Source organism: Octopus sinensis, linkage group LG26 (genome assembly GCF_006345805.1).
Source record: "Octopus sinensis linkage group LG26, ASM634580v1, whole genome shotgun sequence".
NCBI lineage: Eukaryota > Metazoa > Mollusca > Cephalopoda > Octopoda > Octopodidae > Octopus > Octopus sinensis.
In genome coordinates, this window is record NC_043022.1 from 10,667,808 (window position 1) to 10,727,807 (window position 60,000).

The following is a 60,000-nucleotide window of genomic DNA, read 5'->3' on the forward strand; positions in this document are numbered from 1 at the left end:
TACTCAATTCCTTTGAGCACCCCGGACTACCACCACACTTTCTCAAACTTAAAGTTGGTGCCCCTATAATGCTCATCAGAAATTTGGTTCCCCCAAAACAATGCAATGGCACACGTTTGATCGTTAAGTCCTTATCTCCCACCGTAAACTTATGTCAATATTTGCCTGAATAATCATCATAATTCAGTGCAATCATTAACAGGACTTTCAAGCAATTCAGCCCCGAGCAACGCCGGGCAATTCTGCTAGTATATAATATATTCACCGAATACTTCTATTTTGCAGGGTCTTTAGAAGCAAACCGCATGAGACATGGCTCATCTTCGGCGGGCGGCCCCACTAAAAAACGAATTCAAGATAATTTTTTGTTACCACTCAGAAAGTCCTCGGGCCGCAGATTACCCATGACTGGAAAAGGGCGTAACTTCGGTATAGGTACCGGATACATTTCAAGAAAGTGTTTTTTTTAATATATATATGGGGTGGGGGGTTAGGGTTAGGGGTGGGAGAAAAGGATTTCTGTTATCTTCAGAAATGTAAACAAAACCACTTACGGTATCTATACCGAAGGATCGCATGGAAAAAATATATTCACTAAATATAATTAAGTTTTAAGAGATCCATATGGTGTAATACATTCACTTAAAACAATTCTATTTTGCTGAGCCCGTTTAATATAATATATTCATTTATTATACTGCTACTCTAGGAGGCCATATAGTAAATGTATTCACTCAGTATTTCCACTTTGCCGGGTCTATATAGCAGATGGTACAATCTCTCGATATACTGCTAGTTTGCCAGGGCCCTATAGTGTATGTTGATTCACTGAACACAGCCAAAACCTTTATCAACCAAAACAACGTTTGAGATTGCGGGAAGAATCAGTCTCAACCCATTTGTCTCCCTTGAATATGTTGTCCCACACACGGTGTTAGATGTTTACTCTTAATTTACAACCGAAAATCGATAAATCTGTTTACTCTTATGACTAACTATATATACTTGTTTTATTGTAAAATTGACTTTATTCTTCTAAAATGTGTGAAAACAAGAGACTTTTTTTCTCCATTTTAATCACAAAATGTCTATAAAACTCCCTTAATTTGCTCCCATGTGATAGTTTAAGAACATATATTATAGCGATGTATACATCTCATTTTCTTTAAGTTTATGGAATAGAATTTATAAAAAGCAACAGTTTTTGTTGGATTTATTACATTAGAATTGGCTAATGGTATTATTTAGGTAGAAAAAACTGATATACAAAGCAAGATAATTTAATCTCCTCGGGCTCATTTTAAGATGGGAACTATTGTTTGTATATTCAAGATGGAGGTTCGACGCTGGGAGGTTTGTTCATATAGCAGGTAAGAAATTCCTCAACTGAAGAACCAATTACTGTGGCCTTTCACCTTTTCAAACCTCGCTGTTATTACCCTCCATAGAATAAACTAGTCTCGGTGCGGTTTTATTCGCGTTTCTGACGAGGTATTTAGGCCGTGGTGTCTCGGTGATGGCTATTTAATTTATCGGAATAGCCAGTACGTTCGTTGGCTCTCTCTCACAGACAGCCCCTTTCAGTGTCCTTGCTGGCGAAATCGTCATCGCTGGACAAAAGGCTATCGTTCTCTCTTGTGTAACATTAGTCAGCTCGTTAAGAACGACGGGGATCTATGCATGCGTCTACGTGTGTGTGTGTGTGTGTATATATATCTATATGGATAGATATAGATATATATGTATTATTAATATAATTCGTAAGCAAACCAATAGCTTAATTATTCTTTCTCTTATTTTCGTTTAATGCTAATTAGGAATTTGTTTCTGGATTTGTCTTCATATCCGAAAAAGGAAACAAATATTAAATTACAATATACGACGGACTTTTATAGTTAACTCGTTGACAAGGCTGATATTTTTATTAAATTTTTTTTTTAATGTATAACGTAAACAAACAAGCCACGAACTATATTTTGTGGAAGAAAAGCAGAAAAAAACCCCCCAAAAAACATTTAGCTAATCTAGTAACGTGTGTGTGTGTATATATATATATATATATGTGTGTGTGTGTGTGTATACACACACACTTTTGTTCTCTCTTCTTATTGCTTCTTACTTTTTCAAGAGATATTAAAGGGATACGATATCCCCACCACACCATCGCAACAACAACAATAATTTCCTTACCGCGAAGGCGGTGTATCTAAAACATTATATACAATTAGGGTTAAAATTCTATGTAAACATAGAACGGTGGTTTATTTCTAACTAAACTCTCGGTCAATTTTCTTCATTTATAATTTTATATGGATAGTGCTTGATACCTTGGGCAAGTGTTTTTTTTTACTTTAGCCTCGAGTTGACCAGTACCTTGTGAATATAAATTGTTTGATGGCAGCTTGTCATACATGTGTGTGTGTGTGCATGCATGCATACGTACGTACATATGTGTTTACTTTATAGCAGTTGAAAAATTGCTAGTGTTGTGTCCCTCTTTGTCCTGTAACTTAGCGGTTCCAGAAATGGAGACCGATAAAATAAGTAATGAATTTCGACAGTCTCCCTAGAATGAATGGCTGCAGTCCAGTGGCTGAAATCACTACAAGAATAGCGGTAAGGGTATATAATCAAATGCAACGGTCGAGTATAATAATTATTATGGTCATTTCCATGCAAGGTGAGAAGCAAACTGAACTCTGGCGCAGTTTATACTCAAAACGTATGGTGATGGTGATGACGATGATGATGATGATGACCACTCTATTATCTACACGAAAGCAAACCAAAGCAAAATGCATCAGTCACTAATTAATAACACAAAGCAATATACTAATTGTAGGGTGTGTCTGTTAAAGCAAAAAAAAAAAAAAAGTGTAGTAGTAATAGTCTTTTATACTATAGGTACAAGACCTGAAATTTGTGGGGAGGGGACTAGTCAATTACATTGACCCCAGTGTTTCACTGGTACTTAATTCATCAACCTGGAAAGGTGAAGTCGCAATAATAATAATAAAGTAACGAACTTTATAATATGAATGAATTATAGAGTGAAGCAAAATAATGTCTGTTTGTTGCTTTTGTAGCCTATAAAGAAATAACTATGAATAAAAGAAGAAATGAGATAGCAAAAACAGAACAAAGGGAGCAAAACCAATATCAAGTCTTTTGTTCACTATCCCCTTAAACTAGCCTCTAGTGAATCCTGGTCGATGAGTCTGGGACTGCTTTGTCCCATATGCCCTCTTTTTATGATGACAGGTATGGTTTCAGGGTGATTTGACTGCTATTTTTAGCAGATCGAGCAACCGGTTATAGGTTTCCTTTTATTATTGTTTAACCCGTATTGATCAAAGCATTCCAACCATGGTCATCCCATCTTAGACAATCTATTCAGGATTGCATTATCCAATTTGTCCTTCCCCCCTTTTTTTTAAAGCTAGTAGGATGTAATTTGAGAGGAATTTAACTGCTATTTCTAACAAATCGAGTGACCACATAGTCCCCCCTCATTGTTCATTCCTGATCGAGTAGAGACTCCCAAGTTTCATGTATGTATGCATACCTTTTATTTGCTTTGGTCATTGGACTGTGGCCATGCTGAGGCACTGCCATGAAGGGTTCAGTCAAACAAATTGATCCCAATAGCTACTTTTTTAAAGCCTGGTACCTATTCTATCAATCTCTTTTTGCCAAGCTGCTTGGTTAAAGGGATGTAAACACACACATGCACAAATATCTTATCCTTTACTTGTTTCAGTCATTGGGCTGCAGCCATGCTGGGGCATTGCCTCAAACAAATCAAACCCAGTATTTATTTTTAGGCCTGATGCTTATTCTAGCAATCTCATTTTGACAAACTGGTAAGTTACAGGACATAAGCTAACACTGGATGTCAAGTGGTGGTGGTAGTGGTGGGCAAACACATGGATACACACACATAATACATATATACATACATGCATGCATATATATATATATATATATATATATATATAATAAATGAAAAAAATGTATGGTAAATAAACAAACAAGATAACTTATATTGAATGTAAAAACAGAAGGTTCGTAATTCTTCATCGTTATCAACCAATTAGTAATATTCAGTTTTGCACCTTTATCGTTAAAGGTGCGAAACTGAAGGTTTCTTATTGGTCTTTAACTGATGAAGAATTACAGGCCTTCTGTTTGTCTCCTCTTCATTTTTACATTCAGTATACGTTATGCCATTTGTTTATTTACCATACATTTTTTTATTTATTAAGTAATGGAACACAACACACTGAATTTTATATATATATGATGAGCTTCTTTTAGCTTCCATCTACCAAATCCACTCACAAGGCTTTGGTTGACTTGGAGCTTTAGTAGAAGACACTCGCCCAAGTTGTCAAGCAGTGAGACTGAACCCAAAACTATGTGGTTGGAAACAAGCATCTTACCACACAGCCATGAGTGCATACACACACACAACAGGCTTATGAGCTTCTTTCAGTTTCTGTCTACTAAATCCACTCAAGGTTTTAAATGGCCCAGGACTATATTAGAAGACACATGCTCAAGTGCTATACAGTGGGACTGAACCTGGAACCATGTGGTTGGAAAACAAATTTATTACCACACAGCCATACCTGCACCTTGCGTATGAACTTTTTGTAATCTCCACTCCGTACTATTTGTACTGATTAAACCTCATACTCCGCCCTCCTTTATTTTATTGGTATTTGGTTTTGAATTCTTCAGAATCTGCTGGATCTGAATACAGTCTTGTTTCAAATTCAGAACCATTACAACAGAGAGGCTGGATTACTTTAGCCACTCAACAGCTGGTGTAAACACCTCTTTCCCTGTCTTAGATACTCTGTTCCTGATTTAGTTGAGTGGGGCTGCTTTTCTTTTATTCTTTTTCTACTCTTTTGTCTTGCAAGTTACTTAGAGACTTTACTAGTGCTAGTGGCATGAGAAAAGCCCCCAGTACACACTAAAGTTGTTTGATCCTTCTTGAGCCATGCCTGGCTCATAAGGGCCGGTTTCTTGGTGTATAGGTTCCCCACCTGGATGGGACGCCGGTCCGTCACAGGTGAGCTGTAAGATGCAGGCGGAAAGAGTGAGACAAAGTTGTGGCGAAAGAGTCAGCAGAAGTTCGCCATTACCTTCTGTCGGAGCCACGTGGAGCTTAGGTGTTTCGCTCATAAACACAAACATCGCCCGGTCTGAGATTCAAACCTGCGATCCCTCGACCGCAAGTCTGCTGCTTTAACCACTAGGCCAAGTGCCTCCACAACACACTAAAGTGGTTGGTATTAGGAAGGGCATCCTGCTGTTGAAACCATGCCAAAGCTGACATTTGGAGCTTGACACAGCTCTGCGACTTGCTGGACTCTGTCAGACCATCCAACCCATACCAGTATGGGAAATGACATTAAATGATGAGATGAGAATGGTGATAATGAACTTCATTTTACATCCATTTCCTCTGCTGGTAAAGATTGGGTGTGTCATCATTATCCATGTCAGTTCTTATTTGGCTTTACTGCCATCAAATACACTTTGGAGGACCATGTCTTGCGTTCATTTTTTTTTCTTTTAGTATGGGTTCTATGGCTGGATGCCCTCCCTAACACCAACTATTTCACCGGGTGTACTGGATGCATTTTATTGTGCTACCAACAATAGTGAGGTAAACTTGTCCCCTTTAAGACTAAAGGGTTCTCTCTATGCTGTCTCCATTCTATCAAGGTAAATGTGACTGAGAGGTGAATAAAAGAGAGACTGATGACCATGCAGGTGAAAGAAGAGAGAGAACATGAGTCTGGTGAGAGGAGTGAAAGGATGGTAGATGAAGGGGCTATGTAATGAAAGGGATAGTGATAGCTACATGTTGGTTGTTTATAAAGGGAGTGAATAAAAAAACTACATGAGCAGCATGTGGGACTAGCCACAAAGCTAGATGATTGTAAGAAAGAGTGTTGGGTAGAGATAAAGATGGGCAATAGTTTGTGTGAATGGTAGATGTTAGTGAAGGATCACATGAGGGTGAGAGAGAATAATTGTTAGTGAAATGGTACAGGGGTACCATTGTGCTGGTGTTAAGATGGGAAGGTGGTGCAGTAATAGAGGAATGATGGTGTAGGAGAGGGGTAGAATGGTCAAGGGGGATGGTGGAGTGGTTGAATACAGAAAGATTAAATGTCGTGTGTCATAGCACAGTGAATAGGTGAGAGGGTAAGGAAGAGGGGAGTGTAGTATTTGCATTTCCATGCAAAGTTTTAAATGCACAACTGAGTTAGAAGTGAGCCGAGTCTGTTATAATTGTTTGTTGATTGACTGGGTTAATTTCCTCACACCTTAACTCTAGCATTCATTCGACAGAGTCAGAGTTGGTAAAACTATAGTGACTCCAGCTCCAACTCACAATATCTTTAGTCTTTAATATAAACCAGTTGTAACATGTAGGCCTACTCAAAGTACAAACATATGCATATGCTTTATGACATAGGTAGACTACAATCACTTTAGTACATAAAGAGGAGTCAGAGTCGGAGGTGCCAATAGTATCGGAGTCGGAGTTGAAGATTTTTGTTTCAACTCCACAGCCCTAGACAGTTCATCATCATCATCATCAAGTGATGTTAAATGTAATATTTATTTATTCACATTGTTTTGAATTAATCCTGCATTATCTCAAAGCTTTGAGACATCAATGATGTGATTGTTTATTTTTAGAATGATATTGTGGTTTGAGTGTGAGAAGCCGGATCTGGCTAGTTTGAACACGGAACTGGTATTTGGGTCTGATATGGCTGGAGTAAATGCCAAAGGGTAAAAATTTTGATTCTAAAAGATAAAATCTGTTTGATCAGTACAATAACTCCAATGACCCAGTTTTCAGTGGTAGAACTGCACTAAGAATTAACTGTTGCTGCTACTGCAGTTTTCTGTCTGTTGTGTTCCATACATGAATGTTAGACATCCAAGTTCAAATCAACTTGACTGATTAAATTTTGTTTTTTCATTCTCTGTTGATGGAGTTGCACAATACCAAATTCATCATCATCATCATCATTATCACTACCATCATCTTCCTTCTAATCATCATTGTCATCATCATCATCACCAACAACAATGCCATCATCTTCACCATCATCATCAGCACAATGATCATCATCACCATCACCACCATCATCTTCATCGTATGTCCACTTTACATGCCGGTATGGGTTGAATGGATTGTCAGTTCTTATTGGGAGCCACTACTCTCAAAGACTGGTGCTCATATATGTCTTTTCTACTTGGTTTCTATGGCTGGATGCTCTTGCTGTCACCAACTACTTTGCAGAGTGTACTGGGTGCACTTTTCATGTCACCAGCAGTAGAGAAGTTGTCAAGTCTTTCGTGAGGCAAGACTTGAGGAGCAAGGACTTTCTGTCATGACTAGTACAGGAGTGAAGTTACCCACCTTGTTCACTGTAAGTATTGGGAGTAATGAGGTGTTTTCTATACTACATATGACTTTAAAACTGCATCTGTTAGTGGGGCCTTGATTTGGGAGTTCGAAGGCTTGAGGAGTGTGGAACAACTTCTTAGCAACTATTTGTTCCCAGGTCTACTCTGACCTGGAGTTGTAGCAAGTATCAGGGTCCCAGTTGTGGGTTAATTAACATGTTGAGGCTTGTTGCTTACTTATGCATGGGAAGACTGTGTCTGGCAGACTCTGCAGAAGAAACCTTCATGGTTCAACAGGAGAGGAAGGTTGCTGTAATGATGCATTGTGGGATACAGAGAGCAAGATGAGGCAAGTAAGACACCCTGGTCATCTACTACATCTGTCTCCATCCCCAGATGTCTTGACCTAGTCTTGCCACTGGACTGAAGATGGTCATGGACAAGAGAGTGAGGTTTAAACAAAGTCACAATGAGAATGACTAGATGGTCCTCATCACCTTGAGGGCCAGGCTTGTATTTTATATCACAGATTAACTCTACTCCTCTACAAAATATCTGCTCAATCAGGGCTGACCTGGGGCTGAACTTCAATAACAATATACATGCACAAATAAATAGGTGCAGGAGTGGCTGTGTGGTAAGTAGCTTGCTTACCATCCACTTAGTTCTGGGTTCAGTTCCACTGCATAGCACCTTGGGCAAGTGTCTTCTACTATAGCCTCAGGCCAACCAAAACCTTGTGAGTGGATTTGGTAGATGGAAACTGAAAGAAGCCCATCGTATATATATGTATAACTTTGTGTGTCTGCGTTTGTCCCCCCTACCATCGCTTGCTGGTGTGTTTATGTCCCTGTAACTTAGCGGTTCAGCAAAAGAGACCAATAGAATAAGTACTAGGCTTACAAAGAATAAGTTCTGTGGTCGATTTGTTCAACTAAAGGCAGTGCTCCAGTATGGCCGCAGTCAAATGACTGAAACAGATAAAAGAGAAACCAGACAAATGAATGATTACAAGATGAGTCATCTGTAACTGGTTAACGCTGTATGTCGGAATGTGTTTCATGGTTCTGGGAGATCCGAAACAATAGAGCTATGGGTTACAGATGGGGCATTCCATCAACTAACTGCATGCCATTACTTGAACATTGCACAACAACCGTACGCTATATTAACATACCAATGAAGATATCATTAATCTACAGAAATATTCAGTGTTTCCAGCTTGAAGATATTAACATATCATGCTTCATATGAGTAGATAATATTCATGCGTAATTGTTGTGAATAATTATTGCCTCATTATGTACACCTGTTGCATAATGTGCATTGTAGCATCAAACAGTCACTGAATCTTTGAAACAGCTGTAAAGATATATTTTCATCATGTACTACAAATATCTATAACATCTCATATATAAAAATGAATTCCTGCCAGCTATAATTCTTTGGCCATCTTTTGTCTTGTATATATATATATCTCTCTATATAAACGGCAGTTTGTCTGTGCGTTTTCTGTGTGTCTGTTTTCTCGTACCCTCACTCTGACCACGGCTTTCAACCGATTCTGATGAAACTTGACACACACATAGCCCAATGTCATAATTCAAAACTAACGCAGCGAAAATTTTGAAAAGTTCCCCCAGTTCTGAAAAAAATCGATAAATTCGACATGGGGTCGAGAATCAGAAACCCAAACCACAGACCGTCAAAAAAAATTTACCATCATTTTTTTTCCATTTTTTGGCTATAACTCTCTAAAAATGCTTTATAGTTATTTCCCTTACAAACCTGAGCAACGCCGGGCGATACTGCTAGTATATATATATATGTATATTATTACCATACCATTCCTTCGTTTTATGTCTTTTTCCATGTCAGCATGGATTAGATGAGTACTCATTATGGAGACATTGTTTTACAGCTGGATGAGCTTCCTTTCACTAATTTTTAACATTTTTCAAGTAAGGAGTTGTTTTTTTTTAAAATTCCATTTGTTTTTGAAAGCATTTGTTAACAGGGAATCAGGGATTATAAACTTGACATGACCGTTTTGATTAGTTTCATATGAAGATACAGAGAATAACACAACCACACACAAACACTGCATACAAACGTACATATGGCAGGCTTTCCATACAGTTTGTCTTCCAGTTCCTTTGGTATCCCCAAAGCTTCAACAGAAAACACATGCCCAAAGTGCCATGCAGTTAGATTGAACATGAAACCATGTAGTTACAATGTTACAATGTCACTTTGGATGATATACCCACTCTATTGACAGTAATACGAGTGCATCTTTTTCCTGACTTATGGACTTTTAAATGACTTATGTATATATATATATATATATATTATATATATATATATGTATATTATTACCATACCATTCCTTCGTTTTATGTCTTTTTCCATGTCAGCATGGATTAGATGAGTACTCATTATGGAGACATTGTTTTACAGCTGGATGAGCTTCCTTTCACTAATTTTTAACATTTTTCAAGTAAGGAGTTGTTTTTTTTTTTAAATTCCATTTGTTTTTGAAAGCATTTGTTAACAGGGAATCAGGGATTATAAACTTGACATGACCGTTTTGATTAGTTTCATATGAAGATACAGAGAATAACACAACCACACACAAACACTGCATACAAACGTACATATGGCAGGCTTTCCATACAGTTTGTCTTCCAGTTCCTTTGGTATCCCCAAAGCTTCAACAGAAAACACATGCCCAAAGTGCCATGCAGTTAGATTGAACATGAAACCATGTAGTTACAATGTTACAATGTCACTTTGGATGATATACCCACTCTATTGACAGTAATACGAGTGCATCTTTTTCCTGACTTATGGACTTTTAAATGACTTATGTATATATATATATATATATATATATGTGTGTGTGTGTGTAATATATATATATATATAGAGAGAGAGAGAGAGCGAGATGAGGAGCTGCTGAAAAGTTCCTGGTTTTGGGTAAAAGAAAATACAGGAGGATCAGTTAATTATGAATTTAATCATGAGATTTCCCTCTCAGATTCACATACTTATTACAGCGGTTCTTCAGTTTTTCTAAACCCTGTAAAAGAACCTGGAAGGTTGGACCTCCCACCAGACCTTTCATGATACCCTTTAAAGCCAGGAACTTTTCAACACCTCCTTGTATATAGTTTCAGTTACAAAGGATCCTTAGTGGATCAAGGCATAACAAAGTAAAGCACACCACTGATGAGTTGGGAGTCATGTAATGTAATTACACTATTTAACTAATTGTATTACGCTTACATCAAAATAAAAATGCCTAATGAAGCAACTGCAGCAACATCAAATAACCCATTCATCTGTTTTTATTCATCATCATCATCATGTAACATCCATTTTCCATACTGGCATGGGTTGCACAGTTTGTCAGGAGCTGCACCAGGCTTGGTATATTCAAGGATTTATTAGAAGGTAGTTATCCAATGTATTACACAACGTGACCTCATGTTTAAAGCTTGAATTTCTTAACTGCACCACTATCCCTCCAATCTTTATGAGCTTCTTCAGATGCTACACCAACTACAAATTCAAAATTAGGAAAAGAAAAACATTTAATTGAACTAATTCTATCTTTTAAATCGAAACTCAATTTCAGTTTGCTTTTTAGGTATTTTTAATTACCTTTCTCAGCTGATTGCATTTGGTTTATTTTATTAACCTGTTAGCATTGAAACCAGCTATATCAGACCCAAATATTCTATGTGTTTTATGTTGATACCAGCCAGATTTGGCCTCTCACACCTACTCTACAATGTCATTTTGACAATAAATGATCACATCATTGAAATCTTGAAGCTACAAGATAATGCATGATTAATTAAATATGAATAAATAAGCTTTATATTTGACAGTAAACTGAATGTCAAAGGGTTAAACTAGTCATATTCTGCTCAAACATTCTCCTTGTTTTATGTTCAAACTGTCCAGATCTGGTCTCTTACACCTGCTCTACAATGTCACTCTCAAAATAAACAATCACATCATCAAAATCTCAAAGCAACGAGATAATGCATGATTAATTAAATGTGAATAAATTGACATTGCATTTGACGGAGTAATCTGAATACTAAAGGGTTAAGGTATCTAATCATGGATATATTTTTTCTTCCCCTCTCCCACACTTACCAATCAAATGTAAACTGTGCGTCTCAACACCGTTTGAATTCAAATTGTCATCTTTTTTTCTTTTTTTAAATGTTTCTTTTTATATATCTATCTATTTCTCAAAAACTAACCTGTTAAATAATTATACACACTTTTCATCTTTAACCCTTTAGCATTTCAAACCAGCAATATCCGGCCAAAATATTTTTTATGTTGAAACTGGTCTGATGTGGTCTCTCACACCGACCCTATAATGTCATACTGAAAGTAAACAGTGACATCATTGAAATCTCAAATCTATAAGATAATGCATGATTAATTAAAAACAATGTGAATAAATAAACATTACATTTGACAGAAAAATCTGAATTCTAATGGTTTAAACCGGCCATATCTGGTCAAAATATTCCACTTGTTTATGTTCAAACAAGCCAGATTGGGCATGTCACACCTCCCCTACAATGTCATTCTAAAACATTAACAGTTACCTTATCAAAATCTCATCAATACAAGGTAATGCATGATTAATTCAAAACAATGTGAATGAACAAGCATTACGTTTCACAAGATAATCTGAATGCTGAATGGTTAATCCTGAAAACACGCATATGCAGTGATGCTGCTGCACTTTAACAAATGCATTCATTTGCTATTTTTCGCAGTTGATCTCACCACTGCCTTGTTACAGCTCCCCAGATTGTAGTGGCAGGGCAACTAGAAGGAGAGGGCAGAAATCTGCAAAGATTAGGGACGCAGACCTCCCCACACACACATACACCACGCCATCTACCACTGCTCATCTGACTAACACATAATAAAAAGAAATAAAGAATGAACTGTAATGTCTAATCTGCTATTAACTGGTTTTTTTTCTCTTTCTGCCTTTTTGCTCTTACAGATTAACCAATTCTGACCATAAACAATAATCTTTGCTTTGACCACACTTTTCTCTAACCATCTACATGCAAAACGACAATGAGTTCTTCTTCACGTAAGTGGCAGCATTTTTAATTACTTCCCACCATTCGTATCCTGATCTTCTACTGTACCTCTTCATGCTGTAGGGGGTTATTTTTAGGTGGGGAACAAAATGGATATATGATATATATATGTGTGTATGTGTGTGTATACATGCACGCACATGCTCAAGAAAAAGCATAAATAATAGGTTTCACTTATTTCTTTGTTTGTGCATCTTCGACTTACAGCTGTTTCTGACGTGCATCATTGGTGCATTCATGGTTCCATGTACACAATCAGATGAGTGATTGACTGAAAAATTTGAACGACCTCAACAAATACTATTCCATGCACCGACTTTAATGATGATAGTATTTAAGATCATTCAATTTTTTGCAATCGTACAGTCAACTGATTGAGTAATATGGAACTATGAACACACCTACAATGTTTATCAGAAACAGCGGTAAGACATAGATGCACAAATAAAGAAATATGTAAAGCCTACTATTTATGCATTTTCTTGTATATCACTCAGTGAAAAGGAGCGGTTTAACTGGGGAGTGCAACCATGGATTTACAAAATCAACTGGTGATATAGACTTTGACTGAGGACCTAGCCTTAGGATTATCTGGAGTTCTATAACCAATCTGAAAGCATTTTGTTAGCTTGGTGTATTTGTATTAACAGAGAGCTTGACAAGTATTTTGCCCGGATTTATAATCCCTTATTAATAACTATATATTATAAATGTATGTATTTTTTAATTTTTTAATTGTACAAATAACAAGGAAAAAATAAATAAATAGTTACCAGGGTAGCAAAAATTCACATAAGTGCCAATGATATTACAGCCTATTTATAAAGGTAGAAATTACAGGGTTAAGTGAAATGTTTTTGTATAACATGGATAAATTAAGAAATGGAGTCAAATGCAGGTGTTAATGATTCTTAAAGAATGCCTCAGTGGTTATTCCATAGTCTGTGACTGTGCTACAGTCACACATAGATACACACACACACACACACATAAAATATATGTATGTGTGTGTGTATCCTTTACTTGTTTCATTTATTAGGCTGCAGAGCTATGTTGGGGCACTGCCTTGAAGGGTTTAATCAAACAAATTGATCACGGTACCTAATTTTTAAAGTCTGGTACCTATTCTACCAATCTCTTTTTTGTGAATTTAGGTTACAGGGATGTATACAAACCAACACTGGAGGACAAACACAACATAAACACAAAAAGACACAGACACACACACACACACACATTCTCGTATAGACTTCTTTCAGTTTCCATCTGCCAAATCCTCTAACAAGGCTTTGTTGACTAAGATGACCTGCAGTAGGACTGAACTCACTGAAACTACATGGATTGTAATTTGATTTAAGGGAGTTTTGCATGCTATTTCTAGCAAACCGAGTAACCACATAGAGGCACCAGCTTTGACTCATCGATTACAGGTAAGTTCATCACAGGGAAAGTTCACTACCCTCAATTCACCATGAAGAATGTTCACCATGAGGAAAGTTTACCAAGAAAATATATCCATGGTATCCCGCCATTAATAGTTAAAAACTACTTTATTGAGAAAAAAATGGTGAATTGATGACAATGAACTCTCCCTGCAGTGAATTGATGATGGTGAACTTTCCCTGTGATGAATTCATGGCGGTGAATTTACCAGACATGGACTCATCAACCAAGTTGAAACCTTCTCTATGAATGTTGCTGTTTAGCCCTAGGTCAGGTTCAACCTTAACCAAATTAAGTTATGATCAGAGATATTTCATCCTTGACGATCCAGTGAATTCTTCCTTGATGGGTGTGATGTGAGGGAGTTTGGTTTTTAATTCTAGCAGGTCAAAACAACCACTTAGGGTCTCCTTCATTGCTATTGGTGCATTCAGTCCCACGGGACTGTTTGGTAAAAAGTCCTTTCTTGCAGAGTCATAACAAAGGTGAACCTTTATTATCACCATCATTTCATTCCCTCTCTTTCTATAAATATTAATAATTCATAGTCTTGCTAAATGAAAAGAACCTGCTTTGCTGAGAAGTTCTAATAAGGCTGAAACATGTCTGTTGCTTTCATCAGTTGGTTTTCATCAGCAGATTCACTCCAATCTATATTGGCTTATATTATGAAAAAATTTCAGTCAACTGATTTTATTACTGTTATCCCTCTTGCTAATTGTTTGCAAGGTTTTAATCATTCCTTCTGTGGAAACACCTCACTGCAGAATCCATTTCTATCATCTCTGACATCTTTAGCAACTTCATGGTTTGTCTGTTTTACTCTGTAAGGAGCATTGGGCCAGGTTTCCTGGTTTCTCTGGTGTATGTATATTCCTCCCCGGACAGGACACTGGTCCGTTGCAAGATTAGCCAGTTTTGTCAGCTGAGTGGACTGGAACAATGTGAAATGAAGTGTTTTGCTCAAGAACATAATGCAGGAATTGAAACCACAATCTTACTATCGTGAGTCGAACACCCTAACCACTAAGCTATGCATTACACTGAAAATGGTTGAGTTTTCCACATTTTTACTTTCTGGGTGGACTGGAGCAAAGTGAAATGAAGTGTTTTTCTCAGGAACATAATGCATCACTACAATCTTACAATCATTGCTTGGTCCAGGGGTTGAAACCACAATGAACACCACAACCATTAAGCCATGCACCTCCACATTTATCAACTTCATAATGAACATATATGTTTCAGCAACCCCTACTTATCCCTTTTTGTTCTTTACTAACTCATCATCTCCCACTCCTAGTTAGATTCCCTTCCTCCCACTTCACTCACATCAAATAGGCTATCCTTTTGTCATAATTTCGCTATCCCTCAGCCTTAAATTTTGACTTTGAAGTCTGTGCATAAAGTTTGTCCCCCAGTCCCAACCTGCCAATTAAAACAAATTATTAAGTTTAAGCCATCAACCATTTCTCCTACCCCACATCTGCCTTCTTGAGCCCCTCATCTCCCATCTGGTCCTTCCATAGTACCATTCTCTGCAACTTCCACTTTATCCAGTATGACCCAATTACCACTTCCATCCTACCTGAGCCCACACTCTCCTCCTTTAAACAGAGCTGAAATTTATTTGACCCCCTAGTTAACATCGGTAGTCAGACCTGACCTTGAACATCTGTCTATTCCTGATCCCTTTGAAGCAACTGTCCCCTGTCCTTTCATTTACGTCAACAACTCAAGGTGGCCCTTAGTCCATGTTCCAAGTTGCTGACCACTTTACATACATTTTCATCAACGTTATATACTGCATTAAGCCTTTTGATTCCAACTTGCCTGAGAAACACCCTTGCTTCCACGATTGTTTTAAAGTGATCTAAAGCAAAACCTTCCATCAAAATTTCATGTCCAAACACCAGCATAAAAACAACAAAGTCAGTTTACTAAAATTCTTCATTGTTTTTTAAACTATTTGAAACAAAGCAGTGTATTTTAGTAGAAATACGATAATAAAAGGGTTAAATGTCAACCTTATGACGCATTATATATTTAGGCGAAACTCTACTACTTGACAGACTGCTTCCATGAACACCTTCTGGATAGTTTTCACAACACTCCTGGTCTCCTCAAATATGTGGCTTTTCATTTCAATTTCTGAGGCCATTTCTGCCATCATATCTGTCTTAGGATTAATCCAATGCTCCAAACTCCCTTCTACTAAGATCTAATTTCAAATTGCACTTTTTTACTCACTGTGGCATCAACAATAAGCTAAATATCTTCTAATCACCCCCGCCTCAACACATGCAGAGTGTATACGTACGCATTTTCTCTCACTTACTCAGCCCTCCCTCACAGTCATGAGGACTAACACTTTGCTGCTTTTTACTATTGTTTTTGCTCATGTTCATTTCAGTTCCACTATCCATATTTACTCTCCTCAACTCAGAAACCATACCAACTCATTTCTAGCACCATTACTACCACAGCAGTACTTAGAGCTCTCTCTTTTCTCTTTCTTGATAAAGAGCCCCAGCCCTAATTTTTAACATTTTTCTTTTATTCATATGTATCATCATCATCATCATCATCATTTAACGTCCGCTTTCCATGCTAGCATGGGTTGGACGATTGGACAATTTGACTGAGGTCTGGTGAATCAGACTCCAATCTGGTCTGGCAGTTTCTACAGCTGGATGCCCTTCCTAACGCCAACCACTCCAAGAGTGTAGTGGGTGCTTTTACGTGCCACCAGCACGAGGGCCAGTTTGGTGGTACTGCCAACGGCCACGCCCAAATGGTGCTTTTTACATGCCACCTAAACAGGAGCCAGTCCAGCGGCACTGGCGATGCTCTCGCTCGAATATTTCACATGCCACCAGCACAAGTGCTAGTAAGGCGACGCGGTAACGATAGATGACGCGTATTCATATGTATATTTTATTCATATCTATATTTCCTTTGGAATATTTGTTGCTAATGGAAGCCCACACTAATTTCTTCTCTGGATTTTAATCGATCCATTTTTTTTTCTGCCCACAATTCATGGGAAGGTCATGGGGGTAGAGTCCTCAGGCACCTCCTCAATAGCATCCCATCGGAATCAACTGTCATTACACTTTCCAGTTGGATTCCCAAGTGTGACCAAGTAAGGCTAAAGATCTTATCCAACCATCTCGTTCTTGCTCTACCCTTAGGTCTCCTGCTGGTTGAACTTCATCATCATCATCGTTTAACGTCCGCTTTCCATGCTAGTATGGGTTGGACGGTTTGACTGGGGTCTGGGAAGTCAGGAGGCTGCACCAGGCCCAGTCTGATCTGGCAGTGTTTCTACAGCTGGATGCCCTTCCTAACGCCAACCACTCCGTGAGTGTAGTGGGTGCTTTTTACGTGCCACCAGCTTCAAAAATCTAACGTGTGATTCCAGATTCTTCCCTGTGACATTCTAATCAAGTCCATAGTACCAGAGCTGTAACTTAAGGCAGAGAAGTAGCAGCTCGACCTGGACAAACTCTATGGAGCCTGTCAAATGACATCATTCCAGAAATCTTTCAGAGGAACCCTTTGTGTTTGCAATTGTACTCCTTCACTCATTACCTACAATTTCATGACCATAGCTAAAGACTCCCAACCACATGGTTGTGGGTTCAGTCTCACTGCGTGGCACCTTGGGCAAGTGTCTTCTACCATTATCTTGGGCTGACCAAAGCCTTGTGAGTGGATTTGGTAGGCAGAAACTGAACGAAGCCTATTGTATATATGTATATATACACACACACACACACACACGTGTATGTATGTATTATTGTGTGTCTGTGTTTGTCTCCCCATCATCGATTGACAGCCTCCTGCTTCCCATCACATGCGAACATGGATCAGAGATACTTAAACTTTTCCACTTGACTCACTGATATTTCACTAACATGTAGCTCGTTTTTGAGACGCAAGGCTCTTTTGTGCTAAGGTTAACTCTGAACACTTTAAAATGGACTGTTTTACTGCACAGTATCAAAGACAGTCATAGATGATTTGGTATCATCATTATCATCTTCATCATCATCATCATCTAACATTCGTTTTCCATACTGGCATGGGTAAGACAGTTTGACTGGAAATGGTAAGCTGGATAGCTGCACCAAGCTCCAATCTGTTTTTGCTTCGTTTCTACGACTGAATGCCCTTCCACTTATGCCAGCCACTCTGCAGACTGTACTGGGTGCCTTTTATGTGACACCAGCACAAACTTGTCTAATACTTGACAGACTGCTTCCATGAACGTCTCCTTGATAGTTTTCACAACACCCCTGGCTCCCTCAAATATGTGGCTTTCCGTTTCAATTTCTGAAGCCATTTCTACCATCATATCTGTCTTAGGATTAATCCAATGCTCCAAACTCCCTTCTACTGTACAACTTCATGAACAAAGATTTCATTTCAAATTGAACTTTTTTGCTCACCATGTCTGTGTGTCACTGGGCACCAGCCACAACAAGGATTTTACTCTCAAGCACAACGAATCACCAAAAGTCACTTGTGATTGTCTCCGTGAGGCTCAACATCCGAAGATCATATTTCACCACCTTGTCCCACGTTTTCCTGGGTCTACCTCTTCCACAGGTTCCCTCCACAGTTATAGATTGGCAAGAGCTCGAGTGGATTAAATGCTGATCGGTAAAGATCAACTGGATTAAATACTGTACGCACATGTACCCCTGTGTGTATGTGTTAATAATAATTGAAACATAAGCAGAAGAAAGTAGTACATTAGAAATACAACCAAGAAAAGTTTAATTCTTCTAGACTGTATTTTCACTGAAATACTTTGTCAATGCTTTTCACTGAGTTTTGAAAAATTAATCAAGTATTTGAAGATATTTTAGAAAATATTAATCAATAATTAATTCTTGGTTAATTTTGAAAAATTCATCAGGAATTTGAAGATATTTTAGATAATATTAATCAAGAAGTAATTTTTAAAAATTAATTGAAGAATCAATTCTGAAAAATTTATTCTTGGTTAATTTTGAAAAATTTATTCATGGTTAATTTTGAAAAATTAATCAGGAATTTGAAGATAATATTAATCAAGAAGTAATTTTGAAAAATTAATTGAAGAATTAATTTTGAAAAATTTATTTTGAAAAATTTATTCTTGGTTAATTTTGAAAAATTAATCAGGAATTTGAAGATATTTTAGATAATATTAATCAAGAAATAATTTTGAAAAATTAATTGAAGAATTAATTTTGAAAAATTTATTCTTGGTTAATTTTGAAAGATTAATCAAGAATTTGAAGATATTTTAAATAATAATTTTTTTTTTCTTTCTTTTTTTTTCTGTTTGCAGCTGTGGATCATGTTGCATCACCTGTTAGCCTCAGCACTGCCGCCGGTAGCCAAATTTCATTTGAAAAAGATGGTGAAAATTATAAATGTTCTATATGTGGTAAAGCTTTTGGTTATAAAAATGGTCTTATTCGACATGTACGCCTCACCCATGATAAAGAACGTCCATTTCAGTGTGACATATGTCACCGTCGATTCGGCTATAAGAATATCTTACTGGAACACCAGAACATTCACTTTGGTATTAAGCCTTATGCTTGCAACCTCTGCGACAAAAAATTTGCTGCTCGCTCCAATCTGGTGCAGCATCGTCTGATACACAGGAAGCCGTATTGCTGTCGAATGTGCAACAGACGATTCGACAAAGAAGTCCAGTTGCAGCGCCACCTGCTCACCTGTCAAGGCGAAGCATTGCAGTGCAGTATTTGTAATTACGCAGCTAGCAATCAAACATCACTGAATGCGCACATTTTTGAAGCTCATCCACCTCAGTATTACGATACACGAGACAAAAACCGGGTTGATCTTGCGGGTGGAGATAGTACGGCAGGCAGTCTGTCGATTGTGTCCACCTGCTCGGCAAACGATAACAGCAGTGGTGGTTCAGGCATAGACAGTGTCCTCTCTTACAACTTGCAGCTGAGCACTGAGACGGAATCTATGCGCAAGATAGACAATATCTGCTCACAGCTTGCTAGTCGCAGTAACAGCACGACGCCTTCCAATGACAGTGTTGTCGGAGGAGCCACTATTAAACAAGAACAGCCTTCACCATCATATGATTCACAACCAGTATTTCCAGTTGGTATCAGTGTCTCAAATAATGAGCGCTGTTTTGTAGAAAACCAGCAGAAGCAGTACAGTAACAATGGCAACAGCAGCAATGGCAGTTCGAGTGGTGTGACGTCGGAGGCTGCATGCCGTTTGACTGTATCCAGGCTGGACAACACAAGCAATCACCGGAGCAGCAGTCCTCCACATCCGGCTCTTGCGTCGACGACCATTGACGAGATGATGCAGGTGGTAGAAGTGCCGGCTACTCCCGACCAGCCTGTCTCAAATCGGTGTTACACTGTGCCATCACCACGCGACCTCATACCCAGCAACATTGCCGACTCGACGAGCAGCCTGTCAGAGATGCTCTCCATGCTCCAGAACCTGATCCAGAAGTCCCAGGAGCTGGAGCCATCCTCGTCGGGTGGTTTCTCTGTTGCAATCACACCGAGGAAATCGACAAAGGATGTTGCAACGCAATTCGCGACCCCAATCGACGGCGTGCCTTTACTGGAAGATACCTTAGCCTACTACATGTCCCAGGGTAAGATTTACAAGTGCAACCATTGCGGGATTATTTTTCAGGAGCGAGGCATGTACTTCCTGCACAATTCACTGCATGGGGCGTACAATCCGTGGGAGTGTAGCATATGTCACAAAGTGTGTGCGGACAAGAATGATTTCAATCTACATTTTGTTAACCAGCAACATGTATAAAAAATTAAAAAAACCAAAAAAATTTTTTTAAATGCGACATGTAAATGGCAAAACTGAACATAAACTGGTACATGTCACACAACACCTTCATGTTTGTATATATTTATTTACCGACTGCAACAGCAAACAAAAACAATGTGTTTTTATACCAGAACTGTAAAAGAAAAAAAAACTGTAACCAATTGCTAGGTGTATGAGTCAGTGTGTGTGTTTGTGCGTGCATGCAGTATATATTCATGTGTGTGTGTGTGTAAATTATGTAAGTGCATTTGTGTGTGTATGTATAGAGGTTTGTGCGTTGATAAGTGCCAACACACGAAGCTCTCACCTTGAGTCACTCTGTTACTTCTACTAAATATTAATAATAAAAAAAATATATATATACACACACACACACACATGTGTATGCATGTAAAAATAAGATGTTTACAAGTCCTTCGACAGGTCTTGTCTTTTGTTTGTCCTGTGTGTATATGTGTGTGTGTTTGAATGTATGTATGGGTGTATGTGTATATTGTAAGTGTTATGCATGTGGTTATGCATATATATAAATTATATTTAATGTGCGTGCATGCTCACACACATATTCACACAGGAACACACACACACATACACGCACACAGATATTGTGGATACTTATTCCAATGTGATGAATCTGTTCCGATGTTTGACTTTCTGGTGATGAAGAAAACAACTATGGGTGACTGTGGACTTCAGGGTGGGAAAAGGGAAGGGTGGCAGGAAGGCAGAGTATTTGTAATTTAAGTATCTCCCTGCAACTTGGGGTACAATCCCGGCCAGCAATCAAACACAACTATCGCTGAATTACAAAAATAAAAAAAAAAAACTAATAAAAATCCTTAAACTATCTTGGGACCCTTGACCTGATTTCAGTGCTGTCAACAAAGATATATATTGGAGTGTAGGCCTGTTTGCTTTGTCCAGATTCATGGGATTCCCATGGGGGACGCGAACACTCAGCACTTACTCCGTCTCGTGAAACACTTGTTAATGATGCAGTGCTCCTGCTTCTTGCCCCATTTAGCAGTATCTATGAAAACTATAGCTTAAAATGGGTGTTCTGGAAGAGTGGGAGCTCATTAGGTAGGGTCTCTTGTTCTGTGGACATGGAGTACACAACACACACTCACACATAACACTTGACAGAAATTTCACTTTATACACACACACATGCCCAATGTAAAATTATGCCAAATGTAAAATTATGTGCATTTATATATATATATATATATATATTGTTATACTTAGGGATGGTCATATTTTGTCTATTAGACACATGCACCAATAGTGTTTGTATGTGATTGGTAAAATATGACCATTTTAAATATAACAATATTTAACACATGATTTCACATCAAGAATCTTGTAAAACAAATACATATATATGTATATATTTGTATGTATGTATGTATGTATACAGGATGCCCCAAAAAAATGCATACATGCATTGAATGATTAGAAAGTCAACATTTGTTAAAATTTATATTTCATTTTCAAAATTCAATAGAATCTGCAGACAGTATTCATCTTTTTTATGAATGCTTGTTTTTAAACTGATGTCTGTTGATGTCCAGGCACTGCTGACAATACAAAGCAATGGAAATGCAAACATCAAGGAATCTTTTATTCAGTATTAGTGCACGTTCTTGTTCAATAGCTAACCTCTGTTTGTTGACCGTTTCCAGTTTTGTATCATACACTTTATATTCTAAGTATCCCCATTCAAAAAGTCTTGTAGTGTGAAGTCCAGTGAATTTGGAGGGTTTTCTATTGAACCCCTTCATCCAATTCCCCCTATTTGGCAAAATCACATCAAGGTAGGCCCTTATATTACTATAGTAGTGTGGGGTGATGCCCCAGCTTGCTAGAAAGAAAACTGCACGTCTCCAAAATGCCCTTGAATGCTTGGCATGACAGATTGTTGCAGCAAGTTCAAGTGAATGGGACCAGTGACAGTACCTTCAAATTCGAATGACCCAATTAATCACTTTGATGATAAACCATACCATACTGGTAAATTAACATGATGTTCCTTCGTAATATGTGGTTCCTCAAATCCCCACTTGGTGCAATTGTGGTAGTTAATTGAGCCATTTAATTTAAGTGTAGCTTCATCAGTCCAAACAACCCTTATTGGAAAATGTACATCTACTCATCTTTCCAATTTCCATTCACAAAATTCCAGTCTTTGGTTCAGATCATCTTCATAGATATCATGGATTATTCTTGGAACAGAACTTTTCCCGTGACAAATGCTTCAAAATGGGATGGACGCTTGATTTTGAAATTCCTATCTTACAACTTGCTTGCCACACAGATATTCTTGAACTCTGATAGTACGTTACTAGTACGTTACTAGTATCCTTGTCAATGTCTGCAGAGTTCTGGAATATTTCTTCAAGACATTCTGAATAGTTCCATCTACTTCAAACTCATCTGTAATTCAAGTGATAGTAAGTCACTTGGATGGTATTCCCAAATTTCCAGCAGCACTTTGGGTTAAATTTCCTTTCTTCAAAGCTTACTTTGGCTCCTTTCATTATTTCAGATGGGTTAAAACTAAAAATAAATGAAAATTCAATTATCAGCTGATAAAGTGCGTATACATTTTTTGGGCCACCCTCTGTGTGTTTGTATTATGTATATATGTATATATATATATATATATATATATATATATATATATATATATACACATATACATATATATATATAATGTGTTATTGTATGTGTGCGAAAGTGAGTGTGTGTGTTCATACAACATACATACGTACATACATCCATATACACACACAAAATATAATCTATTTGGTTATTTGTTTTTTTTTTAATAATGCAATTTGGAATCCATGTCCATAGCAGAATTTTACCAAACAGCAACACAGGAAAACAAATGTAACAATGTTTATAATTATAGCTCTATTTCTTTTATATAAATTCCTCTTTCTTTTTCTTCTTTTTAGTCTTCTTTTTCTTGGATCTTGAATACATCACCCCACTGTTGAGCCTGGTTTTATATGTGTATGTTTGTGTGTGTGTGTGTGTTTGTTGTACTGTTCCATTATCAACAAAAAAAGTACTTCATCTAATGGGGGATGAATATTATTTAATACACATTTTGATAAGCGCAGGAGTGGCTATGTGGTAAGTAGTCTGGGTTCCAGGTTCAGTTCCACTGCATGGCACCTTGGACAAGTGTCTTCTACTATAGCCTCGGGCCGACCAAAGCCTTGTGAGTGGATATGGTAGATGGAAACTGAAAGAAGCCCGTCGTATATGTACTTATATATATATATGTGTGTGTGTGTATGTATATGTTTATGTCTGTGTTTGTCCCCCCCAACATCGCTTGACAACCGATGCTGGTGTGTTTACATCCCCATAACTTAGCGGTTCGGCAAAGGAGACCGATAGAATAAGTACTAGGCTTACAAAGAAAACGTCCTGGGGTCGATTTGCTCGACTAAAAGGTGGTGCTCCAGCATGACCACAGTCAAAAGAGTAAGTGTAAGCATGGCTGGGTGGGTAAGAAGTTTGTTTTCCAAACATATGATATTAGGTTCAATCTCACTGCATGGCACTGTAGGCAAGTGTTTTTTCTACTACTGTAGCCTCAGGCCGACCAAAGCCTTGTGAGGGAATTGAGCAAGCAGAAACTAAAGTCCATCATGTGTATATGTGTGTGTGAAAGTGATAATTGCACAGGATTTAAATGCAAGTGATTAAGTTTCATGCCTCTGATAATACAATAGTCAGACAAGCATGTATAATATGCCATGTATTACTGGGCAGTCATAGTAGTTTGCATTTAAATCCTTTGTAAATTAAATAGTGTGTGTGTATATATATATATATAAATATATAAACGTTATCGATTGCACATACACAGTGTATGTGTTTTGTTCATACACTGAATTTGCTGCGGGATAGCATCTAGAAAGCTCCCTTCACAATGCTGAGTGTTAAAGAACACCTGAATATCATAGACCAGGTAAAACAACTTGTCTTGGCATGAATCCAAGAGTTGTAGATACCAATATTTTACCATTACTGTGGCTTAAAAATACCATGAACATGGATCACAAACATACCTACACACACATATATATATATAAAGATAAATTAAATAGAGAGATACTATTGACAATCCAATAATTTATATATTATTATAATATTACATGATACACTTTGATATAATATAACATAATATTATATAACATAAACAATTATTTTTAAAAAAACCCATAAAAGACCAACAAATTGTTTCGACTTATATATATTTTCTGATATACATACCCAATAACAGTTCCCTTATATGTATGTGTATCAGAATATGTATATGAGTTGAAACAATTTGTTGGCCTTTTATGGTTCTTTTTTAAATGCCGGTGGCACATAAAAAGCACCATTCGAATGTGGCCGATGCCAGCGCTGCCTTGACTGGCTCCTGTGCTGGTGGCACGTAAAATGCACCAAGCGATCGTGGCCGCTGCCAGCCTTCCCTGGCACGTAAAAAGCACCCACTACACTCATGGAGTGGTTGGCGTTAGGAAGGGCATCCAGCTGTAGAAACACTGCCAGATCAGACTGGAGCCTATTGCAGACCCCGGTCGAACCGTCCAACCCGTGCTATCACGGAAAACGGACGTTAAATGATGATGATGAATTGTTTATGTTATACTATATCAACATATATCATGTAATATAATATAAATAAATTATTGGATTGGCAATAGTATCTCTCTATTTAATTTATCTTTATACCAATATTTATACGGTATTCAACTGACGTACCAGTGAATTGGATGTTTAACACACCCCTTTGAATATATATATATATGTGTGTGTGTGTGTATGTATATATATATATATATATGTGCATATCTTTCTGTCTGTGTTTGTCCCCCCAACATCGCTTGACAACCGATGCTTGTGTGTTTACGTCGCCCGTAACTTAGCGGTTTGGCAAAAGAGACCAATAGAATAAGTACTAGGCTTAGAAAGAATAAGTCCTGAGGTCGATTTGCTCGACTAAAGGCAGTGCTCCAGCATGGCCACAGTCAAATGACTGAAACAAGTAAAAGAGTATATGGTGCCCAGCATGGCCGCGGCCTTCGGGCTAAAACATTTTTAAGGATTTGTGAAAAGGGCAGACGTTGCCGGTGACATGTACAAGACACCCAGTACACTCTGTGGAGTGGTTGGCTTTAGGAAGGGCATCCAGCTGTAGACACCAAGCCAGCATAGACTGGAGCCTGGTGCAGCATACCAGCTCCAGGGAATCTATCTAACCCATGCCAACGTGGAAAATGGACATTAAATGATGATGATGATGATATATGTGTGTGTGCGTGCATTTATATCTACATAGCGAAGGCATTTGCTTCACAACCACATTGTTCTATGGTTCCACTGTCCAGAGTTTTATATGAATGTCTCCTACTCACCCTGGTGTTGACCAATGCCTTATGAGTGGAATTTGATAGATAGAAAGTGTATAGAAGCAAGTTTTTGGCATATGTGTGTATATACGGTGGGGCGTCACAGAAGGGAGGTGACTCTTGGAAGATTAGTTGGTTCCACCATTCATGGGTTGGCTGTGCTAAAAAGGAAATTCAGAAAAGTATGGCATCAATATATGCAGGTAGGAATTTTTGACAAATAACCGACACAGGTTGAAACAAATCATTTCCAACAAAACATAACACTGCCAGATCAGACTGGAGCCTGGTGCAGCCTCCTGGCTTCCCAGACCCCGGTCGAACCGTCCAACCCATGCTAGCACCGAAAACGGACGTTAAATGGTGATGATGATGATATGTGTGTATTTGTGTACATATATGTGGAGCATGTGACTTCATGGCTGGGGTATTACTCCTGATCATAAGATTGTAGTTTCAATTCCTGCACTGGGTGATACATTGTATTCTTGAACAAAACACTTCCTTTCAGATTGCTCCAGTCCACTCAGCTAGCAAAAATAAGTATTTCCTGCGATGGACTGGATTCCTGTCCAGGGGGTAAAATGTATATCCCATGAAAACCAGGAAATTGGCCCAGTGAGTCTGTATGACTTGGGAAGGATCTTTATCCTTAACCTTATATATATGTGTGTGTTCATTTTTGTCGTTTTTAGTCTGTTAGATGTATACTTACTATTGAGCCATTGTATTACAGTTGAATGCTCTTCCTGTTGCTAACCCTTACCTGTTTTTCCAGTAAGAAACCTTTTATTCTGCACATCTTCAAGAGCAGAGAACTAACGGAATTGTTAACAAAGTTTATCAATTGTACTGAAGTATAGAATGTAACCATTCATGTTTGCTCATACCTGCACTTGATGGTCTTTGTAGAGTTTCTGTCTACCAAATTCACAAGGCATCGGTCATCCTGGGACTACAGTGAAAGACACTTGTACAGCGTACCACACAATGGGACTGAACCCAAAACTACAGAGTTGAGAAGCTAACCTCTTAATAACCCAGATATATCTGCACCATTTCATATGCATAGGTATATATATATATATTTGTGTGTGTGTATATATAGGCATGGGCGTGTGCTAAGAAGCTTGCTTCCCAGCCACATAGTTGCAGGTTCAGTTCCACTGCATGGCACATTGGGCATGTGTCTTCTACTTTCATCTCTTTGTGGAGATGATTTTATTCTTTTACTTGTTTCAGTCATTTGACTGTGGCCATGCTGGGACACTGCCTTGAAGGATTTTAGTTAAACAAATTGACCCCAGGAATTATTTTTATTAAGCCTGGTACTTATTCTTTCGGTCTCTTGCTGAACCACTAAGTCACGGGGACATAAACATATCAACACTGGTTGTGGAGTAAAGGTGGGAGACAATCAGAGACACACACATATATATATATTTGAATAAGATAGCGTCAACATGTCTTCACACAAAATAGTTCTTCATACATACAGAAATTTGATTATGCAACAGTTTACCTGTATAATGGGATCCCATTGTAGTTCTTCAGGTGATATTCAATTACTGTCCCCAATAGTTACAAAACCTTCGACCTCGATGCTAGCACATCCGTCTGCCTTGTTTGAATTGATAGACGATGGCAGTTTCAATCTGCTTGCTCTTAATGTGTTTCTGCATACTTGATATGAATAGTATTGGATGTATTTGGCTGTTTATTTTGTTCCTCATGTTAGACTGCACGTGTGAAATTTTATTATTTGACCTTCAGTATTCGTTGGTTCAGAAACATACACAGCCTCCCCATAAATATATATATTCATGTATACATGCCCACATAAACATCCAGATACACTCACATAACTTCATATATATATACAATCATGTATATATACACATATACATCTCTGGACACCCCTATATATATAAGGTCAAATAATAGGCGCAGGAGTGGCTGTGTGGTGAGTAGCTTGCTTACCAACCACATGGTTCTGGGTTCAGTCCCACTGCATGGCATCTTGGGCAAGTGTCTTCTGCTATAGCCTTGGGCCGACCAAAGCCTTGTGAGTGGATTTGGTAGACGGAAACTGAATGAAGCCTGTCGTATATATGTATGTGTGTGTATATGTTTGTGTGTCTGTGTTTGTCCCTCTAGCATTGCTTGACAACCGATGCTGGTGTGTTTACGTCCTCGTCACTTAGCAGTTCGGCAAAAGAGACCGATAGAATAAGTACTGGGCTTACAAAGAATAAGCTCTGGGGTCGATTTGCTCAACTAAAGGCGGTGCTCCAGCATGGCCACAGTCAAATGACTGAAACAAGTAAAAGAGTAATATATGCATACATATATATACACACAGACATATGCATACTTATATACATACATCAATCAACAAATACATTCATCCTTATACATACATGCACATACATTTATTTACATATATGCATGTACATAAGTATATTTCTGGGCACTCCAATATATATACATATACATATGGGATGGGAAGGATGGGAGGTGGGGAAACTGAATTATAATTATCATTTTTATACACCTTGGAATTTACTCATTACTCAGCAGTATACTCAAGGCAAAGGTCAAACTTTCCTGAAACGTTTCTGGTGTGCTAAATATTCTGGAGAACAATTCTTAGTGGTTGAGACCATAGCGGATCTTCTTCTAGCATAAGGGTTTCTACTTAGTTGTTAAAAACTTCCCACTTATATTTATGTATAAAATACTATTTACTGAATCTCAGTTTTTCTATATGCTAGACCACTGGTGTTAAAATTGATGTTATTGAATTAATATCCAATTTTTCACCCTCATTTTTATTTCATATATATATATATTAAATTCAACTTAGGTTGAAAGTCAACAAACAAAGATAATCTGTATCTTTTAATACATCTCAACGTTTCTAAAGCAAACTTTGTTGACTTTCAATGTAAGTTGAATTTAATGTATGATAGCGTCTTATAAAGCTAGATTTATTTATCCTAAAATCTTTGAGGAATTTGTCACTGGGCAGTTTAGCTTAATGGTAATCACAGGGATGTGAGTTCGAGTCTCATGGCTGGTCACCAACAGATTTTTCTGAAAAATACAGATAGTTTATCCCATTCATGCTATATTATCAGCATTATCCTGCGTTTGAAAATAAAATTATTTCTTTATCTGTATCTTCCATGCCAGTGGCACCATTCGGGTGTGATCATTACCAGCATCGCCTTACTGGCACTTGTGCCCATGCTAGTAGGGTGCCAAGAGCACCATCCGAGTGTGATCATTACCAGAGCGGCTAACTGGCTTCCATGCTGGTGGCACGTAAAAGGCACCATTTGAGCATGATTGTTACCAGCGTCGCCTTACTGGTACTTGTGCCGGTGGCATGTGTAAAAAGATTTGAGCGAGGTCATTGCCAGTACCGCCTGACTGGCCCCATGCTGGTGGCACGTAAAAAGCATCCACTACACTCTCGGAGTGGTTGGCGTTAGGAAGGGCATCCAGCTGTAGAAACTCTGCCAGATCAAGTTTGGAGCCTGGTGCAGCCATCTGGTTCACCAGACCTCAGTCAAAATCGTCCAACCCATGCTAGCATGGAAAGTGGATGTTAAATGATGGTGATGATGTTGATGATGATGATGATATATACATACACACACACACACACATGACGGGCTTCTTTCAGTTTTCATCTACCAAATCCACCCACAAAGTTTCAATCAGCCCACAGTTATTACAGCAGACATTTGCCCAAGGCACTACTCACTGAGACTGAACCCAGCACCATGTGGTTGGGAAGCAAGCATCTTACCACACAGCCACACCTGGTATCTGCTCAAAAGATATGGATAGCCTGACAAATTGATGGAGATAGGTAGTTTCATCTGTAGTAATGATTACTGCAGTCTCTCTCCCTCCCCCTACAGTGTGGCATCTTGGCCTTCTTTTTTGGTTGCTCATGGAGTAAAGCAGGACTATGTACTCATTCTAATGTTGTTTGAAACATTTCTAGGAACCTTTGTTGAAAATATGGCAGGTGAACTAATGGCTAGAGAGTACACCAGCACAAGAATGGCTCTTGGTTTGTTGTGCATATTTAAAAGTCCCATGATAACATGTACCTCTGATCACCTCTGGTTACTCAGTGTACAGTAGGGGTGGGGATATTCTTTGGAAGATATCCAGAAAACTGAATTTTTTTTAATGGACAGTAATAGTGTTGTAGCTACTGATTAACAAATTTCAGTTGATATATAATTGAAGTCACATATCAACTGGAACCTGGAGTGCCAGGACTTGCACCTCTGCTCATCCTGATAGCAAATACAAGGCTCGTAAAAAAGCGCCCACTACGCTCGTGGAGTGGTTGGCGTTAGGAAGGGCATCCAACTGTAGAAACACTGCCAGATCAGACTGGAGCCTGGTGCAGCCTCCTGGCTTCCCAGACCCCAGTCAAACCGTCGTCCAACCCATGCTAGCATGGAAAATGGACGTTAAACGATGATGATGATGATGATGATATATATATATCAAGAGAGAGAGAGAGAGATGTGGGTTTGGGGAGGGAGACATCAGAATCTCTGCCGACCAGCCCAACCAGCCTGCCAGCCAGTCTGTCAGTCTCCACAATTTTGTTGACAATTGCTTCTTTTTTTTTTACATTATTTATTTCTGTTTTCGCTTTCATTTGTTTTATTTTTATCCTCAAAGCAGGAAAGATGGAGTCGAATTAACTGATCTCTTACATCCGGTCCAGTGCCATCTCTGAATCTCTTCTCTTAATGTGTTGTTTTTAAACACCCCACCCCCCACCTCCTCTCCGTTCTCTTTCCTCCTGTTCTTCCCACCCCCAACCTGGCCGTCGCCGCCACCACCACGGCAGCAATTTGTTCACCATTTCACCTTCTGTCATATATAATGGACCACAACACACTGGTGTCACATTCAAATAGCGGCCAATTTTGTCAACATCATTAATTCAGAAGCAGTAATTATGTCTGTCTGTGAGACTGTGTGTATGTTCGGTTATTGCAATGTGTGTGTGTGTGTGTGTGATCATATCTGGGTTTATGTGTGCATGTATCTGTGTGTATATAAATATATGTGTGTGTATGCATATATACATATATTATATATAGTTGTGCACATATTTACATATATTTGTGTGCATATATACATATATTTATATGTGTATGTATATATATTTATATTTATATCTGTATGTATATATATTTATATGTAGAGATACACATATTTATATGTATGTATGTGTGTATATATATATATATACATATATATAGGTACATAAATTTCTGTGCTTAGATACACATATGTATATATATATATATGTGTGTATGTATGTGTATACACAGACATTATTAGTGAACACATTTCCTCTTTCTCTTCCTCTATTTCTGTCTGCCTATTTTATATTATCTTACATACAATACATAACAAGCTAATCTATATATTTACCCACTTCATCTTATCTATCGCTGTCTGTCTCCTCACCTTTTTGTCTTTCCAATCTGAGAATGTGATCTAAATATATATAGAGAGACAGACAGACAGATACACATATTCATAAATACATTGAAAATGCAGTTATTTCAACTGGATATTTATAAATAATTCATAAACAGCATAAAATGATATTTTGCAGCAAAAAAAAAATCCAAAAAAGCGTTAAATAAAATTAGATAAAACATTTGTAATTTTAATCAGGTGATATAGATGGAGGTTGAACTTGGTTCTTTGAATTTTTGTTCTAATGTCTTTTTATCATTCAAATATTGAAACTTTAGCATCTACTTTCTCCACCTTTGCTGACTGCTGTGTTTCTCCATCTTATTCAACCACTACTCACATCGAGGGAGCGGTCTTCTACCTCACCTTCTCTAGTCTTGAATAGCTCACAATTAAAAAGATCTATAAATGTTAGGCTTCACAATCTTATGTCATGGTAGCATTCCTATACATGTATATGTGTGTGTGTGTAAGTGTGTATATCATCATCATTGTTTAATGTCCGTTTTCCATGCTGGCATGGGTTGGATGGTTTAACAGGAACTGACAAGCAGGAGAGCTGCACCAGGCTCCAACTGTCTGTTTTGGCATGGTTTCTACAGCTGGATGCCCTTCCTAATGCCAACCACCTTACAGAGTGTACTGGATGCCTTTTATGGGGCACTATCACAGGTGTATTTTATGTGGCACCAGCATATTATATATATATATATATATATATATATAGGGAGAGTTTCTGAGAAAAACAAAAGACGAAGACAGGTGGTGTACAAAACAAACAGATGTATTAGTATAACGCTCAGGAATAGAAAAAATCTTTTACATTTCGAGCCTACGCTCTTCTACAGAAAGGGACAGAAAAAACAAGGAGAAAAAAAAGGAATATATATATATATAAATACATCATAGAGATATATTCTTTTACTGATTCAGAGATTGTACTGTGGCCATACTGGGGCACCACCCTCAAGAGTTGTTTTAGGTTAATCACTTCAACTTCAGGACTTTTTGTAGGACCCTATCTATACAGCTGCTATGTTATGAGACATCAAGTGATACAAAAATAAACAATAACAACATCAGCATTTTTAGACTGGTACTTTCCATCCACCAAATACTGGTTGACTCAAGGTTTTAGTAAAAGATACCCCAGGTGGATGCAGTGAGATTGAATGTAGATGTGACAACTAAAGAAGTAAATCTCAGTATTGTTGGAAATAGAGGACTCTATTTATTGAATGATACAATTATAGAGACTCACATACTGGACTTTAAGTTTCTGTGCCAACAATTCAGTGATCATAGCACTTCTTCAGCTGTTATAAATCTGCTGTCCATGGTGCCATCAGTTACAGACAAGATATTCACAAATTACCAAGTTTTGAATGTATCTGTATCATTCAATATATATATATATATACGAGCACTATGACCCTGCAATGCCGGGTCATAGTGCTAGTACATGCATATACAGCTACTTGCGTGTGTACATACACGCGAGTACTGTTCAAATCTCTGACCAATCACATACAGCTAGCTGGCATTCAATTGGCGTATCAAGTTTCGGGCATTTTGATTTGGTTTTGGATAGAAAATTCACAAAAAAGTCACTTCAGTAACTTTGAAGTTTTGATCAGTTAAGCCATTGTTGGACACAAGTATGTGTGCGTATTTGCTTGTTTGCAAGTGTGTGGGTTTATATATAATTATATATACACAAATATTTAATTGTTATCAACATATCCATTCAGATTGTCCAGCAAGAAACTGGAGAACTCTCAACTGTCAACTACAGCTGTAGAATCCACAATATATGTACATGTATAAAAGTTTATATATGTGTGTGTACACATGTGTAGGTTTATAAACGTGTGTGTACATGTGTATTCTTTTACTTGTTTCAGCTATGTGACTGGGTTCATGCTGGAGCACCACATATGTATACATTTGTTTATACATGTGTGTGTGTGTTTATATATTCATATACATGTGTGTGTTTATATGTTCATATACATTTCTATGTGTATATGTGCATATGTTTATGTATATACATATGTGTGTGTATGATGATAAGTTGTGTACTTCGTTGGTAATCACAATTTCAAACACTTACAATATGGAAACAGTTTTTCGTAATTTAGATTCCATCGATCCTTTTTTTTTACATTAGACCTTTGTATATTTATTTAAATTAGATACCTAAAATCAAAGGTGGTGGTTATTGTTGTTGTTAAGGTGGTGGAATCGTTAGCACACCAGGCTAAATGCTTATTGGCATTTTGTCCTTCTTTACATTTTGGGTTCAAATTCTACCGAGATCAATTTTGCCTTGCATCCTTTCGGGGTCAATAAAATATGTACCAGTTGTACACTGGGGTTGATGTAATTAATTCATCCCCATCTTCCCCAAGCTGCTTTTGTAGCAAAAATTTGAAATAATAATAATTATTATTAAGGTGGCAAGCTGGCAGAATTGTTAGCACACAAGGCAAAATGCTTAGCAGTGTTTTGTCTGTCTTTACGTTCTGGGTTCATATTTTGCCAAGGTCAACTTTGCCTTTAATCCTTTTGGGGTCAATAAAATAAGTACCAGGTGAGTACTGGGGTCGATGTAATAAACTGTAGTCTCTTTCCACCAAATTACAAGCCTTGTGCCTATAGTAGAAAGGATTATTATTATTATTAGTAGTAGTAGTATCATTATTATTAAAGGCAGCGAGCAAGCAGCATCTACTCCGGATAAAATTCTTAGTGGCATTTAGAAAGAATTATTATTATTGTTAGAGAAGACCCGGCAAGCCAAGTGAGACCATAACCGTGGCCTATGCCAGTGCTGTATAACCAGCCCATTTAAGAGCACCCTTCAATCATTGGATAATAAACTACGAAGACCTGTTGAGGCAAGTGAAATTGGTGTCGTGGCTGATGATAGTACCACTTGATTGGCACCCGTGCCAGTGGAATGTTAAAAGCACCATTCAAGCATGATTTTGCCAGGGTCACTGACTGGCTCACGTGCTGATGGTACGTAAAAAGTACCATTCGAGCGTGATTGTTGCCAGCGTTGCCTGACTGGCTCCTGTGCCAGTGGCATGTAAAAAACAACATTTGAGCACGGGCATTGCTAGTACCGCTGGATTGGATCTTGTGCAGGTGGCACCTAAAAAGCACATTTGAGTGTGGTCAGTGCCAGTACCGCCTGATTAGCCCTTGTACTGGTGGCACGTAAAAAGCACCCACTTCACTCTTGGAGTGATTGGCTTTAGGAAGGGCTACCAGCAGTAGAAACTTTGCCAGATCAGATTGGAGCCTGGTGCAGCCTACTGGTTTGCCAGTCCCCAGTCAAACCGTCCAACCCATGCCAGCATGGAAAGCAGACATTAAACAATGCTGATGACAACAACAAAGATGATGATGGTAGCAAGCTGGCAGAATCATTAGCATGCTGGGCAAAATACTTAGTAGCTTTTCATTTGTTTTTGTGTTCTGAGTTCAAATTCTGCTGACATCAACTTTGTCTTTCATCTCTTTGGGGATGTAATTGAATATCCCCCACCCTCCCCCCAAATTTCAGGCCTTGTGTCTAAAGTAGAAAGGATGACGATTGTTATTATTTTTGAGAACATTTTTATAAACAAACTGAAACACTCAGGGATTTGGTATTTTACAGAAAATAAAGAAAATCTCAAACAGAGAGTAGCTGTGAAAGCAGCTAAAAAGATTGTGTAAATACCCTTAGAAGCCACTACAGAGAATCGAACCTTGTATCTCTTCCTAGCTGGAATTTGAGAGGCAGCTTGCTGGCCACTTTTTCTGTCTTCTAAGGGTATTCATCCTATATTCTAAGATGTTTGCGCAGTTATTCCGCAGTCAAGATTTACTTTATTTTCTGTAAAATTATTATTATTGTTAATCATTTCCTATTAAAACCTAATCAGCAATATTGATCAAAAATCAATTGGACAAGAAGGCTGCCAGTTGAAATCTTGATGTTTAAACAACTCATCGTTGTAAGAAGCTGCAGCTATGCAAATTTATTGAGCAACCCGTAGGTTCTGCAAAACTAGCTTGCAATTTCCACCTAGGAGAAGCTTTCACCTGTGTGCACGGGCGTTTTTATCAATATCAGTAATACTGCTTTCAAATTTTGGCACAAGGCCAGCAATTTCGGAAGAAGAGGTAAGTCAATTACATCGACCCCAGTACTCAACTGGTATATTTATTTTATCGACTCCAAAAGGATGAAGGGCAAAATCACTTCCTGCAGAATTTGAACTTGAGAACTTAAAGACAGGTGGAATGCTGCTAAGCATTTTTTCCCAGTGTGTTAACGATTCTGTCAGCGTTCAGCTTTATTTTGACCAGAAATATTGGTTTAAAATTTTGGCATAAGGTCAGCACGTTCAAGGAAGGGCAAAAGTCAATTACATCGATCCCCCAACATTCAACTGGTGCTTATTTTATCAGACATGAAAGGCAAAGTCAACCTTGGTAGAGTTTGAACTCAGAACATAAAGATGGACGAAATGCAGTAACAATTCTGCCAGTTCAGCACCTTACAATATCAGTAACACTAGTCATGTCAATCATATACTTTTAGTCATCATCATCATTTTATGTCCAGTTTTTCTTCACTTGCATATTTTGGATGCAAGTGTAGTTTTCCAGCACGCCATCTTGCTACGTCACAGTTCTTATCCTCTACTTTTTGAGGTTCAACAACCCGAGGGCAGCCTTCATTACTTCTTCCCATGCCCTCCACTTCTGTTATGTCAACTTGGATTGCTTGGCACTTCTTCATCTCATTGTCAGTCTTCATCTACATCACACATCTGAACCAACACACTGCCCCCACTCCTTGCACATTCCACCTGATGCCTTTTACACCCAGTTTTTCTCTCGACCCATTTGTGTCCTGCCATTCATTAATTCATACACACTGGCATTTACACATCATCATATATATATATGTGTGTGTGTGTGTGTATGTATATATATGTATTTATGTGTGTGTGTTTGTGTTTCTTCCCCCCTCCTCATCACTTGACAATTGATGCTGGTGTGTTTATGTCTTTGTAACTTAGCAGTTTGGCAAAAGGGGCCGATAGAATAAGTACTAGGCTTATAAAGAATAAGTCCTGGAGTCAATTTCTTTGATTAAAATCCTCTAAGGCAGTGCTCCAACTTGGCCACAGTCAAGTGATTGAAATAAGTAAAAGAATAAAAGAATATATATATATATGTATGTGTACAAAGTTAATCCAAACATGAAAACACAAAGAGAAAACACAACAACGCGAGGACGTGGAACAAATATAGTATTATTGGATGCTCAGGAAGGAAGGGAAGAAGGAGGGTTTAACGTTTTGAGCGGAGCTCTTCGTCGGAAAGATAGGAGAAGGAAAGATCCAGAGGAGGGAAGACAGAGGAAAAAAAATCGCCAACAGTACACACACGGTCACATATAACAACGTATGAGTGTTTGGGGTCACCAAATATATTTGACAGATGTGGTTCCATTTGTAGAGCACAGATGAAATGTTAGTTGATGTACAAATAACGGTTTTTGTTCTGCCTTGGGTTGTTATTTGTAGATGGTCACAAGTAGGATGAGACAGCGTAATAGCAGCATTGAAGAGAAAAGAATAATATTCACAGATCCATATGCTGACAGTGGTTAGTAACAGAGACACATTAGTAATTGTAGTGGCAATGACAATGTGTTGCTCATGGGCTTTTAGCTGTGTGCTGGAAGCTGTGCATGGAAGCCAAGTTACACACTGTTGACAGAGAAGAAGAAAGAGTGAGAATTGCTTTGTTCTTTTCATTCAGTTGATGCCCCTGGTTAGCCGACTGAAAACCAAAGAGAGATAGAAGCAAGCCCTTCAATCAGTTATATAAGGTTTGGTCAGGAAGTCAGTCGAACTTAAAACAATGGATTGATCTTTCTCCAAACACTGAAGGTCTTTAGAGGTCAGGTGTTTCTCATTAATCACCCTACATCAAGACTAAACACAAGGGATCAGATATTTTTCTGACAAGCAACAAGTGTGAGGATTCAGTTTCGAATCTTAAGCTTAATAGAAGAAAACAATTTCCTACATATGTGTGTGTATATATGTGTATATATATATATATATATATATATATATATATATATATCATTTTTTATTATACACATATATATATAGCGGTGTACGTGCACTTTGGTGTACATATATATATGTAAGTATATATGTGTGTGTATGTATATATATATATATATATATATTTATAGACATACACACACATGTGCATGCACACACACACACACTGGAAAATTTGTGAAATCCTTGGTACAGTTAGTCATCTTTGAAAAAGGAAAAGAATGGCTTCACTGGCAGTTCTAATCAATTTAATTTTCTAATAATATAATTTTATAGTTTGGTTTTTAGATCTAGATCAAAAAACAAAACAGTAAAATTATATTATTAGAAAATTAAATTGATTAGAACTGCCAGTGAAGCCATTCTTTTCCTTCTTCAAATATATATATTTATATACATATACATATATATTTATATATACATATATATCTATATACATATACATACATATATATATATACACACATACATACATTTATATTATTTTATTTTATCTAGTTTCAGCTCACGAACTGTGGCCATGCTGGGGCACCGCCATTCACATATATATATACATACATATATATGCACACACAAACACATCCATACACACACAAACACACACACACACACATATATAGATATAGATATATACATTTACATATGATCACTACCAGAACTAGAGAAGAAATTTGAGGTGTGGAAGTAAGGTCTAGAACCAAAGGGCCTTAGAGTTAACTTAGTAAAAACCAAAGTCTTAATAAGTAGGAAAGCAGATAAATCACAAATCCCTTCAAGTGGATGGCCCTGCTTGTTCTGTCAGAAAGGCGTAGGTAAAAATTCCATAAGACATACCCAGTGTACGCTGGGTTCATCTTATGGAATTTGTTGCAGCAATATCACAAGAAGGTTAGCAAGGGAAAAAGTTTTTGTGTTTGGTAGATGCAGAGGTACAATCAACACTATAAATGTTCTGAAAAGGGACTCCATCAAATGCCAGGGAGGAAAACTGGAAGTAGTTGACAGCTTCCGTTACCTAGGCGACCAAATCAGTAGCTGAGAGTGTATAATAGGTTGGGCAAAATTCAGAGAGCTCCTACCTCTGTTGGTAACAAAGGGCCCCTCCCTCAGAGTGAAAGGCAAGTTGTAAGATGCCTGTGTATGAACAGCCATGTTATGTGGCAGTGGAACATGGGCTGTGACTGCTGAGGACATGCATAGGCTTGAAAGAAATGAAGCTGGTATGCTTTGCTGGATGTGTAATGTTAGTGTGCACGTGCGACAGAGTGTAAGCATCTTGAAAGAAAAGCTGGCATCAGATGTGGTGTACAAGAGAGATGACTGTGTTGGTACAGTCATGTGATGTGTATGGATGTGGACGGTTGTGTGAAGAAGTTCTGATCTCTACCAGTGGAAGAGAGAGACCCAGGAAGACATGGAATAAGGTGATGCATGATCTTCAAATGTTGGGCCTCACCAAGGCAATGACTAGTGACCAAGACCTTTGGTTATAATATGCCATGCATGAGAAGACTCATCAAGCCAAGTGAAATCATAGTCACGATCATTACCACCTGTGAAAGCTGTGGTCATTGCCATGTAACTGGCACCTGTGCTGGTGGCACGTAGAAAGCATCTTTCGAGCACTGGACCTCACAGAGACAACGTGATGCTGATGTCACGTAACTAGCAGCCATGCTGCTGGCATGTAAAAAGCACCTTCTGAATGCTGGGTCTCAAGGAGGCAATGACAAATGATGTGCTTGAGAAGAGGACCCATGAAGCCAAGTGAAATCATAGTCGTGACAGGTACTGGTGTAATGCAAACTGACACCCTTGTTGGTGGCATGTAAAAGCACCCATTACACTCTTGGAGTGGTTGGAGTTAGGAAGGGCATCGAGCTGTAGAAACCATGCCAAAACAGACTGGAGTCTGATGTAGTCCCTCAGCTTACCAGCTCTGGTCAAACCGTTCAATTGATGCCAGCATGGACAACGGACATTAAATGATGATGATACATTCATACACACAATACATACATGTATATATATATATACATATATATAATAAATATTAGGGAATGAATCCAAAATTACAGGGAAAAATCAGATTTAGGGTTAAATCCAATTTTATAGTAAGATATTATATAATATAATTCGAGACAAAACCACTATTTTAAAATAGTGGTTTTGTCTCGAATTATATTATATATATATATATATATATGACAATAATAATAATAATAATAGTATGTATAGCCACAAAAGAATGAGACCTCGATATTATGTAAATAGAGGAATTTATCTGTAAATGTAATATGTGACAATTATTCGGTAGCCATGATAAAACTCCCAGTTTCTGATGTCGGATTGGAAACCCATGCCGCTATCTCTTGAGTTATCCGGCCATCGGAAAAAATGCTATGAAAATGACCATCATTTTCATAGCATTTTTTCCGATGGCCGGATAACTCATGAGATAGCGGCATGGGTTTCCAATCCGACATCAGAAACTGGGAGTTTTATCATGGCTACTGAATAATTGTCACATATTACAATTACTGATATATATATAATATATATATATATATATAATATATATATATATAATATATATATAATATATATATATATATATATATATATACACACACAATTTTATGTAAATATCAAACTTGGTACATAAGTACTGACTGAATGATATTCTTGCTGTGTATGTAGACAATTAGGGCCAACTGAGTAAAGAAATCCACTCTTGGACTATTCAGACTTATATGAAATAGACTGTCCAATCATTCCTTCTCCCTCCTAAAAACTCTAACCTCTAAATTTCTCTGTTCTGATCAAATATTCACTATTCCGGTAAATCCATTCTGTCAACTGAATCACTGTAAATGGTTTTTGTTCTGCAGATTTTAAACTACGTTAAATCATTTGAAATGTCCATTTTTTTGTTGAAGTTCATGAATTCATCTGATGAAAAACGGTTTCCTTACAATGGTGTAATGTTTTCATTAATCAATTACAGGAGTCATTAGAAACAGCCATAATGGATTGACACCTTTACCTCTACTGTTATTCATTTATATTTTATGTGTGTGTATGTGTATGTGTGTGTCTGTGTGTGTGTGTGTATGATGAACCTCTAAGTTATGGGAATGTAAACAAACCTACATAATTATCAAACAGTGATGAGGACAAACACAAAGACACACACACACACACACGCACATGTATATATACAACAGGCTTTCTCAAATTCACTTACAAAGCATTGATTGACCCAGGGCTATAGCAGAAGACACCTGGCCAAGATGTGCAGTGGGACTAAAACCCAAAACCCTGCTAGTTGCAAAACAAGCTTACTGACTACATACTCACCTATGCCTTTACCATTCAAATTTTGTCTCCCTTTTGACACCAACCCGGCTGAAACCGCCTCTGGCTCTGTGATACAAATGTCTTAATTAATATCTTCCACCAAACCTTAGTCACAATTTATGTTCCTAACACTAGCTGAATGATAACCAAGTTATTTTATTAAATTCTTTGTTTTATTTTAAATTAACTGAAAGAAACACAGAGCATCTCAACAGAAATATGGTAACAAAAGGGTTAACCTCTTGACGACAGTATTACCCGAAGCATGCGAGACACTGCTCTGGTTTTTTCATCTAATGAGGCCACACAAACACACGAGTGCCAACGAGCTCGCGTCTATTTACGTTCACCGTTACAATAACATAGCGTCGTGCATTTACGTCAACCGGTTTACGAAAGCGAAGTACGTGAAGCTATTTATCATGATATGATGTGCACGAGTTATTCTGCTCAAGTTCAAAAAATAGCTTGTGTGGTACAACTCAAAACACGGTATTTATGCATGTAAAGAACCCGCATGTCGTTGGTCCGCTGCTAGTCTCATAACTTGAACGGAACTCAAATTGGCTAAGATAATGCATGGGACGGCGAGTGCGCGCACCTCAAGATATAAAGTACACGATAGTGAACGTAAACGTACGTCAGTCACTAAAAAGTCCGTGATAGATGTAGGGCAGCTCTACATCGTATATTTACGTTAACCGCGGGTAGGCAAGCAAAAGTGTGATCGTATATTTGAGTCAACCGTTGTCAAGGGGTTAATCCAAACTCTTATTAATCACCAGAAGAATAAAAACTGAAGTTATCCATGGTGGTGTTCAAACTCAGAACATAAAGAGTTGAAACCAAATGCTGTAAGACATGTAGTCTGGTGCTACACGTTTAAAGAGAAAGGGAGAGAAAAAAATGGAACACATTTTTTAATCCTTAAATCCAAGAACATAGTTTAGTTTGAGAGTGTTTTTTTTATTTCCTTTCATACTGGTGGGGAAGATGTGTGTATATATACATACATACATACATATATACATGCATACACACATACATATATACACACACATACATATACACACACACACATATATATATATATACATATGTATATATACACACACACACACACACATATATATATATATATAAATACACACACTCACACACACACACATATATATATAAATACACACACACACACACACACACACACAACACACACACACACACATATAAATACACACACACATATCAGTAATTCCCTCTAGAGAGATGTGCATGCAACACAATCTTCATTTCCTGCTTATTCTGTGTAAATATTGGGTCTTGGGAATCTGCAAGAAATCATCATCATCATTATTATCATCTCATTATTATTATTATTATTGGGTATCGGATTGGTAGAATGTTTAGAGAGTGTTGGACTTGGGAGTATTTTAAGTGGCTGCCTTTTATGTTCCCGGTTCAAATTCCACCAAGGTCAAGTTTGCCTTTCATCTTTTCAGGACCAATAAAATAAGAACCAGCCTGGAGTTGATATAATCACCCCCTTTAAGCACTTGAGGTTTTTATAACCACCCCTGCCCCAATATTAAAATTTTTGGCTTTGTGCCTATGTAAAAAAATCCTTATTATGGTTATTGTTATTGGTGGAATTGTTAGCACACTTGGCAAAATGCTTTGCAAAATATTTTGTCTGTCTTTATGTTTTGAATTCAAATTCCGCTGAGGTCGATTTTGCCTTTCATTCTTTCAGGTTCGATAGAATAAGTACTAGTCAAGCACTGGGGTCAATGTAAATGACTTGTCTCGCCACCCCAAAATTCAGGCCTTGTTTCTATAGTAGAAAGGGTTTTTATTATTGTTATTATTATTGACAAAATTTCAAATTCCACAGAGGTTGACTTTGCCTTTCATCCTTTCGGGTGTCAATAAATTAAGTACCAGCGAGACACTGGGGTCGATGTAATCGACTAATTCCCTCCGACCGAATTTTAGGCCTTGTGCTTTTAGTAGAAAGGATTGTTAGTGTTAGAATCATTAGCATGCTAGACAAAATGCATTGTGACATTTTGTCTGGCTTTACGTTCAAATACCACCCAGGTCGACTTTACCTTTCATTCTTTCAGGGTTGATAAAATATGTACCATTTGAGCGCTGGCATCTTTGTAATCAGAAAAAAAAAAGAAATTGCCGGCCTTGTGCTAAAATTTGAAACCTTTACTACTAACTTATGAATGGATATGTGATTATGAAGTTTAGTTTGCAACCACACATTTCTAGGTTCAATCCCACCGCAAGGCACTTTGAACAAGTGTCTTCTACAGAACTATAGAAAGCAAAGGGCTATAGTTAAATACCATAAAGTATTTTGAGTTTCTATGTACTGGCCTTCCATTTTATTTTAGTTTATCATTTGAATCTTCTACTATAATAGAATTATAATAAATTATAATAGAATTATAATAAATTATAATAGAATTATAATAAATTATAATAGAATTATAGTAAATCATAATAGAATTATAATAAATTATAATAATAGAATTATAGTAAATTATAATAGAATTATAATAAATTATAGTAGAATTATAATAAATTATAATAATAGAATTATAATCTTATAATACTGTTTGTTCCTCCATTACTTAGCCTGTCCATAATGCTTCCATGTGATTAGTTAAAGGGGGAGAGGAGGAGGGAGATGGTGGTGAGTGAAATGTGTAATTTTTTTTTAATCAAGCTTTTTTCTCCGTTATTTGGTCCATCTGTAACGCTTTCACATGATTAGTTGAAGGGAAAGGCAAAGAACAAAAGAAACAGGAGAGAGAAAAAGAGGGTAAAGCGAAGAGTGAGAGAGAAAGAGGGAAAGTGCTGAGTATTATGTCTATAAAATTGTGCATGAAGTATATAAAATGTATACATAAAGTGCATTAAGTAATCCTCATATTCCAATTTCCTTCACTTTTCAATGATTAGAAGATGTGCAATAATTATCTTTTGATGCTGACATAACACAAGCTACACTTTCAGGTTTTGGGGGAAAAAGTTTTCAGAAATAACCCAATAAGTTTACCATCAATTCTGTGAAATATTCACGGGTCCCACTGGTAAATTATAATTGTATTATAATTCTGTTCCATGGTATTTTATATGAATATCAAACTGACCCTACAAGTATTTGATTGGTGCTATATTTTATCAACCCCTGAAGGATGGAAAGTAAAGTTGACTTTAGTTGCAACAGAACTTGGAATATAAAAGGTTGTAAAATATGTTTTGTTTTTGATTGTTCCTTCTCGAGCCACTTGCCTGGCTCATAAGTGCCAGTTTCCCGGTTTCCTCGACGTATAGGTTTCCCATCTGGACGAGACATCTGTCTGTTGCAGGTGAGCTGCAAGCTGCAGGAGGAAAGAGTGAGAGAAAGTTGTGGTGAGAGAGTCAACAGAAGTTTGCCATTACCTTCTGCCAGAGCTGTGTGGAGCTTAGGTGTTTTGCTCATAAACACACACATCGCCCGGTCTGAGATTCGAACCCGCTATCCCTCGACCGTGAGTCTGTATCTCTAACCACTAGGCCATGTGCCTCCACTTGTAAATATATACTACCATATATTTTGTCCAAAGCACTGATAATTCTGTTGATCACCCTCAAAATGCTTGATGACATAAAAAATACATTTTTTTTACCTGTTTCAGCAATTAGGCTGTGGCCATGCTGGGGCACTGCCTTGAAGAATTTTTAGTTGAATGAATCAACTCTATTACTTTACTTTTTTGTTTTGGTCTCTTTTGCCAAACAGCTAAGTTATGGGAGCATAAACCCACCAACACTGGTTGTGAAGCAGTGGTGGTGGTGGGGGGGACAAACGCAGACATGAAGACACACACACACGATGAGCTTCTTTCAATTTCCATCTACCAATTCCACTCACAAGGCTTTGGTCAGTTGTAGTAGAAGACACTTGCCCAAGGTACCATGCAGTGGGGACTGAACCTGGAACCATGTGATTGGGAAGCAAGCTTGTTACCACACAGCCATATCTGAGCATATTAGATGTACACTAATTTCAGTTGCACATATTCATGAATTAAACATTTTTAGTGAATTAAAGCATGTAATATAGGTGCAAATTTACATGTAAGGACCCAGGGTGATATTTTTGAGACATTTTGGTGGGAGAAATGCACCTTATATGTTAAATACAGGGTGGTCCAAAAGTCATGCACCAAAACAGTTGAACATTATATTTATATTACCTTATTATTATTATTATTATTATTATTATTATTATTATTATTGAGTGAGAGAGCAGTTCATGCCATCAAAGTGACACTGGGGTAAAACATACGAAGCCCAGTATACCCATCATGACTACCCGTCTGATAAAGGTACACCAGGCACATGCATCACAACCATATGTGCGCGACATGGTGATCTCATATCAAGATAAACAGCACATGACCTTGCAGGTGGGGCCCAGTTAGAATTTTCTTCAGGTTGAGTAGCCCATCCCGCTCAAACGGTCCCTGAATAAGGGTTGTTTAAGGATGTTGAAAGAACCACCCATGTTTCCAGAGGTGAACTATTCAAACCCCAAAGAATCCCTCTCAACACATGGCTATGATGCTCCCCCACTACTTCTGCTCGTGATCAGAGATGCACATATCGTCAGCCACTAAGGGACATGCTCAACTGGTTAAGGTCAAACAACTGACAAGCAAATCTGTGGTATTGAGCAGAATATTTGCTGTAGCCCATCTTTTATACCAAGACAAAACAATGTACATGATAACACTTCCAATCAGTTAAGATCAGAAGCCATGAGAGCCACTGCCTGGTACTGCATCAGGGCATTTATTATTATTATTATTATTATTATTATTATTATTATTATTATTATTATTATTATTATAATAATAATAATAATAATAATAATAATAATAATAAAGGTGGCAAGCTGGCAGAATCGTTAGCATGCTGGATGAAATGCTTAATGGCATTTTGTCTGTCTTTACTTTCTGAGTTCAAATTCTGCTGAGGTCAACTTTGCCTTCTATCCTTGGGGAGGGGAGGGGTTGATGTAATCAACTATTCCCCTACACCAAATTCCAGGCCTTGTGCCAATAGTAGAAAGGATTATTATTACCATGAAGGCTGCGAGCTGGCTGAATCTTTAGAATGCTGGGTAAAATGCTAGCGGCACTTCACCCATCTTTACATTCTGGGTTCAAATTCCACTGAGGTTAACTTTACCTCTCATCCTTTCCAAGGTTGATAAATTAAGTATCAGTGAAACACTAGGGTCGATGTAATCAACTGGTCCCCTCCTTCAAAATTTTAAGCCTTGTGCCTATAGTAGAAAGCTTTATTATTATTATTATTATTATCTTTTTTTTTCTTCTTCTTTCAAATTTGCTTCCATTTCTTGCCGAGTGTCTTCCCGACTCCTAGGACAAAGAAACTCGTAGTATACATTGGTAGGCCATTAAACTAAACTCACTAGTTTGTTCATTTTTTAATTTTTTTTTTTTTTTTAAAGTTAAATTAAAATACATGGGTAGTAATAGTTCTCACGTCGACAGTGCTCTTCTCAATACGTGTGATGTACCAGTTAAGACAATCTTGCAGGGATGGTAAGCCAGGGATCATTCTCATATAATTTTCGGTTCCCTTCTTGATCATTCCTAGTGCTCCTACAATCACTGGTATTGTAACCGCCTTGAAATGCCACATTTTCTCGATTTCAATGAGCAGGTCTTTATATTTTCTGAGCTTGTCAAACTCTTTCGCTGAGATATTATGACCACAGGGGATGTTCATGTCGATCAATAAGCAAACTTTATTGTTTTGGTCTTTCACAACAATATCTGGTTTATTGGCTTTGATGGTTCGGTCTGTATGTACTGGAAAGTCCCACAGAATCGTTACATTTTCTCCTTCAGTTACAGCTTCAGGGTGGTGATTACCACTTGTCGGCAGTTTTGATATTGTAATGCCGACTTATTAGCCAGTGTAGATATTGGCCAACTCTGTCATGTCTTAATTTATACTCCACTGGTGCTAAGACTTTACATCCAGAGATTAGGTGGTCCACTGTTTCAATCATGTCGTTGCAGAATCGGCATTTTGGGTCTGCTCCATTTTTCATCACATTTGCCTGGTAGTTCCGGGTTAACAGGCTTTGATCTTGAGCAGCCAGGATGAAACCTTCGCTCTCTGCTTTTAGCCCTGAGCTCTGTAGCCACTGATAGGTTTGCTTCTGGCCAACATCAGCTTGTTTGCTACAGGCCACATTTTTGCCGTGCAGAGGTTTCTCCTCCCACCTATCAGCCAATTGCTCGTGCGCTTTTTTCGTTGCCATTATTTTCACCTTCTTTGCAACAATAGTTGCCGTACTTCCCTCGGGTTGTTCAGTTTGGGTATCCTGCATGAGATCAATAGCAAATTTTTTGCTTTCCTTTATGATAGAATGAAGCTTCTTTCATCTCTCGTGATTTTCCACGAGCTTTAGCATCCAGTCATTCATTATTTCAAGATATTTGGCCAGTCCAATTGTGGTTGTTTTGTAAGCTAGTTTAAATTAGATCAGGCCTCGACCTCCTTGGGCTCTGGGAAGGTAAAGGCAATCTACGTCTGCCTTTGAGTGGTGCATCCTATTACAACTCAGCAGCTTGCGTATTTTCCTATCTATATTCTTTACTTCACTCATATTCCAGTTCAACACATTGTAGCTATAAGTAACAACTGGAGCTGCTAAGGAATTTATAGCTAACACCTTGTTACGTGCATTTAGTTCAGATTTCAGGACTGCACGAACTCTCCTATAACATTCCTTCCTGATCTTCTCTTTCATGCTTGCATGCTGAATACCAGAGCCTTCATTTATCCCTAAATATTTGTATGTTTGTTCTTGCTCAAACTCTCTTATGACTGTGTCAACATCTAACACGACTGAATTTGTGGTCTCCACTTTCCCTTTCTGGAAAGTGGCCTTGGCACACTTCTCAAGCCCAAACTCCATCCCGATGTCATCACTGAATTATTATTATTATTATTATTATTATTATTATGCTTATTACACTATTATTATTACTTTTATTACATTTAAGTGAGGTGATGAATAAGGGAGAATGTAGCTAAGGCCCTGGTAATTTTATAGTCTTCTGGTTTCAAATGAGTCATGATGAAGAATGTCAAGAAATATGACAGCACAAGTTCAAATTGACTGTCACGTTTATCTTGCCACTAAAAGAACATACAGCAAACTGGTACACATGAGAGGAATTATGTGCATTATTTACATTATTTATATATGCCCATGGGCATATGGCATAGTGGTTGAGAGCGCGGGCTACTAACCCCAAGATTCCGAGTTCGATTCCAGGCAGTGACCTGAATAATAATAATAATAATAATAATAATTATAATAATAATAATAATAATTATAATAATAATAATAATAATTATAATAATAATAATAATGACAACAACATCGAAAAAGACCTTAGGAATGAGAACCCAGCTTCGAAATTTCCCTGAGGCACCCGATGAAGGCTGGAGGATACATCAGCTGAAATGGTGTGTTAACAACAAACAAGATGAGGACAAATATCTGTCAAGTGTAAATAATGTAAATAATGAATAATTCTGTTAATAAAAATACAATGGTTCCTTGTGCAGATTGAATTTGTAGACGTGTGTGGGAAAAACACAAAGCATGGCGACAAAAATCTCTGCTGACAATTCTCTTCTCACTGGTAATGCATAGTGGAATAAAACTTGCTCTATGCTGAAGATCCAAAGTCCATCGTGCAATCCACCTCACTGAGGAATTAGTGGGAAAAACTTCCCTCTGTAGCTAAGGGTAGCACACTTAGCTAGTCTGTCATGTGATGGGGTGGACAGCCTGTGTAAAGCTAGGACTTGACCATCATGTGATGAGCCAAAATGTGGGTATCTAAAGGTAAAGAGCCAAGCTGGTGACCATTCTTCTGCTACAACATTAATATTATTATGTACATTACATTATTATAATTACGTTTGTATATTTGATATTGAGTTCGATTTTTGGCAGTGCATTGTGTCCTTGAGCAAGACACTTTATTTCTCATTGCCGCAGTCTAATCAGCTGGCAAAAAAGAAAACAAAAAGAGTTGTACTTGTAACTGATAGGACTAGCCTTGTCACATTCCGTGTCACACTGAATCTCCCTGGGAACTATGTTGTCCAGTACAGTAATGACTCTGCACCTTTGCTACCATGCCACCAAGGTGGTGAGCTGGCAGAAACGTTAGCACGCCGGTGAAATGCTTAGCGGTATTTCGTCTGCCGTTACGTTGTGAGTTCAAATTCCGCCAAGGTTGGCTTTGCCTTTCATCTTTTTCGGGGTTGATAAATTAAGTACCAGTTACGCACTGGGATCGACGTAATTGACTTAATACCTATGTCTGTCCTTGTTTGTCCCCTCTATGTTTAGCCCCTTGTGGGTAATAAAGAAATAGGTATTTTGTCTGTCTTTACATTCTGAGTTCAAATTCCGCCAAGGTCGACTTTGCCTTTCATTCTTCTGGGGGTCAATAAATTAATTACCAGTTGCATACTGGGGTCGATATAATTGACTGTCCCCCTCCCCCAAAATTTTGGGCTGTCTGCCTAGAATAGAAAAGAACCACATGTTATTCAACATTTTTTCACTGACATTTTAATAACTCTGCTAATTAATTACCTCACATTTAATGATGAGAACATAAAAAATTCTAATTCTAAAAATTAATATAGTGAGGGAAAGTCAGTGTATAAGTTTGTTAGAGTACAAGTTTCTCTATTTGGATCAGTGGTTCTCAACCCATTTTTGCCTGTAGATTCCTTTGATTCCTATTTTACTCGAGAGGACCCTCATAGCCAGTTGAAGATTTTAAAAGTCCTATTACATTTTCATAATTAAATATTATTAGGAATTATATTTTAAAAAATTATTAAAATATCTTGTGTATTGTGGAAGTATAATCAATTTATTGCAGATTTTAACAATAAAATCTTACATTGACCCCCAAGGGCCATATGGACCCTTGTTGAGAACCACTGGTTTAAATACTTAATGCTCTCCACATTAAATATGTTAACACATCATCATCCTTGTTCGACCGTGGTCGAGACAATGGAATTTACTATGTTACACCAAACTTCACGGTCCATCATAGCATTACGGAGGTCCTGTTGCTGGATGCCTGTATCCCTGGATATTACATCAGGGTAGGAGGGTGTGCGTCCTCTGGTATCGCGAGCAGATGGCTTCAAGAGGAGAAGAGTAGAAATTACCTCTTTTTCAGCTCTACAACAATGTCCAGCAAACTGGACTCTTCTACCTTTCACAAGAGATGATACAGGTGGTAATTTCCCATTTATTTGTACTCTGGTTGGATGATGCTTCCACAAGAGATTTTGAGCTCTCATAAGGAGGCGAGTGTAAGTTCCATCCAACACTAACTTAACTATTATTTCTGGGGACGGTACCTCTTGGTAATTTATTTCTTTAAATATGCAAAGTTTTCATATCTACTTGTATACAATATTTTATAACTACATTACTGATTCTCTCATCACTACTTTATCAAGTACAGTGTAGTCAGTTCTTTGTTGAAGAGGTCTAATAAGATGAAACATGTCTTGAGTTATTCTGCATATTTGATGAAATAAATGAAACAATATCATTTTTTAAGTTAATGTATTTTCCTTAGTACATAAATATTTTAATTAGCTATTAATTGCTCACTGCCTTAAACATGTTAACACTAATTTAACTATTATTATTTTAATACATTTGGTATGCCTGAGTAATTAACTTCAGAGACATATTTCTAAATTGGGCCTGTGGAGGTTATTTCTCGGCCATGGGGCCAGAGGAAAGAGTTTTTGTCCTGGTAGTGAGATAATGCTGGATGTGAACTGATGGTTATTTGGGTAGTAAACCCTGACCTCTATCACCCGATGAAAATCAGTAATCTTTGACACCCTGGCTCTGCAATTAGCCTATTTTACACATATCATATGTATTTTAATTCATCTAGTGTTTCAAATCATCTGATTTCGGTAGGAAGGTGGGTAATTCTTATCTCAGGGCCAGAAATATAAAACTTTTTTTTTTAATCTGATGACATTGTTTGACCTCAATCACACATACCAACATCAACATTTCACTTGTGTAATTAAATTCCTCGTTAGTCTAACATTGATTGGTAGCAATTGTTGACATCTCTCCTTTACATATTTTGCTGGAGGAGGAAAAAAATAAAATGAAACTCCACCCTGTTTTTGCTCCTACGTTACTGACTTTCAGACTTTTGGTAGCAGGGGACGTGGGTGGGGGACAAGAAGGATTAATTTTACTGGGAACGTGGATAATAAGAGGTCACACGTGTGGTTGTGTGCTTAAGAAGTTTGCATCAAAAACTTGTAGTTCCAGGTTCCTTCTCACTGCATGGCAGCACCTTGGGCAAGTGTTTTCTATCATAACTTTGGATTGACCAATACTTTCATCATCATCATCATCATCAGTTAACGTCCGTTTTCTATGCTAGCATGGGTTGGACGGTTTGACCAGGGTCTGAGAACCAGGAGGCTGCACCAGCTTCAGTCTGATCTGGCAGTGTTTCTACAGCTGGATACCCTTCCTAACACCAACCACTCTGTGAGTGTAGTGGGTGCTTTTTATGTGCCACCGGCACATGGGCCAGAGGAGGCTGGCACCGTCCACAATTGGTTGGTGAATTTTACATGCCACCAGCATGGAAGCCAGTCAAGGCGGCGCTAGCATCGGCCACATTTGGATGGTGCTTTTTACATGCCACTGGCACGGGTATTACAACTATAATTTCCATTTGATTTTTATTTTGATGCTGATGTTGATGTACTTGACTCGATAGGTCTCCTCAAGCACAGCAGGTCACTATCTGATCTGAGGTAAGCACAGCAAGTTGTCCTACGATCCAAGGTACTTTGAATATCTGAAGGTACCAGAGGCTATAGTAGAAGACACTTACCCAAGGTGCCATGCAGTGGGACTGAATTCGGAACCATGTGATTGGGAAGCAAGCTTCTTACCATACAGCCACGTCTGCATCTGTTTATTAGAATGACATTGTAGGGTTAGCATGAGAGGCTGGATCTGACCAGTTTTAGCATAAAATAGAATATCTGACCCACATGTGGCTGGTTTAAATGCTAAAGGGGTTAAGGCACACACATACTAATTAGTGTCTCAGTGACACTACATTGTCTAGAGGGCTCTATTTTAACTATGCATACAGAAGCTATAAATGTAGGGTCCCTTACATGTACATTCCTTTACTCAGCAGTATATAAAACTGACTACTGTTTCTCCTTTTCTAATTGATTGTTTTCAACATAGGGTCTCGAAGTCACAAATTCCAGATCAGGAGGTTAATCACTTAAATCAGTTGTTCTTGACTGTGGTCCGTATGGCCCCTGAGGCTCCATTTAAGATTTTAACAAATTGGAGGTCTACAATAGTATCTTAAGGGCCCTAGAAGAAATTATGCTTTCGATGTTTGTATTGGTATGTATAGTGGAGGCGCGTGGCTTAGTGGTTAGGTTGTTGAACTCATGATCGCAAAGTTGTGGTTTTGATTCCTGGACTGGGGTGATGCGTTGTGTTCTTGAGCAAAACACTTCATTTCACGTTGCTCCAGTCCACTCAGCTGGTAAAAATGAGTAATCCTGCGACGGACCGGTGTCCTCTCCAGGTGGGGAATTTCTACGCCACTGAAACTGGGAAGCCTGCCCTTATGAGCTTGGCATGGCTCGAGAAGGAATATGTTTTTATTGATATGTATTGCAAGAAACAGCTAGGTTTCTCTCTTTAATGTTTTACATAGTTCGACCTACACAAGTTGATGGGTGACAAACAAAATAGGAAATTCTAAAGAAGTTTCTATAAAACTAATTTTTAAACATTGAATGGCGATGGGTGTCCACCAGAGTAAAATAGTAATCAAAGGGGTCCATACATAAAAAAAGGGTTAAGAAACCCTGATTTAAATCAACCTCAATACTTGGCCAGTGCCCCAAAAGGATGAAAGACAAAGTTTGCTCTTAGCAGCATTTAAATACTGACTGTCAAGAGAGTGAACAGATGCTGCTAAGCATTAAGCGTTTTTTCTTCAATGTTCCAGTAACACTGTCAGTCTTTCACCCTCTAACTAATTAATAAAAAAATGAACACAAAAGAGAAAAATAAAAGAAAGAAAATTCACACATTGTGACCTAATAATTATTATCAGTAATTAAGCTTGTGTTTTATAAAACAACATAGATACCCCATTCTGAAAAGGGGACAAATTAGTCTGAATATTATTCATTTCCTGTCATATTTCTGCAGATTCCCTGTGTGGCAACCAACATAAAAGAACCCGACCACTTTTGGTCTTCTATTTATTTAAGATTATGACAAATACTTTATGGAGTCGGAGTTGGGGACCCAGTCAAAAGAACGCACACACAAAAATATTAATAATAATAATAATAATAATGGCTTCCTCATTCTTCACTTCAGTGGTATGTTGAGAATTAGCTACTTAAGTCTTTTGCTACTAAACGCTGTAAATCATAATAACCAGACACCACTTCCACCAGCACCATCAACTCCGCCAACACCACCAATTCCACTAACCTCCATTAACACCTCTGCCACCACCACCAAGATCACCATCATCATCATCATCATCACCACCACCACCACCACCATCATTATCAACACCATTGTTGGTAATATCATCATCATCAGCTTTATCATTACCATTGTCATCATCACCATCACCACCATCATAATGAACACTCCTATCATTATCACCCTCGTAATCATCATCATCATCATGCTCAGTGTCATTGTCATCATCATTGTCATTGTTGCCATCATCATCATCATCATCATGGCCAGGAAAAGGATGGGATGATCACAGAAAGAGTGCCTTCAATCAAGGTTGACCGGGAGATAAACGACAACATATGCACCACCATCACTACCATTAGCTGCCCACCACCACCACCACCACCACCACTACAACATGTTCCGCCATCACTGTTACTGGGGGATTGTTAATGAACTGTATCCTTTTTTTTAATTACTGGAGTCTTAATTAAGTTAAATGATTGAGCACTTACCCTGTCTTAACTCTTGACTGAGACTTGGCCTGCTGCTGCTGCTGCTGCTACTACTACTACTACTACTACTTCTACTACTACTACTACTACTACCAAGACTACAACAGAAGCACTATTATTGCTGCTGCCACCGCACCCACCACCACCATCACCACCATCACTACTACTACTACTGCAACCTCTGTCTTGTATCACTACCACTTCTACTACAACCATTACAACTGTAACCACCATTACCATCATCAACTGCAGCACTATTCTTGTCTTTATCCTATTGACCCCAAAAGGACTTTGGTAGGATTTGAACTCTGAACAAAAAAAGAGTCAAATGAGATTCCACAAGGTGTTGTTCCAATGCTCCAAGGATTCTACAAGCTCACAACTTTTAATAATGATTTCTATTTCAGGTTTAAAGCCAGCAGTTTTTCAGGGAAAGTGGTAACTCAAAACCATCAACTCCTGCATGACCCTGGAAGGACGAAAGCAATGTTGACTTCAGCAGGATTTGAACTCAAAGCAGAAAGGGCTGGAAGAAATTTTGGTTCCAAATTTTGGCACAAGACCGGCAATTTCAGGGGAGGGGTAAGTCAATTACCTCACCCACTAGTGTTCAACTGGTACTTATTTTATTGGCCCTGAAAAGATGAAAGAAAAAGTTGACCGAGGTGGAATTTGAACTCAGAACATCAAGACAGACGAAATGCTGCTAAACATTTCAGCCGGAGTGCTAACAATCCTGTCAGTTCACTGCTTTAAGGCCGGAAGGAACATTGGCTTCAAATTTTGACATAAGGCTAGCACTCTCAGAGGAGGGGTTTAAGTCAATTACATTGACCCCAGCATTCAACTGGTATTTATTTTATTGACACTCGAGAGGATGAAAGCAAAGTCAACCTTGGTAGAATTTGAACTTGGAAACTAAAGATGGACAAAATACCGATAAGCATTTTGCCCGGAGTGTTAATGATTCTTATTTCTTTATTGCCCACAAGGGGCTCAACATAGAGGGGACTAACAAGGACAAACAAAGGGATTAAGTCGATTACATCGACTCCAGTGCATAATTGGTACTTAATTTATCAACCCTGAAAGGATGAAAGGCAAAGTCAACCCTGGTGGAATTTGAACTCAGAACGTAAAGACAGATGAAATACTGCTAAGCATTTTGCCCGACGTGCTAACATTTCTGCCAGCTCACTGCCTTGCTGCCTCAAGGCTAGAAGAAATATTGATTCTAAATTTTGGCACAAGGCCAGCAATTTCGGGTGAGGGGGTATGTCAATTACCTCACCCCCTAGTGTTCAACTGGTACTTATTTTACTGACCCTGAAAGGATGAAAGAGAAAGTCGACCTTAGCAGAATTTGAACTCAAAACATAAAGACAGACATTAACGATCCTGTCAGCTCACTGCCTTAGGGCTGGAAGAAACACTGGCTTCAAATTTTGACACAAGGCTAGCAATTTCAGGGTAGCGGGTAAGTTGAATACAGTATTCAGTTGGTATTTATCAACCCTGGAAGGATGAAAGACAAAATCAACCTTGGCAAAATAAAAAGGCAGAACATAAAGACAGATGAAATACATATTTCTTTACTACCCACAAGGGGCTAAATACAGAGAGGACAAACAAGGACAGACAAAGAGATCAAGTCGATTTCATCGACCCCAGTGCGTAACTGGTACTTGATTTATCGACCCTGAAAGGATGAAAGGTAAAGTCAACCTTGGCGGAATTTGAACTCGGAATGTAATGACAGATGAAATACCACTAAGCGTTTTACCCAGCGTGCTAACGATTCTTCCAGCTCACCACCCAAGGGCTCAAAGCTATATTGCAAAGTATTTTTCCACTGCTCTAACAACTCTGCCAGATCTCTGCCACACAAAGACACAAATTTTGAAGGAAGGATGTAATTGACTTAATTGACACAAGTCCAATAATAAGACCAGCAGATAAACACATAATGAGCCTGACATCATTATCCATGTCAGATATAACAATAACATTTTAATAATTGTTAACATAGCAATGCCAACTGTCTGTAATATTGTGGAGAAGTGAAGTGAAATGCAAAGGAATTAAACTGCCATGGTATTAAAGACATTACGGTAGTTAGGAATGTGTCTGTCATGCCATTTGTAATTGGTACATGACTGGATTGAAACAACCTTTCTGTGAAGATATTAACAGATTTATCAATAAAAGTTGTATGTATGTGTGTGTATATTATTATTATTATTATTATAATGATGATGACGACGACGATGATGATGATGATGATGATAACGAAGACGACGATGATGATGATGATCATCATCATCATCATCATCTTCATCATAATCATCATCATCATCATCACCATTTAACATCTGTTTTCCATGCTGGCATGGGTCGGATGGTTTAACAGGATCTGGTGAACCACATGGCTGCATTAAGTTCCAATGTCTGCTTTGACGTGGTTTCTACAGTTGAATGCCTTTCCCAATGCCAATCGTTTTACAGAGTGTACTGGGGGCTTTTCACGTGAGGTCACCAATTAACTTGCAAGACAAAGAATCCCTCTTATTGCCTCACTTCACTCCCCTCCCTTGCCTTTACCATTCCTTCAGTGTTTTGCTCTGTTATAACCAGAAATGACCCTGACTAAAATAGCAGTAATTTTATAGGTCGTTCAATTCTTCCCAATCAATGAATGGACTGATTGAGTAAAGCTATCAATACCAAACCTATAACAAATCCTGGAGACAGATGTAACTCAAATTTACTGCCACAAAGAAAAATTTGTAACGACCATAATTTATACCTTGTCATATATTTATATCATGTTCAGCTGTTATTCGCAACACATTTGTTTCTCTCTCTGTTATTTTCCCTCTCAATCCTTTCTGTTGAAGAGCATAGGCTTCAAACGTCAAAAACTTTTCCATCGTTTCCGAGCATCAAACTGATAAACCTGCTTGTTATTCCTTCACCTCTCTTCATTTTTGTTTTCTTTAAATTTGGACTCTTCTTGGGACACAAAACTCTACTTGTGAAGACCTGTTGAGGCAAGTGAGGATCAGAATCGAAATCGATCAATGGAAATTGCAGATGTGTTACCAGTGCCGGTGGCATGTAAGAGAACCTTCCGTTACCAGTGCCGCCCCGACTGGCCTCGTGCCGGTGGCACGTAAAAAGCACTATCCGTTCGTGTCCGTTGCCAGCCTCGCCTGGCCCCCGTGCCGGTGGCACATAAAAAGCACCATCCGTTCGTGGCTGTTTGCCAGCTCTGTCTGGCACCTGTGCGGGTGGCACGTAAAAAGCACCCACTACACTCATGGAGTGGTTGGCGTTAGGAAGGGCATCCAGCCGTAGAAACACTGCCAGATTTGACTGGGCCTGATGAAGCCTTCTGGCTTCACAGACCCCAGTAGAACCGTCCAACCCATGCTAGCATGGAAAACGGATGCTAAACGATGATGATGATGATGATGATGATATATATATATATATATGCTTCACAGACCCCAGTAGAACCGTCCAACCCATGCTAGCATGGAAAGCGGACGCTAAACGATGATGATGATGATGATGATGATGATATATATGTGTGTTCAATTGCCTCATATAAATTGAGTACCAGTGAAATACTGGGGTTGATGTAATCGACTAGTTCCACCCACCCACCCTACCACAAATTTCAGGCCTTGTGCCTATAGTAAAAAGGATTATCATTGTTGTTATTATTATTATTATTATTATTATTATTATTATTATTATATTTATTATTATTATTATTATCATCATCATTATTATTATAATTATTGTTATTAGTGAAGGTGTGTGGGCAAGTGGTCAGGGTGTTGCACTCATGATTGCTGGATTGTAGGTTCGATTCCTGGACCAAGCAGCATGTTGAGTTCTTCAGCAAAACACTTCCTTTCATGTTGGTCTGGATCACTTTGACACCTGACATGTGGTATGTTGTGCACCTGTCCCGGAGACATTGATCTGATGGAAGGAATGACCTAAGGTACCGCACAAACATTTCATCACTATAAACAACCCTTTTGTGCTGGTCATTCAACCAAAACTGAACACTCACATGGAGTCTTTGATGGGGGATTCCACCACCACCACCACCACCACACATGCCACTATCATCGTCATTATTTTTATTTGTAGCAGTAGCAGCAGCAATAGTAGTGGTGGTGGTGGTGGTGGTGGTGGTGAAGGTGTAGGTGGTAGCAGTTATGGTGATAGCGGCGGTAGTACTGGTTATAGTGATGATGGTGGTGGTAGTGTTAGTAGTAATAGTAGTAGTAGCAGTAGTAGAAGTAGTACTAATAGTGGTGGTGGTGGTAATGAATATCAGTGATGGTATTTGCTTAATAAATTGTTGTAGCAGTAGAGTGATCACAGCTTCTCTCTCTCCCTCTCTCTCTCAATCACTCACACACACACACACACACGACCAAACATACACATGCTCTCCACCTCTACCATCTCTCCCCCTTTTCTCTCTTCCCATCTCTCTCTCTCTCTCTCACATTTTCTCACTGACATGCACACATACACACACACACCTTCTCCTCCTCTTTACCTCAGTCATATGTACACATGCATACACTCCTTGCCTACAATCTTCCTCCTCCTCCTCTCTCTTTTTCTAACTCATACACACATATATATACACATACAACCAAACATACACACACTCCTTCTCCACCATCTCCCTCTCCTTCTCTCTCTCTCTCATTCACTCATATGCACATATACACATGCAACCACCCACACATAAACACTCTTTATCCCCCCTACCATTCTCTTTCTCTTTCTCCATCTTTCTCTCTCTCTCTCTCCCTCCTTCGCTCCATCTCTCTTCACACACCATAACACAATTAGATAAACATATTGATTATTTTTCCACCATCATTCTGATCTCTCTACCAGCACTCCATAAACACACACACACACATACACACACACACATGTGCACACACACACATGCTCATATGCATAAATGCAAACACACACACAAACACATATATATATGCCCCCCCCCCACATATATGTATATATATATATATATATACGTACACATACCTGCACACAAGCAAATATGCAAGTATACACATGTATGCACACCCACCAACACACATATGTATATATGCATACATTTGCACATGAATGCAGACACACATTTGCACTCACGAACATATATATGCATACTTGCACAAGTGCACATACACACACATTTGCACACCCTCACACAAGCATACATATGTGTATACACATACACCACACACACACACACACACACACACACACATATATATATATATTATATATATATATATATATATATATACACACCCAAGCACAAACATGCATATATACACACACCCATACCCAGACACATATATGCATACACACACATACACACAAACACATATACAAACATATGCA

General features: G+C 38.1%; 1 protein-coding gene across 2 annotated transcripts; it reads left to right on the forward strand.

Annotated features, from left to right (window-relative positions):
- Nucleotides 1-1,224: 1,224 nt before the first annotated feature.
- On the forward strand, nt 1,225-20,918 carry LOC115224869 (DNA-binding protein Ikaros). Of its 2 annotated transcripts, XM_029795820.2 has the most exons (4): nt 1,244-1,370; nt 7,340-7,469; nt 12,494-12,586; nt 19,384-20,918. In XM_029795820.2, the coding sequence occupies exons 3-4, from the start codon at nt 12,571-12,573 to the stop codon at nt 20,871-20,873; spliced, it is 1,506 nt and encodes a 501-aa protein (XP_029651680.1). In that variant the 5' UTR covers nt 1,244-1,370; nt 7,340-7,469; nt 12,494-12,570; the 3' UTR covers nt 20,874-20,918. The 2 variants fall into 2 exon arrangements, with proteins under 2 accessions (XP_029651681.1, XP_029651680.1); XM_029795821.2 differs by lacking the exon at nt 7,340-7,469 and having other exon boundaries at nt 1,225-1,370.
- The last annotated feature ends 39,082 nt before the right edge of the window (nt 20,919-60,000 follow it).